The 57,905-nt window shown below is 43.7% G+C and overlaps 1 pseudogene; it reads left to right on the top strand.

Moving 5' to 3' along the window:
* Positions 1 to 24,340: 24,340 nt before the first annotated feature.
* On the top strand, positions 24,341 to 29,096 carry LOC124654059 (annotated as a pseudogene).
* Positions 29,097 to 57,905: the final 28,809 nt, after the last annotated feature.

The raw sequence follows: 57,905 nt of genomic DNA, 5'->3' as shown, positions 1-57,905 counted from the left end.
ATATAACAGGTGCAATATGCAAGTATGTAAAAATCAATGCACGAGTTAATCACAAGTGTTTGCTTCTTGAGGTGGAGAGAGATAGGTGAACTGACTCAACATAAAAGTAAAGAGAATGGTCCTTCAAAGAGGAAAGCATCGATTGCTATATTTGTGCTAGAGCTTTTATTTTGAAAACATGAAACAATTTTGTCAACGGTAGTAATAAAGCATATGAGTTATGTACATTATATCTTACAAGTTGCAAGCCTCATGCATAGTATACTAATAGTGCCCGCACCTTGTCCTAATTAGCTTGGACTACCGGATCTTTGCAATGCACATGTTTTAACCAAGTGTCACAATGGGGTACCTCCATGCCGCCTGTACAAAGGTCTAAGGAGAAAGCTCGCATTTTGGATTTCTCGCTTTTGATTATTCTCAACTTAGACATCCATACCGGGACAACATGGACAACAGATAATGGACTCCTCTTTAATGCATAAGCATGTGGCAACAATTATTATTCTCATATGAGATTGAGGATATATGTCCAAACTGAAACTTCCACCATGAATCATGGCTTTAGTTAGCGGCCTAAAGTTCTTCTCTAACAATATGCATGCTCCAACCATGAAAGTGGTAGATCTCTCTTGCTTCAGACAAGACGTACATGCATAGCAACTCACATGATATTCAACAAAGAATAGTTGATGGCGTCCCCAGAAGCATGGTTATCGCACAACAAGCAACTTAATAAGAGATAAAGTGCATAAGTACATATTCAATACCACAATAGTTTTTAAGCTATTTGTCCCATGAGCTATATATTGCAAAGGTGAATGATGGAATTTTAAAGGTAGCACTCAAGCAATTTACTTTGGAATGGCGGATAAATACCATGTAGTAGGTAGGTATGGTGGACACAAATGGCATAGTGGTTGGCTCAAGTATTTTGGATGCATGAGAAGTATTCCCTCTCGATACAAGGTTTAGGCTAGCAATGTTATTTGAAACAAACACAAGGATGAACGGTACAGCAAAACTCACATAAAAGACATATTGTAAACATTATAAGACTCCATACCGTCTTCCTTGTTGTTCAAAACTCAATACTAGATGTTATCTAGACTCTAGAGAAACCAAATATGCAAACCAAATTAGCAAGCTCTAAGTATTTATTCATTAATGGGTGCAAAGTATATGATGCAAGAGCTTAAACATGAGCACAACAATTGCCAAGTATCAAATTATCCAAGACATTTTAGAGTTACTACATGTAGCATTTTCCAATTCCAACCATATAACAATTTAACGAAGATGAAACTTCGCCATGAATACTATGAGTAAGAACACATGTGTTCATACGAACCAGCGGAGCGTGTCTCTCTCCCACACAAGCATGATGAACTTATTCAAACATAAACAAAAACAAACAGACGCTCCAAGTAAAGTACATAAGATGTGACGGAATAAAAATATAGTTTCGGGGAGGAACTCGATAATGTTGTCGATGAAGAAGGGGATGCCTTGGGCATCCCCAAGCTTAGACGCTTGAGTCTTCTTAGAATATGCAGGGGTGAACCACCGGGGCATCCCCAAGCTTAGAGCTTTCACTCTCCTTGATCATAGTATATCATCCTCCTCTCTTGACCCTTGAAAACTTCCTCCACACCAAACTCGAAACAACTCATTAGAGGGTTTGTGGACAATAAAAATTAACATGTTCAGAGGTGACACAATCATTCTTAACACTTCTGGACATTGCATAAAGCTACTGGACATTAATGGATCAAAGAAATTCATCCAACATAGCAAAAGAGGCAATGCGAAATAAAAGGCAGAATCTGTCAAAACAGAACAGTCCGTAAAGATGGATTTTATTAGGCCACCAGACTTGCTCAAATGAAAATGCTCAAATTGAATGAAAGTTGCGTACATATCTGAGGATCATGCACGTAAATTGGCTTAATTTTCTGAGCTTCCTACAGGGAGGTAGACCCAGATTCGTGACAGCAAAGAAATCTGGAACTGCGCAGTAATCCAAATCTAGTACTTACTTTACTATCAAAGACTTTACTTGGCACAACAAAACATAAAACTAAGATAAGGAGAGGTTGCTACAGTAGTAAACAACTTCCAAGACTCAAATATAAAACAAAATACTGTAGCAAAATAACACATGGGTTATCTCCCAAGAAGTTCTTTCTTTATAGCCGTTAAGATGGGCTCAGCAGTTTTAATGATGCACTCGCAAGAAATAGTAGTTGAAGCAAAAGAGGGCATCAAGAGGCAAATTCGAAACACATTTAAGTCTAACATGCTTCCTATGCATAGGAATCTTGTAAATAAACAAGTTCATGAAGAGCAAAGTAACAAGCATAGGAAGATAAAACAAGTATAGCTTCAAAAATTTCAGCACATAGAGAGGTGTTTTAGTAACATGAAAATTTCTACAACCATATTTTGCTCTCTCATAATAACTTTCAGTAGCAACATGAGCAAACTCAACATTATAACTATCACATAAAGCATTCTTATCATGAGTCTCATGCATAAAATTATTACTCTCCACATAAGCATAATCAATTTTATTAGTTGTAGTGGGAGCAAATTCAACAAAGTAGCTATCATTATTATTCTCATCAAGTGTAGGAGGCATAGTATAATCACAACAAAATTCACTCTCCATAGTAGGTTGTACCAAAAGACCACTATCATTATAATCATCATAAATAGGAGGCAAAGTATCATCAAAGAAAATTTTCTCCTCAATGCTTGGGGGACTAAAAAGATCATGAAAACCAGCTTCCCCAAGCTTAGAACTTTCTATATTATTATCAACAATGGTGTTCAAAGCGTTCATACTAATATTACTACCAGCATGCAAATAAGATTTCATAGGTTTTTTAATTTTCGCATCAAACAATCCATGTTTTAAATCAGGAAATAGAATAAGAAGCTCACTCTTGTACATTATGCCAAACTAGTGTAAACAAGAAACAAAAAGATGCAATTGCAGGATCTAAAGGAAATAGCTTCGAGCACAAACACAATGGCGCCAGGAAAGTACTCGTTACACGGAACCGGAGTATGAGTGCCTTTTTACCTTTCCTCCCCGGCAACGGCGCCGGAAAAGTGCTTGATGTCTACGGGAGCTTCTATTCTTGTAGACAGTGTTGGGCCTCCAAGAGCGAGAGGTTTGTAGAACAGCGAGCAAGTTTCCCTTAAGTGGATTACCCAAGGTTTATCAAACTCGGGGAGGAAGAGGTCAAAGATATCCCTCTCATGCAACCCCGCAACCACAAAGCAAGAAGTCTCTTGTGTCCCCAACACACCTAATAGGTGCACTAGTTCGGCGAAGAGATAGTGAAATACAGGTGGTATGAATAAGTAGTAGCAACGACACCAGAAAAGTGCTTTGCCCAGGACAGTAAACAAGCAGTAGTAACGCAGCAGTAGTAACGCAGCAGTAGTAACGCAGTAAAACAGTAAACAAGTAGCAATAGCAGTATTTAGGAACAAGGCCTAGGGATTACACTTTCACTAGTGGACACTCTCAACATTGATCACATAACAGAATAGATAAATGCATACTCTACACTTTTGTTGGATGATGAACACATTGCGTAGGATTACACGAACCCTCAATGCCGGAGTTAACAAGCTCCACAATAATGCTCATATTTTAGTAACCTTTAGTGTAAGATAGATCAAAAGACTAAACCAAGTACTAGCATAGCATGCACACTGTCACCTTCATGCATATGTAGGAGGAATAGATCACATCAATATTATCATAGCAATAGTTAACTTCGCAATCTACAAGAGATCATGATCATAGCATAAACCAAGTACTAACACGGTGCACACACTGTCACCTTTACACACGTGCAGGAGGAATAGAACTACTTTAATAACTTTGCTAGAGTAGCACATAGATAAATTGTGATACAAAACACATTGCAATCATAAAGAGATATAAATAAGCACTTCACTACGCCATTCAACAGTGAATAAGTATTCTGTGAAATATAGCCTAAGAGACCCACACGGTGCACACACTTGTCACCTTTACACACGTGGGACAAGGAGTCTCCGGAGATCACATAAGTAAAACTCACTTGACTAGCACAATGACATCTAGATTACAAGCATCATCATATGAATCTCAATCATGTAAGGCAGCTCATGAGATTATTGTATTGAAGCACATAGGAGAGAGATGAACCACATAGCTACCGGTACAGCCCCGAACCTCGATGGAGAACTACTCCCTCCTCATGGGAGCAGCAGCGGTGATGAAGATGGCGGTGGAGATGGCAGCGGTGTCGATGGAGAAGCCTTCCGGGGGCACTTCCCCGCTCCGGCAGGGTGCCGGAACAGAGACTCCTGTCCCCCAGATCTTGGCTTCGCGATGGCGGCGGCTCTGGAAGGTTTTCCGTATCGTGGTTTTTCGCATCAGGGGTTTCGCGACGGAGGCTTTAAGTAGGCGGAAGGGCGAGTCGGGGCCCGACGAGGGGCCCACACCATAGGGCGGCGCGGGCCCCCTTGGCCGCGCCGCCATGTGGTGTCGCCACCTCGTGGCCCCACTTCGTATGCTCTTCGGTCTTCTGGAAGCTCCGTGGAAAAATAGGCCCCTGGGTCTTCGTTTCGTCCAATTCCGAGAATATTTCGTTACTAGGATTTCTGAAACCAAAAACAGCAGAAAATAGGAACTGGCACTTCGGCATCTTGTTAATAGGTTAGTTCCAGAAAATGCACGAATATGACATAAAGTGTGCATAAAACATGTAGGTATCATCAATAATATGGCATAGAACATAAGAAATTATCGATACGTCGGAGACGTATCATTGGCCACCCGCTGTTGGGCAGTCCTGGAGACCCCCATGACCACTACCTCGCTCTTGTTGAAATTGATCTTCAGACCCGACATGTTCTCAAAACATAGGAGCAGGGTCTTTAGATTCGCTATACCCACCCCTGTGGGTTCCACCAAGATCATGGTGTCGTCCACGTACTGTAGTTGTGTCACCCCCCCTGGGATGAGGTGGGGCACCAGTCCCCTGACATGACCCGCGGAATTGGCCTTGGTGATGATCGCCGCCAGGCCATCCACCAGGAAATCAAAGAGAATCGGTGAGAGTGGGTCTCCCTGTCTCACTCCGCGCTTGTTCCGGAAGAAATGCCCTATTTCCCCGTTGACATTGATCGCAGTTTGGCCACCACTGACCAACTGCATCAAACGATGGACCATCATCGCGAAGAACCCCTTCCTCAGGAGAATCTCCTGCAGAAAGTCCCAGTTGACCCTGTCGTAAGCCTTCTCAAAGTCAAGCTTCAGGAGCAAACCCTTTTGCTTCCTGACGTGTAACTCGTGCACAATCTCATGTAAGGCCAGAGCCCCCTAGTGTAAGCAACGCCCTCTAATGAAAGCGGATTGACAACGGTCTATAACCCTATGCGCCACCGGAGCTAGCCTAGAAGTGTACGCCTTAGCCACAAACTTAAAGATGACATTGATGAGCGTAATAGGCCTAAACTGTCTGATGTTCTCAGCCCCTTTTACTTTGGGAATCAGGGTGATAATCCCGTAGTTAAGACGCGCCACATCAACCCTCCCTAGGGCAAAGTCATTGAGGATCTGCAGGATCGGTCCTCGAAGTGTTCCCCAGAACCTTTTGAAGAAAAGCACCGGGAGATCGTCTGGGCCCGGCGCCGAGTCCTGCTTCATGCCCGCAAGCACCTCGTCCAGCTCCTCCGCAGTAAAAGTCAGTTCGAGGTCCCGATTTTCCTCCGGGGACACCCTTTGGTTCCCATCCCAAAGGTGCGGTCCCAGGGTAAACCTCCTAGTCTCCCCATCCAATCCCATAAGCCCCTGGTAGAACAGGTAGATGTGTTCCATGAGCTCCCGCTGCTCATAGTCCTCCCCTTGGTCCGTGATCAGCCTAGGGATCGAGCACTTCCGCCGGCACCCATTCACGATGGCATGGAAGTACGCCGTGCAGGAATCCCCTTTAAGCGTCCATTGCACCCGACTACGTTGGCGCCAGTACTCCTCGTCCGCCCTGTCTAAAGCCGAAAGTTGATCCTCGAGGTGGTATCTAAGCGCCCAACCCTCCTCATCAAGACTTGTGGCATCGGCCACCCTATCCAGCTGGGTGACCTGTAGGAGTAGATTTTCCCTAAAATCCCTCTTCTCCTTGCCCAGGTTGGCCCCCCACCCCTTGAGGAATTGCCGAGTGTTGCGGGCCACACACTGCCAAAGCTCAATGTAGAAGTGGGAGTCGCCTTACTAGGAAGGTACTCTTGGTGTGCCCTCTCCACCCTTGGAGTGGTAGACACCCTATGATGGTGTTTGTCGCCTTCATGTCGAGGCTCTCGTCTTCGTGCCTCATCACCATGTCTTGATGGGTGTCGTAGAAGATACTTGGAAGATGATGGTCGATGGCGATCATGAGGTGGCTTGTGTCGGCGAAGATCATTTGGGGATGCATGTCGATGTAGACCATGAGGTGGTAGTGGTCGACGACTATCATGAGATGGTGTGTGTCGATGACGGCCCTCGGCAAGCCTAGGAGATGGCTCACATGCATTGGCATGTTGTTCTTGGCGCCTTGTTGAGATCGGAGAGGAGTGTCGATGACGATCGTGTTGGGGACGCTCTTGATGATCCGTATGACGAGCTCGATGCAGATGATCATGTGCATAAACACTCTCGTGGTGGCGCCATCTTGAAGATCCTCTATCTTCATATGTAGCTCCATTAGCCAAGCGGGGGTACTTGGGAGCACCGGTAGTGTTCATGGTGGAGTCGAGGTGAGGCTCCACCATGGTGTTGATGTCGTACTCTTGGTGTTGCTCCACCATGTTGTCCATGCTCGTCGAGCCATTGTCGATGTAGAGCTCCTCGATGTCGGTCATGTCCGCGATGCTTGCGGAGCCATAGTTGGTGTCGAGCTCCACATGCTCTTCCACATCCGCGGTGCTTGCGGAGCCATAGTTGGTGTCGAGCTCCACATGCTCTTCCACATCCGTGGTGCTTGCGGAGGTATCCTCCTCGTAGTAGTCCATGTAGTCCTCTGTAGGCTCCTCTTCTTCACTATCCATGTTAGCACGACAAAGCTATATGGCGGATGTTAGTGGAAGAAACTACCGTCAAGTCTCACCTTGAAGTGATAGAATTGGGTCAACTAACTAAACCAAGAGATAATTCAATTTGTGTTGGGGTTACACACACAAAAACACACGCAAAAGCTAGCAAATATGGTGATAGGTGAGGGTGGTGGAAAGCCAAATGATGAAATCCGAAATCAAGTGTTATTGTCAAGAGTGGGTGAAATTGGGGGTGGTGGGGGCCAAATTCGTGGCAACCAAGAGGCTCTTGATACCATATGATGGGGCCTAAGGCCACGTGGGTTGCCCGATCTCACGAATTGACCGAGGGAAAGGCAGGGGAGAGGAAGAACACGGAGAACACGACGAAGAACACGATGAACACACGCAAACGCACACCAACCCGATATAATTCCGGTTTACTCCCGATAGCCCGAACCACTATCCCGATAGAATCTCTCGAAAGAAAGACACGCGGTAGAATCCCCAAAAGGAAGATCGGTATATGATCGGTAGAATCACACGAGTGAGAGATCGGTGGTAGAATCACAAGTGTGAGAGACTAATCATATAAGGAGTGCCTTGATACAATAGATTTGATAATCTAAGGAGGGGGTTTCCCTAGTCCCAAAGGGATGGTGGAGGCATGAGCCTAATTCTCAATTTAACTCTACCCATGAAGGGGGAGGTGGGAGCCTATATATAGGGAGCCACTAAGGACGGGTACTTTAGGCATACAAATAGCATAGGGGGTAAAATATCATAGCCGGGGCATTCCGGTGATAAGACCGGCGGTGCTGGGCTGGGCACCGGTTCTCGTTCGGCAAGCGCTTCGGCGCGCCGGTTCAGATCGGCGTGGGGGCCGCCGGCGCCGGTTTGTGCGCCGGTTTCACCAAGTCTTCTTCCATCTCCTCTTCCATGCTTCCGTGACGTCGGACTTGAGCGTAGTTTTTGATGACGACCATGATGCGGATAAGACCGAAGGTCGGGCTGCATCACCTTCCTTTGCTCCCTCTATCATGAAGCTTATTTCTGAGGTGTGGCGTCAGAAATTTGATGGTGCAATTCTGGAACCAATGTCACCACTTACCGAGCATCCTCGCAATAACCTCCTTATCAAAGATCATGGGCTCCCAGCTTCTGCCACAACCACAACAGCTCCTACAGCAGGTCCTTCAGATCCTTCCACTGCTCCCGCTCGCAAGATCGATGGATTTACTGCTCATATGGTCATTGGGGGAACCTCGACTCCATATATGACCCTATGCTCGAGCCTTCTTGGTACACCAAGCTCAAGATCAAGGTAAAGAAGACATTCTGCCTCCAACTGGATATCCAGGAGCGTATGTATGACTCCTATGTGGCCGAGAAGAAAGCTCGGCGCCGCCAGAAGAGCATCATGAGAAAGCTGGGTGTGGAAGTGTCTCCTCCAGGATCTGAAGAGAATATCATTCCGAAGCCTCAGTGGATTTCTACTCATAACCAGTGGTCTGATGGTGAATACGGACCCTCCTACAGTGTCGACTCCGATATTGGCGAGGATTTCCTTTGAGTCTCTCGGGACGATAGCATCGCTCTTCAAACTTTTTGGCATCTTGATTTCAAAGGGGGAGAAGAGTTCTATTTTGTTCGGGATTTGCATGGGAAGTCACAAGGTTGCGATTTCTTTGACTCTTTATGCTTGTGACTTATGGTTATTAGTTGTTGTGAACTATTTGTTATGTTTTATGGACCTTATCTATGTGTGTGAGACATAGGGGCTATCTATTTATGTATGAGACATTTTCTATCTATCTAGCTATCTATGATAAAGACTAAGTGGACTACTTGTGGTATGATCTCTAAACTCAACACTTGTCTCTATACACATATGCTTTGTCTCTTCTCTAGTGCAATTGATGAATTTGTTTGCTTACCCGTTACACCTTGCACTTGTTGGTTAATCTATAAAATTCTAGAGTTTCTTTTTATCCTAGATGATGTGCTTCTTATTCAAATGCTAGTTTTATTGGATGCACATGTCTAGGGGGAGCTTATATCCTTTTATAATTTCGTTGCTCAATTCTCAATTCGTATGCAAATCTTATGTTGTCATCAAGAAACCAAAAAGGGGGAGATTGAAAGAACATAGCTTCTTTAGTAAGTGATTTTGGTGTTGATGACAATAAATATGGTTATATAAGATTTGAAGGATGTAGCGATGATCGGTGTGCCCAAAAGATGAAGAGCTTGCAAGATATGATATGATATTCTTATGTGGTTTTTGTTGGAAGAAAGAATGGAAGAGAGATTAGATGAAAGAAAGAAAAGAAGAAGAGCAAGGAATAAAAGAAGAAGAGCAAGGAAGAAAATAAGAAGAAAAGAAGAAGAGAAAAGGAGAGGAGGGGTGGCGCGGCCGGAGGCGCGGGCGGTACCACCGGCCTGCCCACGGCCGGAGCCTCCGGGCATGGTACTGCCCGTGGTACCGGAAAATGGCCAAGTGCCACAAATGGTTTCCAGGGGGCTTGGGGGGCTCAGCGGTACCAAGCTACTCTTCGTGGATTTGCTAGAGATGACCTAGATCTACTCTTCCACCAAAGGGATTTGTGTTTCATAAACATTCTTAGTGGATCTTTGTGAGGTGACCTCGAAGCTACTCTTCGTGTAAAGCTTCGTGGTTACATCTTGGGAGCCTCCAATTTGGTTGTGGATGTGTGCCCCAAGCTTTGTGTAAAGGTGCCGGTTGCGACCTCAAGGCAACCGCTTAGTGGAGCGTGGGCCAGGCCTTTGTGGCGTTGCTCACAGGACAATAGGGTGAGCCTTCGTGGCGTTGGTTGGCCTTCGTGGCACCACACCCCTCCGAACGTAGACGTACTTCCCTTTACAAGGAAGGAACTACGGGAATCATATCATCGTCTCTCCGTGTGCTCCACCTCGGTTACCTCTATCCTCTCACCGCCTTTACTACTTGTATCTTGTATTGTTGCTTGCTATCTTGTCATATAGGTGAATTCACTTAGTTGCATATCTAGAGAATTTACCTTTGTGTCAAGCCTAATTTGAAAAAGAATTAAAATTTGAGTTTACACCTATTCACCCCCCTCTAGGTGTCATACGATCCTTTCTGCTGTTCTGTGTGTCTTGTTTCAACCAGAATAAATTGGAATTGGGCCAAGTAATTTAGGGCCAGTAATTTCCTTTGCGTGTCTTGTTTTGAGCTGAATAAATTGGCCTTAGGCCTTTAGTCATCCAATCTGGCCCAAGGACACCACGACGCGTAGCTAACAGGTGGGACACCTAGTGAATCCAGTAGGTCCCACGGCTACATGTGGGCCCGACGGGGTTGGGACCAGGGACCCACCATGCTCTGACATACGGGCCCCACAAGTTCTGACATATTGGGTCCACACTCTGGCATGTTGGGCCCACCAAGCTCGGGCATGCTGGGAATCACCAGGCTCTGACATGCGGACCCCACAGATCTCTAGCATGCCGTACCCACTGAAACTGTCATACGTGGGTCCCACCAGGCTCTGACATGCGGCCCCTACAGATCTCTGGCATGCCGGACCCACCAAAACTCTCAGAGAAGGGCCCCAGCAGGCTCTGACCTGCGGGGCCATGCGTCCAGAATTGACGTCAGGTAGACACTTGTGCTGGCACCTGCACAATTTTTTTGGCATGGCAACTGACATGTGGAACCCGTGTTGGTGGTACTGACAGTTTTTGGCCACTTCGCATGCTAGGAACTATCGGAACGGGAGGCCCCACGCAGGTGGGTCGTGTCGGTACCTGACATGCGGGCCCGAGTGCTGCAGGCCAAGTACATGTATGCATACAGTGGTTGTCTCCCCTTACAAATATGGGTCCCAGTGCTGCAGGCCTTGAAATGTTGTGCGTGCAGACAGAAAAGTACGTGAACAGAAGCGTGCAGAGTGTGGGTCAGGTGTGTCCACCGGCCCGAAGCCCAGTTGTTGTGACGCCCCTTGCTGATTCCGTAGTTCGGGCCGCCCACCACCCGCGACGCTCATTTCTGTACAATCGTTGACGTTTAGACCTCGCCCGTCACTAATTTTTCGGGCCGAGCGTCCCAAATCGCCATTTGTGACGCGAAAACATTTTATCATCATACAAAAAGACAATCGCTGACGGATTTCTCAATTGTCAGTATCATACCGTCATTGAAGACTCATATGTTACTAGTGTGACGCTCTGGAGAGTCTGGTTGCGCCACCACAGCCGACGGCTGGCCTCGTTGAAGTTCGAACGAGGCAGGCCGTCCTCCTCGTGCCTGGCAAGCTGATGCGTGCAATTAACACACGTCCGTTGGGAAAACCAAGAGGAAGGTGTGATACGTACAGTAGCAAGTTTTCCCTCAGAAAGAAACCAAGGTTTATCGAACCAGTAGGAGCCAAGAAGCACGTTGAAGGTTGATGGTGGCGGAGTGTAGTGCGGCGCAACACCAGGGATTCCGGCGCCAACGTGGAACCTGCACAACACAACCAACGTGGTTATCATCCGAACCCCCTCCAGTATTAAGTTGCAAACAACAGACAATTGCATTAAGTATGGTGCGTAATGTAATCAACACAAATATCCTTAGACAAAGCATCGATGTTTTATCCCTAGTGGCAACAGCACATCCACAACCTTAGAGGTTGCTGTCACTCCCCCGGATTCAATGGAGGCATGAACCCACTATCGAGCATAAATACTCCCTCTTGGAGTCACAAGTATTAACTTGGCCAGAGCCTCTACTAGCAACGGAGAGCATGCAAGAACATAAACAACATATATGATAGATTGATAATGAACTTGACATAGTATTCAATATTCATCGGATCCCAACAAACACAACATGTAGCATTACAAATAGATGATCTTGATCATGATAGGCAGCTCACAAGATCTAACATGATAGCACAATGAGGAGAAGACAACCATCTAGCTACTGCTATGGACCCATAGTCCAGGGGTGAACTACTCACACATCGATCCGGAGGCGATCATGGCGATGAAGAGACCTCCGGGAGATGATTCCCCTCTCCGGCAGGGTGCCGGAGGCGATCTCCTGAATCCCCCGAGATGGGATTGGCGGTGGCGGCGTCTCTGGAAGGTTTTCCGTATCGTGGCTCTCGGTACTGGGGGTTTCGCCACGAAGGCTTTAAGTAGGCGGAAGGGCAGGTCAGGAGGCGTCACGGGGGCCCCACACGCTAGGGCTGCGCGGGCCCCCTCTAGGCCACGCCGCCCTAGTGTGGCGGCGCCCCGCGGCCCCACTTCGTGACTCCTTCGGTCTTCTGGAAGCTTCGTGTAAAAATAGGCCCCTGGGCGTTGATTTCGTCCAATTCCGAGAATATTTCCTTACTAGGATTTCTGAAACCAAAAACAGCAGAAAACAACAACTGGCACTTCGGCATCTCGTCAATAGGTTCGTGCCGGAAAATGCATAATAATGACATATAATGTGTATAAAACATGTGAGTATCATCATAAAAGTAGCATGGAACATAAGAAATTATAGATACATTTGAGACGTATCAAGCATCCCCAAGCTTAGTTCCTACTCGCCCTCGAGTAGGTAAACGATAACAAAGATAATTTCTGAAGTGACATGCTATCATAATCTTGATCATACTATTGTAAAGCATATGAGATGAATGCAGCGATTCGAAGCAATGATGAAGACAATGAGTAAACAAATGAATCATATATCAAAGACTTTTCATGAATAATACTTTCAAGACAAGCATCAATAAGACTTGCATAAGAGTTACTCATAAAGCAATAAATTCAAAGTGAAGGTATTGAAGCAACACAAAGGAAGATATAAGTTTCAGCGGTTGCTTTCAACTTCAACATATTTATCTCATGGATAATTGTCAACACAAAGTAATATAACAAGTGCAATAGGTAAACATGTAAGAATCAATGCACGCAGTTGATACAAGTGTTTGCTTCTGAGATAAAAAGAATGGGTAAACTGACTCAATAATAAAGTAGAAGAATGGCCCTTCACAGAGGGAAGCATGGATTACTATTTTTGTGCTAGAGCTTTTCATTTTGAAAACAAGAAACAATTTTGTCAACGGTAGTAATAAAGCATATGTGTTATGTATAAGACATCCTATAAGTTGCAAGCCTCATGCATAGTATACCAATAGTGCTCGCACCTTGTCCTAATTAGCTTGGATTAACATGGATTATCATAGCATAGCACATGTTTCAACCAAGTGTCACAAAGGGTACCTCTATGCCGCCTGTACAAAGGTCTAAGGAGAAAGCTCGCATTGGATTTCTCGCTTTTGGTTATTCTCAACTTAGACATCCATACCGGGACAACATAGACAACAGATAATGGACTCCTCTTTAATGCATAAGCATTCAAAAACAGTTAAAATTCTCATAAGAGATTGAGGATTAATTGTCCAAACTGAAACTTCCACCATGAATCATGGCTTTAGTTAGCGGCCCAATGTTCTTCTCTAACAATATGCATACTCAAACCATTTATCATGAAAATCGCCCTTACTTCAGAAAAGACGAACATGCATAGCAACTCACATGATATTCAACAAAGGTAAAAGAGTTTATGGCGTCCCCAGAAACACGGTTACCGCTCAACAAGCAACTTATTAAGAAATAAGACACATAAGTACATATTCTTCACCACAATAGTTTTTAAGGCTATTTTCCCATGAGCTATATATTGCAAAGGCAAAGAACATAATTTTTAAAGGTAGCACTCAAGTAATGTACTTTGGAATGGCGGAGAAATACCATGTAGTAGGTAGGTATGGTGGACACAAATGGCATGGTTATTGGCTCAAGGATTTGGATGCATGAGAATAATTCCTCTCAATACAAGGCTAGGCTAGCAAGGTTGAACTCAAGTATAAAACGGTGCAGAAAGACTCACATATGAACATATTGTAAGCATTATAAGACTTTACATTGTCTCCTTGTTGTTCAAACACCTTAACCAGAAAATATCTAGACTCTAGAGATCAATCATGCAAACCAAATTTTAACAAGCTCTATGTAGTTATTCATTAATGGGTGCAAAGTACATGATGCAAGAGCTTAAACAAGATCTATATGAGCACAAAAATTGCCAAGTATCAAATTATTCAAGACATTATACCATTTACCACATGCGGCATTTTCCGTTTCCAACCATATAACAATGAATGAAGTAGTTCAACTTTCGCAATGAACATTAAAAATAAAGCTAAGAACACATGTGTTCATACGAAACAGCGGAGCGTGTCTCTCTCCCAAACAAAGAATGCTAGGATCCGGTTTTATTTAAACGAAACAAAAAACAAAAACAAACAGACGCTCCAAGTAAAGCACATAAGATGTGACGGAATAAAAATATAGTTTCACTAGAGGAACCTGATAATGTTGTCGATGAAGAAGGGATGCCTTGGGCATCCCCAAGCTTAGATGCTTGAGTCTTCTTAAAGTATGCAGGGATGAACCACGGGGGCATCCCCAAGCTTAGACTTTTCACTCTTCTTGATCATATTGTATCATCCTCCTCTCTTGACCCTTGAAAACTTCCTCCACACCAAACTCAAAACAAACTCATTAGAGGGTCAGTGCATAATTCATATATTCAGAGGTGACATAATCATTCTTAACACTTCTGGACATTGCTCAAAGCTACTGAAAGTTAATGGAATAAAGAAATCCATCAAACATAGCAAAACAGGCAATGCGAAATAAAAGGCAGAATCTGTCAAAACAGAACAATCCGTAAAGACGAATTTTTAAGAGGCACCAGACTTGCTCAGATGAAAATGCCCGAATTGAATGCAAGTTGCGTACATATCTGAGGATCACACACGTAAATTGGAAGATTTTTATAAATTTTCTACAGAGACTACTGCTCAAATTCGTGACAGGAAGAAATCTGTTCCTGCGCAGTAATCCAAATCTAGTATTGACTTTACTATCAAAGACTTTACTTGGCACAACAATGCAATAAAATAAAGATAAGGAGAGTTTGCTACAGTAATAACAACTTCCAAGACTCAAATATAAAACAAAGTGCAGTAATAAAATAATGGGTTGTCTCTCATAAGCGCTTTTCTTTAACGCCTTTCAGCTAGGCGCAGAAAGTGTGAATCAAGTATTGTCAAGAGATGAAGCTTCAACATCAATAGGTATCTCAGATGCTCCATCATCCATAGTGGTGCTAAGGGCTTTGTCAATTTTAGCCCTATAATAGTTTTTTGGCTTAGGCACTTTAGAGACATACATGAACTTTTGCTCCTTACCCACATAGGCTTTCTCCTTAAACTTAAGAGAAGAAAAAGTTGAACCCAAGGTTCCCATAGCCTCTTCAAGTTCACTACTCATATGGGTTCGATTATCATGAGTAGTACAAGTTTCTACAACAGCAATTCTCTCATTAATTCCACCTAGAGATTTATCAAGTTTATCAGTGCTATTAAGTAATATCCCCAATTTAGTCTCAATACTTGGAAGATCTTTCTCTATGGCCTCCAACTTTTTCATGACATCTTCAAGAGAGATTTCAATTTTAGCTTCATTAACAGGTGGTATTCCAACTAGACTCTCAATGATGCAACTAGCTTCTAAAGCAGGAGTGCCTAGGAAATTACCTCCCGCAAGAGTATCAAGAACATACCTATTCCAGCTAGAGATACCAACATAAAAGTTCCTGAGTAGTATAATAGTGGAGTGTTTCTTAATGCACCTATGATGAGCATCACTAATTCTATACCAAGCATCTTTAAAACTTTCTCCCCCTTGTTGCTTAAACGAACGAACTTCAACTTCTGGATTACTCATTTTTAGTAGTAGTAAATAAAGCAAACTAAATAAAGTAAATGCAAGTAACTAATTTTTTTGTGTTTTTAATATGGAGAACAAGACAGTAGATAAAGTAAAACTAGCAACTAATTTTTTTGTGTTTTTGATATAAGAGCAAACAAAGCAGTAAATAAGGTAAAACAAAGCAAGACAAAAAACAAAGTAAAGAGATTGGATGTGGGAGACTCCCCTTGCAGCGTGTCTTGATCTCCCCGGCAACGGCGCCAGAAAAAGAGCTTGATGCGTGCAATTAACACACGTCCGTTGGGAACCCCAAGAGGAAGGTGTGATGCATACAGTAGCAAGTTTTCCCTCAGAAAGAAACCAAGGTTTATCGAACCAGTAGGAGCCAAGAAGCACGTTGAAGGTTGATGGTGGCGGAGTGTAGTGCGGCGCAACACTACGGATTCCGGCGCCAACGTGGAACCTGCACAACACAATCAAAGTACTTTGCCCCAACGTAACAGTGAGGTTGTCAATCTCACCGGCTTGCTGTAAACAAAGGATTAAACGTATTGTGTGGAAGATGATGATTGTTTGTGAAGAACAGTAAAGAAAAATTGCAGTAGATTGTATTTCAGATGTAAAGAATTGGACCGGGGTCCACAGTTTACTAGTGGTGTCTCTCCCATAAGATAAACAGATGTTGGGTGAACAAATTACAGTTGGGCAATTGACAAATAAAGAAGGCATAACAATGCACATACATATATCATGATGAGTACTATGAGATTTAATCGGGGCATTACGACAAAGTACATAGACCGCTATCCAAGCATGCATCTATGCCTAAAAAGTCCACCTTCGAGGTTATCATCCGAACCCCTCCGGTATTAAGTTGCAAACAACGGACAATTGCATTAAGTATGGTGTGTAATGTAATCAACACAAATATCCTTAGACAAAGCATCGATGTTTTATCCCTAGTGGCAACAGCACATCCACAACCTTAGAGGTTGCTCGTCACTCCCCCAGATTCAATGGAGGCATGAACCCACTATCGAGCATAAATACTCCCTCTTGGAGTCACAAGTATCAACTTGGCCAGAGCCTCTACTAGCAACGGAGAGCATGCAAGAACATAAACAACATATATTTTAGATTGATAATCAACTTGACATAGTATTCAATATTCATCGGATCCCAACAAACACAACATGTAGCATTACAAATAGATGATCTTGATCATGATAGGCAGCTCACAAGATCTAACATGATAGCACAATGAGGAGAAGACAACCATCTAGCTACTGCTATGGACCCATAGTCCAGGGGTGAACAACTCACACATCGATCCGGAGGCGATCATGGCGATGAAGAGACCTCCGGGAGATGATTCCCCTCTCCGGCAGGGTGCCGGAGGAGATCTCCTGAATCCCCCGAGATGGGATTGGCGGCGGTGGCGTCTCTGGAAGGTTTTCCGTATCGTGGCTCTCGGTACTGGGGGTCTCGCGACGAAGGCTTTAAGTAGGCGGAAGGGCAGGTCAGGAGGCGTCACGGGGGCCCCACACGCTAGGGCTGCGCGGGCCCCCTCTAGGCCGCGCCGCCCTAGTGTGGCGGCGCCCCGTGGCCCCACTTCGTGACTCCTTCGGTCTTCTGGAAGCTTCGTGTAAAAATAGGCCCACGGGCGTTGATTTCGTCCAATTCCGAGAATATTTCCTTACTAGGATTTCTGAAACCAAAAACAGCAGAAAACAGACAATCGGCTCTTCGGCATCTCGTCAATAGGTTAGTGCCGGAAAATGCATAATAATGACATATAATGTGTATAAAACATGTGAGTATCATCATAAAAGTAGCATGAAACATAAGAAATTATAGATACGTTTGAGACGTATCACAAGCGCACTCTCATGCCGATTGATGAAGAAGCCGTCCCAAGTCGGGTTGTAGTCGAGATGCCACTAGGGACTCTTCCGCTGCTCTGGCGTGAGCTCGAAGTAGTAGTGGTTCGTGATGGCCATCTCGCGCGCCACACCTAGAGGGACAGGAGGGACCGGTACGCTTCCGACGCTCAGCATCCAGCCAGTGGGGACACGGTAGCCCGGTGGGCAGGGGTAGTTCGAGGCGCAAAGCGCCTCCGCCTCCCGGGGGGGTTAGAGATACGATGGAAGCCATGGGAGAGAGTGATTAGGTTTTGCAGATACGAGTCTAGATCTGATATGGAAATGGAGGCCAAGCCTACATATATATAGTGAAAAATGGCGGGAAGACGGAGGCGGGAAGCGGTGTAAAGCGCTGGAAGAAAATAGGCGGGAACGCAGTTTCGCGGGAAACTTTCATCCCGGATGGGGGCTCAAACCGGGACAAAAGATGCGGGGCTTAATATTGGGGAGGCTTATCTGGTGTTTGCCCTTTTATCCCGGGTGGGGGCTCAAACCGGGACAAAAGATGGGGGGATTAATCTCGGGGAGGCTTATCTGGTGTTTGCCTTATCTGGGGGGAGGGGATTATCTGAGGCATGCCGCTATATATAGCCCCTCTGGGGAGAGTAGAGAGAGCAGCCCGGGAGCAGAGAGAGGAGAGGAAAGAGCCTCTCCGGCGGAACTTCTCGAAGATGTCTTAGATGGTCGGCCGTCTTGGACATCTTCGGAAGCTCCGCCCGAGGTAACTCTTCCCGCAAGCAGGACTCCCTCCCGGAAGGTGGTGCTGATATACACCCAACAACCAGTAGCTCAGGGTACAAAAGGAGGGGAGAGCAAAGAAAGCTTCTCGGGAGCTAGTTTACACCCGGCGACGATGACCTGGAAGGAAAGAGCCTCTCCAACGGAGCTTCTCGAATATGTCTTAGATGGCCGGCCGTCTTAGACATATTCGGAAGCTCCGCCCGAGCGAACTCTTTCCGCAAGAAGGACTCCCGCCCGGAAGCTTCTAATATACACCTAATAGCGTTGGCGAAAGGGTTGGGAAATCTCCCGTGGCGGAACTTCTCGAAGATGTCGTTGGTGCTCACGCCCTAGGACATCTTCGGAAGTTCCGCCTCGAAAAAATGTCCCTGCAAGCCCGTGAAAGCTACTTAACTAGTAAAACAAGCCAACCATCTCCATTGTTAATATCTTACATACAGTAACATCATTACACAAAAATAAATGGGAAAGTGATTTCCATATTGAGATACACAAGTTATGATCGCTTCGGCCGTAACCATGGAGCATCTTCATCATTTAATTTGATGCTTGGGTCTTCATCATTGTTTATTTTTTTTCTTCTGGGTCGTAGCCATGGAGAATCTTCATCATTCAACATGATGCTTGGGTCAGTTTTCACTGTGAAGGGCGGAATTTCATTAAACTTATTATAATCTTCTGACATGTCTGTCTTGTCATCTACTCCCACGATGTTTCTTTTCCCAGAAAGAACTATGTGTAGCTTTGGCTCATCGGACGCAGTATTCTTTTGCTGATTTCTTTTTCTCGTTTTGGTAGAGATGTCCTTCACATAGAAAACCTGAGGAACATCATTGGCTAGGACAAATGGTACATCCAAGTACGCAAGATTGTTGAGATCCTCTGTTGTCATGCCGTACTTTTGGTCTACTTGTACCCCGCCTCCTGCCAGCTTGACCCATTTGAACCGGAACAAAGGGATCTTAAAAGTAGGTCCATAGTCAAGTTCCCATATCTCCTCTATGTACCCATAATATGTGTCCTTGTGCCCATTCTCGGCTGTTGCATCAAAGCGGACACCACTATTTTGGTTGGTGCTCTTTTTATCTTGGGCGACCGTGTAAAATATATTCCCGTTTATCCCGTACCCTTGGAAAGTACATATAGTAGAAGATGGTGACCTGGCCAACCAGTACAGCTGATCTCCAACTTTGGTGTTATTCATGAGATGTGTCTACAACCAACTGCCGAAAGTCTTCTCGTGTTCCCCTTTAATCCAGGAGTCAGCCTTCCCCGGGTTTTCGGAGCGTAGAATATTCTTGTGTCTCTCGATATATGGAGCCACCACGATGGAATTATGTAGAACTGTGTAGTGTGCTTGAGTGAAAGAATGTCAGTCTATACATACCATTGCTTTCCTTCCTAGTGTGCCTTTTCCAGTCAGCCTCCCCTCAGACCGAGATTCAGGAACACCAATCGACTTAAGGTTAGGAAGAAAGTCTACACAAAACTCAATGACCAACTCTGTTCCATAGCCCTTGGAGATGCTTCCTTCTGGCCTAGCTCGGTTATGAACATATTTCTTTAAGACTCCCATGAACCTCTCAAAGGGAAACATATTGTATAGAAACACACGACCGAGAATTCTAATCTCTTCAACTAGATGAACTAGGAGGTGTGTCATAATATTGAAGAAGGATGGCGGGAACAACAACTCGAAGCTGACCAGACATTGTACCACATCATTTTGTAACCCCGATAGACTTTCTCGATTGATTACCTCCTGAGAAATTGCATTGAGGAATGCACATACCTTCACAATGGCCAGTTGAACATTTTCCGGTAGAATCCCCCTCAATGCAACCGGAAGCAGTTGCGTCATAAGCACGTGGCAGTCATGAGACTTTAGGTTTTGGAATTTTTTGTCTTTCATACTATTTACTATTCCCTTTATATTCGACGAGAAGCCAGTCGGGACCTTGATACTGAAAAGGACTTCAAAAAAGATTTCCTTCTCTTCCTTGGTAAGAACGTAGCTGGCAGGCCCTTCAAACTGCCCTGGATGCTTGCCGACTCGTCCTTTATGATGTTCTTTGTCCTCCAGTGTTTCCGGTGTATCTTTTGACTTCCCATACAAGCCTAAGAAGCGTAGAATATTCACGCAAAGATTTTTTGTTAGGTGCATCACGTCGATTGCGGAGCGGACCTTATGGACTTCCCAATAGGGTAGCTCCCAAAATATAGATTTCTTCTTCCACATGGGTACTCGCTTATCAGCGCCATTAGGAACAGGTTGGCTGCCAGGACCCTTTCCAAAGATTACTTTTAAATCCTTGACCATACCAAATACTTCAGCACCAGTACGGGTGACAGGCTTCGACCGAGTTTCTGCCTTGCCATCGAAATGCTTGCCTTTTTTTCTTTAAGGGATGCTTTTGAGGAAGAAAACGACGATTGTAGGGGTACACATTCTTCCTACATTTTTCTAGATATATACTTTTTGTCCGATCCAAACAACGCGTGCATGCATTTTATCCCTTGTTTGACTGTCCTGAAATGTTACTAAGAGTAGACCAGTCATTTATGGTTACGAAAAGCAACGCTCGTAGGTCAAATTCCTCTTGTTTGTGCTCATCCCACACACGTACACCTGGTTTGGCCCACAGCTGTAAAAGTTCATCAACTAATGGCCTTAGGTACACATCAATATCGTTGCCAGGTTGCTGTGGACCTTGGATGCGCACTGACATCATAATGAACTTCCGCTTCATGCACAACCAAGGAGGAAGGTTGTAGATACATAGATCCATGGGCCAGGTGCTGTGACTGCAGCTCTGCTTCCCAAAAGGATTCATGCCATCTGTACTTAGACCAAACCATAAGTTCCTTGCATCATCTGCAAAGTCCGGGAACTCTCTCTCGATTTTTCTCCACTGCCGACCATCAGCGGGGTGCCTCAACTCCTCGTCTTTCTTACGGTCTTCCATGTGCCATCACAACAACTTGGCATGCTCTTTATTTCTGAACAGACGTTTCAACCGTGGTATTATAGGAGCATTCCACATCACCTTCGCAGGAACCCTCTTTCTGCGTGGCTCGCCCTTAGTACCAGTAGGGTCATCTTTTCTGATCTTATACCTCAATGCATTGCGTACCGGGCATTTATCCATATTCTCGTACTCCTCACCGCGGTAGAGGATGCAGTCATTAGGGCATGCATGTATCTTATGCACGTCTAATCCTAGAGGGCAGGCAAGCTTCTTTGCTTCGTACGTGCTGGCGGGTAATTCGTTCTTTCTTGGAAGCATCTTCTTCATTATTAGCAGCAACTTTTCAAATGCCGAGTCAGCTACACCGCTCTCTGCTTTCCACTTCAGCAATTCTAGTGTGCTGCCTAGCTTCTTCTGGCCATCTTCACAAGTTGGGTACAACAATTTATTGTGGTCCTGTAACATCTGCTCGAACTGCAACCACTCATTTTCTGTATCGCAGCCTCGCCGTGCATCAGAAATGACCCGACCAAAATCATCAGCGGGCTCATCTGGTTCATGTTCTTCACCCTGAACTTCTTCATTGTCTTTCATTGCCGTATTAGCGTACTCAGTGAACATAGATCGGTAGTCATCATCGTTCTCTTCTTAATCGCCGTCAGCGGGCTCATCTGGTTCATGTTCTTCACCCTGAACTTCTTCTTCATTGTCTTCCATTGCCGTATCAGCGTACTCAGGGAACATAGATCGGTAGTCATCATCGTTCTCTTCTTAATCGCCGTCTTTCATTATAACCCATCTTTCTCCGTGCTTCGTCCAAACATTATAGCCAGACATGAAACCGTAATGAAGTAGGTGGCTCTGAATGACTCTTGAGGAAGTGTGATCCTTCACATTTCGACAATCAACACATGGACAATACATAAAGCCATCACCATGCTTGTTCGCCTCGGCCGCATTGCGAAAAGAATGCACGCCTTTTCTATAAGAGGATGTGCGTTGGTCACCGTACATCCATGGATGGCTCATCTACATCGAACAACCGTATATCAAACACAATCACGATCCTAAATAGTACCGCACGGTCTAAACAAGAAAATAGTTGCTAACCTTGTAGGACAGGTGGAAATTAAGAGGAGGAGTTTAAGTGTGGCTCGGGCACCTCATATCATGCTTGTCTTCTGTGAACTCGAGTGGCGTCGCTCTAACACACATTTCAACAAACACCTCTAGTACATACTAGAAAAAAAATAGTCAAGCACAAAGCCACACTCCTCCACCAGCAAAAAAACAAGAGTGGGGAGGGGGGCTGCCATATATATAGGGTTCGCCTATTTGTCACGGTTTGAGATACAAACCAGGACTAAAGGGTTCTGTGGCACAGAACCCTTTAGTCCCGGTTTGTATCTCAAACCGTGATAAATGGGTCCTAACGAACCGGGACCAATGGGTGCCGTACGCTTGGACGTTTTCGGGGCGAGACGGCCAGACCTTGGGTCCTGGCCCAGGACACGGCCGAGACAAAAGGTGCCTGACCAAAGGCCTTTTTTCTACTTGTGAGTACGACGTGGTGAGTGTCCTACTACTCACCACCACACGAGAGCCTCTTTTCATAATTACGCACTCGCTACGCACGTGATGGGTGGCTGCAGAAGCCACCATGCTCTATAGCACCGCCGCTGCAGCAGCCAACATGCTCTATAGCACCGCCACTGACACTAGCTAGCCTAGACGCAACGTCATACCATAGGATGGACAAAGTAGATAACGCATGGCCATTAGTAAACTAAGTGGAGCAAATCCAAAACACTCAACTCTACATTATTTGTGGAACTTGCGGATTTAATCAAAAGAACTACTCATTTGGATGCTGGATCCATCATGGTCGTTTGAGTATGTCTATCTTGTGTTTTGAAAATGATATAGAGAATATTAGGTTCATCATCGGCTATAGAGGAAACTGCATATCAATGCATCTTGATCTTTGGCTCTTTAGAAGACTATTAGGAATGTGCTATTCTATTTTCCACTAAAAAAAAAGGAATGTGCTATTCGAGTCTCTCTAGAAAAGGGAAGGCGAAATCAATGTGAGCAACCACCATAATTCATTGAAATATATAGAAGGAATGTGATTGGAGAATTTTATATAATTCTATGCAATATTTAAGAGAACCATGTGTGTCCCGCCATCGAGAACATTTACCAAAGAGGGTAGACTTTGAATCGGTATTCATATAGTAGTAAAGTAATTAGTATGTCGTGTACTATTAGCTCCTACATGCTTTATTTGAAAACAAAGACTCAAATCGTGGGCGGTGATTTGGGAAGCGAATCAATGACAGCTAGCCACGTAGCAATGAAAAAAAAAGTCCATCCGACCGCTGGTCGTCCTTGGAAAATCGGTCGGATGTCGTTTCATTACGCCATCCCTCACTCACGGGATCGGAAGGCTATCGTTTCGTCGCGCCATGCACACACATGGGACGGTTGGTTGTCGTTTCGTTGCGCCATCGCATGCGCGGGAAGGTAGAGGTGGTATAAATTTCAAAAAACAAATCGCTCTCATGCAATCTTAATAAGAAAAGTCATTGCTCCTTCCAGTTCACGAGGGAAAAAATGACAAACGATGAGTAATGATGAGTAATGAGCTCACTGCATCCGGTTCCCCTAAAAAAAAGAAAAAAAAAAGCTCACTGCATCCGGTGGCAAACGGTGAAATTCGCCGAAATCACTACTACAGTACATCCAAATGACAGTAGACGTTGCCGAGAACTATAATACTCCAACCAAAGGAGCGTCTGTCCCAAACTTCCTCATCAAGGAAAACAAACTAGCCCTCGTCTCCATCGCCGGCGCCGCCGAAACGCCCTTCATCGGCGTCGCCGATCCCGCCGCTTGTCATCGCCCTTTCGTCGAATCACGCATGGAACTCTCCCTCTTAGTCGTCCTCCTCTCCTCCTCTCTATTGGTCTAGGAGTGGAGTTAAGATCTACCTGCCCGGACGCGATTCCTTTTCTTGGTAAGGAAGCCCTATCTTGCTTGGATTGTTCTCCGGTTTCCAAGGCTGTGGTCTCTTCGTTGTGAACATCCATATCCAGCCAGATCTTTCTTCTTCAAGATCGGCCTCAGTTAACCCCATTCCGTTAGTAGGAGAACGTCCCTGTTTCACCGTATGGTGATTCTTGAGGAATTCTTCAGATATTGAGCTGTTTCTTTATTTCTGCTCCTTATCTGAAATCCTAAATCCATGTTGAAGCATGATAAACATGAATAACTACTGGTAAATCCCGCCAGCCACTACCATATTAGATTAGGTCTTACGAGATCTGTTTTACACATGTGATCCTTATGCTCCAGTCTCCAGACATGCCACCGCCAAAGAGGAGGAAACCCTCAAAATCTGCTTCATCTTCAAAGGGAAAGGAACTAGTTCTTTAGCTTTAATACTGGTTAGCTTGACGCAGTTCAGCTGATTAAAATCCTTAATAATTTTGATGGTCTCACCTAAGTACCGACTACCGAGTGAGTTGTACTCTAATTTTGGAGGCTGCAATCTTCACGAGTGGAACTTGTGTTGATTCAACCAATCGCTTGAGCATTAACGTGGAGACTCTGGTTACAAGTATTACGATAGTTAAATGAAACCTTTGAACCATCTTAGTTCACCATATAAGCGATTTTGATTAAATCACAATCCGTAAATTTACAGCTGATTCTAAGATCACTTAGAAGTTTGCAGATGTGCTATGTGCAATATGTGTTGACTGTTCGATAGTTCTTCCTAATTATTTTCTCGGCTGGGATTGCAGACTGAAGAAGTAATTGTGCCATATTCTATACATTTTTGTATATTAATAAAAAGCATTAGTAGCGGCCTGGTACATTGGGAGAATGGAAGGCAATAACCTGCCCTGTGGAAACTTTATGCATGGAGCATCTTATGGCAGTTCAGACTTGCATCGCAACCCCATGCAAATACGTGCTCCAAACTCGGGTAATCAGGTCTTCAACCAATCTCAGATACCTGGCAATTTCCCCATGCCAATGAACCAGGTTACGGATTCTGATCACATGTCGGAGATTCTATTTGGAGAACGCAGGAAGCCTGATCACCACCAGGTCCTTCACCAGAACTATCACACGAAGGACTCCGTGACCATGAGCGATGATGAGGAAGGTCTGAATGAGGATACCACCGATAGCCGGAGCGGCAAGGGAAAGAAGGGCTCTGCGTGGCACCGTATGAAGTGGACTGATTCAATGGTTAAGCTTTTAATTACTGCAGCGTCTTACACTCGGGGAGCATCAAGGAACTGATTTAGGAGGTGGTAAGAGGAACTGTGCAATGATGCGGAAGAAAGGCAAGTGGAAGGCAATATCAAAGGTCATGGGCGAGCGAGGCTGCAGTGTGTCACCGCAGCGAGTGCGAGGATAAGTTCAATGACCTGAATAAGAGATACAAAAGGCTTACTGAAATCCTTGGACGGGGTACAACCTGCAAGGTTGTGGAGAATCCAGCACTTCTGGACCGCATGGATAATCTCTCTGACAAGTTGAAAGACGTCGCAAGGAAGATATTGAACTCAAAGCACTTGTTCTATGAGCAGATGTGCTCCTACCATAATAACAACCGGAATAGTTTGCCTGCAGATCCTGCACTTCAGCGTTCACTACAGCTTGCTCTTAGGTGCAAAGAGGAAAATGATCTGATGAGAGGAGCAAGTGGAGATGCTGATGAAGATGACCAGAGTGCAGACTCTGATTACGAGGAGGATAATTATGGGGAGCATCATTCAACACATAGCAATAAGGAGGCCCTACCCATGCAAAAAAAGATGCACTATATGGCGGATCATGAGGATGTAGGTTTTGGCAACTCTTCGAGCTCACATCATTGCAGCCAGAGGTCTAGTCCCCATGGCATCGCACTAGATATCAACAAAGTATTTCCAGATGGAACTAGCTTGGCTTTGGCACAAAGGGACCTGGTGTCGGAATCTGCAGAGCTTGAGAAATATCGCTTGCAAATTGAAATTCGGGAACTGAAGCTTGCACAGTGCACGCCTCAAGTGGGAACAGTTATGTAAAAAGAAGGACAAGGAACTGGAAAGGATGAGACGGGAGAATGAAGAAATTGAGAATGGGAATAAACGCTTGGAGCTGAAGGTAAGGCAGAAAGCATTAGAGCTTGAACTCAAGCTGAAAGGAAATGGCAATCATTCATGACATTTATTTGGGCGATCAAGACTGACCTATAAGATGGTAAGCTAGCAATACATTAACATTACCTAGATAAAGCTCAGCATTAACCATTGGTGCAATTTTTTCCCTCCAGCAAGTCTGGTATTTCTAGGCTGCTAGGTGTTGTTTGATCACAATTTTTTTTAATATAGTAATTATATTGTACTGCAAGTTAACGCCATAACTGTTTCAAAATTTGGTGAGCTCAAATCATGTACTAATGTGGAATATAAATTGTTTGCTTAGGGAGCCTTGTAAATCATCTGATTTCTGTAGTTCTTAATTAATATGGAATATAAATTGCTTGCATTATTAGTTCGTTGGAGCAACTGAACTAATGTTTGGTGCCATATAAACAGTCGTATATTCGTGTTCTCTGTGCATTGCATCACTATTTGGAATGGTATGGTGACTGTACATGTACTCCATACCTTTTATGGACCATATTAGTTACAACTTATCAATAATAAACCCTTTGCTGGTGCTATCTAATAAAATAGAAAAGGATGCATCTCTGATTTTGAAAATATTGGTTTTTCGTAAAACAAAGGAAAAACAATGTACTATAAGTAATAGTTGTGTCCTGAATCTTGGCTGTGTTCTGCCTATACCTGGGCATCTGTCGTGCGAGCCAAGAAAAGTCCGACATACGAAATCTTGGCCCAGGCCAGCCAAAAGCCCACTGTCGGGCCTGCAGCCGTGGGCCAGGCCGCTTCCTTATTTTGCATTTTTGGGCTACTCAGGCCCGGCCCAGCCATCGGGTCGACTTTTCTAGGCCCAGGCCTAGGAATTTTGGGCCGGGCTGTCCTTGGCCAGGCATAGTTCTGCCTGATGTTGTTTGTACGTGGTGTCAATTCTATTGGTTTCCAAAAATATGAAGGAGAGCTATCCAACTTATTATTAAGTTTCATGCAGCAACCAGTAGAACCAAAAGTCAAAACTGATAGAGAGAAAGTTGGGAAATCCACATATACTTCAACACCCCCTCTCACGTGTGGGTCAATAAGGCCTAGACGTGATAGAAAGAGAGCAAGAATTTTTTTTATTAAATTGCGAAAGCCGAGACTTGAACCCTAGACTTGTGCTCTGATACCATAGTAAGCATCATGCACCAACCAGTAGAATCAAAAGTCCAAACTGATGGAGACAAGTTCAAAAGCGCGCAGGGCATTATTTCCTAGTTTTGCCACTCCCTAGCGCCTATCTCACAATTAAGCGCGGGGTATTTTGCTGCCGCCTAGCGCCTAGGCCACGCCTCTTTTAACCATTGGAGAGAAAGTTGGGCAATCCACATATACTTCAACACTTGAACTGATATAAAGACTGCCAGAAAATATTACATCGTTTACAGATTGACCAACAGAAAGCTGAGAAACAACCTATTCCCTGCAGCTTTATGGTGTTATCTGGTATTGGGGTGTTCTGACGTGGCAATTGTGACTGTGCTACCCCTTTAATGTGGCTTCTGGGTAGGGAACAACCACCTTAGGAATTCGCTGGCTGTAGCATAGTGTTTTCCGGAATTTATGCTGTTTATAATCATTTTTTTTTGCATATAGTTGCGGACAGTTGTTTAGTACATTTGTATTTTAGCTAAAGTAACGGCTCACTTCTGGCACAATTTCATAGTACTAGAAATCTAAACCTGGGCTTTGACATACTAGGCTAAATACAATGTAACATACTAGGGTCGCGGACTACAGACCGCTCAGACTTCTGAACACCGTTAACCTTATCTCCAGTTTAGCGCACATGGCAAGGTCCCCTGGATTTTCACATTCTGTTCTTTGTGCGTGAGATACCCAAGTACGTAGTATATCCTTATTTAGGTAGTGGTGTTATCAAGATCTTACTTTCACTGTTGAGGCCCTTTTGAGGGCAAGGGAAAACAAGTACTCCCTCCGATCCATAATAAGTCCATAGTAAGTGTCATGGTTTTAATTCAAATTTAAACTGCAACCATGACACTTGTTATGGATCCTAGGGAATATTAATTATTCAAAGGCTCTAAGGAAGCTTTTGACATGCTGACCTTGCTTATTAATACTAGCTGACACGAAAGTATCTTCTGGTTGGATAGCATGCTCCTTAGTCAAATAGTAAGACTGTTAATGTTTCTGCTTCTCTTGAATTCACGATGTTACTTGTTCTTTCAGGTTGCTGATGGCTTCTCGTGTTAGCGTAGAGTATTGCTAGACGGCTGGCCTATCTCGTTGCACAAGAATTGGATCTGGTGGTGCACTTCTGTTGAGATGCCAGATAACAGAATTATTCTCCGCACTTTCAAAATTAAGGCAGAAATGAGTCTGAGAACCTTCGTCAGTTTTTTTTTTTTTTGAGTCTGTTGTACTCCCTCCGACCCATATTACTTGTCACAGATTTTTTAGTACAGCTTTGTACCAAATCTTTTACTTGTCACAGATTTGGTACAAAGTTGTACTAAATCTGCAACAAGTAATATGGGTCGGAGGGAATAATATCCTTTTCTTTAATGAGGTCGATGTGTACCAGTAACTCTGAATTGAGTGGATGTCTTGCTGGCCACATATACCTGGTGTAAAACCCCAAGTGATTGCTATATGCTAAAGTGCTACCATAAGTTTTTATCTGAACTTCCGTGAAATAGGTTCAGACTGTCCATCAAAGAGTTCGAGCTGTAGTTCAGTCGAGCACCTTATCCTTGTTCTCTTGAGCAATTTTTTATGGAAAGGAATGACGGCATGTGGATTTGGTTTCTGATGTGGATTTTATCTTGTTGGAATTTTTATTTCTGGAACATTTGATTATTTTGACATAAATTTAACCAGAATTTCACGTGAAGCAGTCTGTTCTGTCAAACGGACTGGAATGTTGAAGGCCTCTTCAATTCGTGGGGTTTTATGCCATTTTGGAATTTTATAGGAACTGAAAACACAATAATATGCAACTTTGTGGAGTGGGCTATCTCTGCCTCGTTGTGTAACAAGTATTGGAATTTTCGTTTTACCATTTCCACATGCCATCCATACCGGGCTAGGGAGAGAAATCTTCATCCCCCCCCCCCCCCCCCACATCCATCCATAAATCCGTTATCGTAGTCACGGTCTCCTTGCATCTATCAGATCTACGGCACCAGTTCGTAGTATAAGTTGCATGAGGAAAAGAGAGGAAAAGAATTGTTTCATGATGTTCGGAGTTCGGAGTCAATACAAAAATTACTGTGGAAAACATTTCTACGGTTCTCAACAAATGAAACAAGCTGCATGGGACAAATCTTATGCAGCCGAATCTTTCAAAATTCCCATGAAATTCCTCTACATTGAAGGGGATGTTGAGATTGTAGATTTTTTTCAATGACAAGAAGCATGTGTGTTGCGAAAATGTCAATGCTCCCTATAATGAAGTTGTAACATCGTAAAACGAGAGAATTTGCGAAAAATCCTGACCAAGAAAGCTCTTATGTCACAACTTGTAATTTGGCACATTTCAAAAGTGATCGTTAACGCAAAATACTTCTCTTTATCCTAACCATCATCCATATCGATCTGAAGGTTGAGATACCTCTTCACTCACACAGGAGATAGCATGCGGTAGGGGTGTGCAACTCGATTGTGAGCAAGCAACACTAATTGGTAGAGGAAGACATTAGTAGAGGAAGGCGGGTATCCAGAAAAAAAAAACATTGGTAACACATGTCTGCGATAAAATAGCATCACACCAAACGCTTAGATAGTGTAACAAAATTTAGATCTTGAACGTCACTAGTTCATAGTATAAGTTGCACTACGAAAAAAGAAAAAAAAAATCTCGATGGATTATTTGTCACTAGAAACAAAGAACCGTTTCATGATGTTTGGAGTCAATCAAAAATAAAATCGGAATTGCATACAAAATATTCTGCGGAAAACATTTCTATGGTTCTCAATACTACATGAAACAAGTTGTACAGGACAAATTCTTATGCACCTGAACCTTTCAAAATTCCCATGGAATTCGTCCACGTTGAAGTGATGTTGAGATTGTGCATTTTTCAACGGCAAGAAACATGTGTGCTGCAAAAATGTTGATGCTCACTATAGTGAAATTGTAAGTACGCGACATCCCAAAATTAGAGAATTTGCGGAAAATTCCAACCCAAGAAAGATCTCATGTCACGACTTCTAATGTGACACATGTCAAAAGTGACTTTTCACATAATAAAGAGCATGCTATAAATTGTTAATGCAAAATATCTTCATTTATCTTAACCATCATCCATATCCGGAGGTTTTTTTTTAGAGAATGCGGCTCTTTATTAATCAAGGTAAACCATTACAAATAGTTTGTCGGATGTAATCCGGAATAGAGTTTCTAAAAGTGACCGAAATAAACAGTTCAGCAGAACGAGCTAAAGAATGAGCCGCAAGATTACGCCGACGATAAACGTGGATGAAAGACACCGAAGCAAAGCTTGCCGCCTTGTCTTGAACCACCACTCCAACTTGGCTACGGTCAAGCTCCAGGCTATTGACTCGTTGAACCAAGGAAAGGCAATCATATGCCACAATTAACTTGTCGAAACCTTCAGTACCGGCAAGGGACAAAGCACGACGAAGAGCGAGCGCTTCAGCTATCTCTGGCGAGGTGACCTCCTCAAGGAGCTCGCTGCAAGCTGCGGGGCATGCACCATTGTGGTCTCGGATCACTACACCAATTCCCATGCGGCGAGAGGGTGGAAACAGAGCTGCATCAACAAAGATGTGAACCGTAGCTTCCGGCGGCGGAGACCAACGAGGAGCTGAAGAAGCTGTCTCACGCCTAGTAGAAGGGGCATGTTTAAAGAGATGCATCTCGATTATATCAACATAAGCCTTGCATTGTTCGGCTACACTATGTGGATGTCTTGGAGATTCGCCATTTCGGACGCCATTCCGATAAATCCACAAGTGCCAAATCACCACTGTCAAAACCATACATTGAGGAAATAAAAAAAAAAACCTAGTCCTTAGGGTTGATGAAGAGCTTGCGACGGAGATGAACACCATACAGGCTTGATCTCACGCCAAACTTCCCTAGCAAATTGGCAGAAAAGGAACACATGGACCGATGATTCCTCTCTGTTACAAATCATGCACGCCGCGGAAGCTGTGATATGGCGGCGGTTTAATTGGGAACCAGAGGACAGATAGTCATGGATAAATCTCCACAAATTGATCTTCATCTTTCCAGGTGCCTGGATCGCTCAAAGTTTCTTTCAAAGTAAAATATCTCCTGCCCTCGACAAAGAACTTTTCAGTTCTAGCCAGATGATATGCAGAAGTACAGTGTACTCCAAACTTTGTATGCGGTCAGGACAGGAAATCAATTCATCCCCGCCAGCTGATAAGGAGATAGCATGCGGTAGGGGTGTCCAACTCAATTGACAACAAGCAATACTAATCGGCAGAGGTAGATATTAGTGTAGAAATGTGGGTGTCCGAAAAAAAGGCATTGGTAAGACATGTGTGCGAGAAAATAGCATTACACCAAACCGGAAAACCAGATCTGAACCTAGCTCATATGCTCCTGATTGAATAAATAAAACCAAAAAAATAGCAAAACAATTCAAAAAAATCTGTAATTTTTGTACAATAAACAAGAACAAGTGTTCAAACTGCACGCAAAAATTCTCTGAGAAAATACATGCGTAGTGGTCTGTGCAAATGAGACAAAATGCGGTGCTGCTTTGAACATCTAGATTTGTTGCTGACACCACTCTGATTTGTCTTTTTTGCACATACCATGATACGGGTCGTTGGTCCGATCTTTCACGGTGCACCTCCTTGATCCAATGGATCCGATAAGTCTCCCAATCACGTGAGCGATACACACGACCTGAAGATGGGGAACGCCAATCCGGCGAGCAACTCGACGAAGAACGCCGAACCTCAAACTGGATAGAAACGCCAAGCTCGATAACGCTCGACAGTTCGAGGACCTTCTCGCACGCACGACCACCCTTGACAAACTCAAGAACTATCACACCTTTATTGATGGATAATTGGACGAACGTCCGAGACGCCGTCACACACGACGATCCCACAGGAGCCGTGATAATATGAACTTAGAGTTCTACATTATTCTGATTCAATCTAAGCTATCAAACCCTAGCCGCACCACCTCCTTATATGAGGGGGATGGTAGCCGGCCAACCCCTGTTGGGCTGGGGCGCCCCACTATGGGCCTAGCCCTAGTTGGGTTAGACAGGCCCAAACCCAACAAACACACTAAAAACCCTAGATGGCCCACCACATGACTTGGCTACATTATTTCCTAGTAATATTTGTAATGGTATATTGCCCCTATGTGTGGTTTTGGTAATTAATGACAACCCCTATGGACTAATGTTTTCATTGAGTTTATATGAAGGAATATTCCATAGGTACTACTTGTATTCCATGTGTTGGATTCAAGTATGGATGCCATGAAGATAAAGATACACCTTGTGTATTGGCATCAAGATCATCGATTTGAAGATCTATATGTGATATGATCAAGAAGAAGAAATGAAGAAGGAGTTCTTATGTGGAACTCAATATTAGCCATGCTCTATCTTATGTTATAAGCAATGAATGATCAAAATCTTGAGAGCTTGATTCCAAGTGAAGAATTTTTTATACACCTCAAGATATTATGATAGAGTATGAGAAGATACAAGGCTGAGTTGGGCAAGTTCAAGATGAGCATCTCAAGTGGATCACATGCTTGAAGCTTGCCGTCCATTTGGTGATAATGGACATGTGAAGATGTGCATCAATGGAACTTTCCTATCATGGTGTATGGGGGAGCATTTGTGAGTCTTCACTTAGCAACGATGATCAAGTGAGGCACTCCGGCTTGAGTAAAGCTTGAAGAGTTATCATCAAGATCAAGTGGGATGCGCAAGGCAAAGGTATGACCTTGATAGGTTTTCCTTTTACCGGTCTCAAGGTGGTTGATGGTAGACCGGATTATAGGATAGATAGCCGCACTATTAAGAGGGGCTTTCGGTTGGGTAACTTGATCGCATCATCTTAGGGAGCTCAATCCTTTGCATACTTTGCATATCCTTATTTCTTCTTGGTGTTTCTCTGTGTGAGGTTCTTAAGCTTGTTGCTAGCTTTACAACAAGCCCAAGTTCATCGAAAACGGAGTTCGTATGACTCTTCTATGGCATTTTCAAGATTGGGTGATTTTACCGGTTATTCATGATATAAGGTTCTACCTTTTATATTCATGATAAAATCCCCTCCTACACATTCTTGTGTTTTCACTTTCTATAGGATAGCATTTGTTTTTACCTTTCAAACAAAATTGGTTTCATTCAATTCGGAGTTCGGGAGCATTTGTTATTAAAGAAAAAGGGAAAAGAATAAAAAGAAAAAGAAAAAGGGAAGGGGCTGCCAACCGACCGGCCGGCCGGCCTAGCAACCGGCCCATCCGGCTTGCGCCGACTCTGGCGCTGGTGCCAGCCGGACCACCCCCAGTGGGCCATCCGGTCTGGTCCGGCCCAGGGTCCGGCAGCCGCCGGCCCGCCCGGCGCCTACCCCGGCCAGACCGGGCTCTGCCCCTGCTGGGCCTCTCCCTGGCGCGCGGCCCACTCGCCCGGCGCGGCCTGCTCGCCCCCGAACGGCCTGGTCGCCCCATCCGGCATGTGCCCCGGTCCGGCCGGGCTGCTGACCGGCCTGTCCGGCTCCTGCCCCGGTCGGCCGACTGGGCCGCCGCCTGGGCTATTTTTGTGCGCGATTTTCTATGATGTTTTTCCCCCAACGGTTATTTTCTCTCCCTTGCTATAAATAGCCTTCTTCCACCTTGAGCTATTTAGTTCTTCCCCTCTCTTCACCTCCATTGTTGCTATTTGAAGAACTTGCTTCCCCTCTTGATTCCTCCCATGATTCTTGCCCATTCTTGAGGATTTGAGAGAGGAGATCTAGATCTACAATCCCCACCAATCAATTTCTCCTCTAAGTGAGGGGAACCCTTTGGATCTAGATCTTGGAGTCTTTTGTTGACTTTCCCCATTGTTCTTCCTCTCCAATCTCATCCTAGAATTTGTTGCTTGGGTGAGATTTGAGTGTGAAGGACTTGAACACCTCTAGTGTTCTTGCTTTGCATCATTGCATAGTGTTGAGCTCTCCACCATGATTAGTTCGAGTGAGAGACCGTGAGCTTGTTACTCTTGGAGGGATACCTCCTAGTTGGCTTGGCGGTTGGTGTTCCGGTGATCTCTTCAAGGAAGATTGTGAAGAGGCTCGGGTTTCTCCTTCGTGGAGCTTGTGAAGTGGTTGTGGAGCTTGCCATCTCCGGAGCGGAGGAAAAGCTAACCATAAGGAAAGGGCCATTATCCTTCGTGGGTGTGGCTTGGAGAATAGGGTGAGCCTTCGTGGCACGGGAAATCCTTCGTGGGACCTCCACTCCTCCAAACGTGACGTACCTTCTTGCAAAGGAAGGGAACACGGGAATACATCCTCGTCTCCGCGTGCCTCGGTTATTTCTATACCCGAGCTCTCTTTCCTTGTGATAGCCATCGTGCTTGAAGTACATGTATCTTGCTATCACTTGTGCTACATATATCTTATGCCTATCTTTCTTAGCTCTAGTTGTTATTATTACACTTAGTTGAGATTAGCATATTTAGGGTTTGTGCTTGTAAACTAAACGTTAGTTTAATTCCGCATTCTTACAAGACAAATCCGCAAGAGTTTTTAAATGCCTATTCACCCCCCTCTCTAGGCGACATCTCGTCCTTTCAATTGGTATCAGAGCAAGGTCTCTCCTTGTTTAAGGCTTCACCACCTTGAGAGTAAAGATGTCGGCTAGTAATATAGTGCACAATGACACAATTATCTTTAATGGCACAAATTATCTTTTGTGGAGAAATTGCTTGCTTTGTAATCTTCGGACCTTGTGTCCAAATATAAAGCGATTTCTAGATGTAGGTTTTTCTCCTCCGATGGATCCTCAAAATCTATCTTTAGAGGATTAGAAAAACTTACATCTTGAAGCTCAAGTATCTAATGAGCTTTTATTCTCCTTGAGACCAAATTTTCGTAGGTTCTTGATATATATAAAGCGAAAATTTTCTCATGAGATGTGGATCAAGCTTAAGGAAATGTTTGGTGGATCCATTTCTCATTTGGTCGGTGGTGTCTCCGAGGAGCTCTCTTCCCCTTCACATCATGAAGAGCTCCAAGTTGCTTCCACCTCCGGCCGTGATGAGTTCTCATCTTCTTCCACTTCATTAACGTGTTGCAAGACACAAGGTAATGATATGGTGAGTGGTGAGGAAAATTGCAGTATTGATATTGTGCTCAATAGTGATGATTCTTCATCTCTATCCCATTGCAATGTTTCCTCTTTGGACTTGAACACATATAGCACTAAAAATAATCTACATGCTTGTGTTGATAGTCCTTGCATATCATGTGTAAATTGCTTACATAAATCTCATAATGATATGTTTGCCTTGTCTTGTTTCCATAATCAAAATGCTTCTATTTCCTCTAGTGGTTTATTGACTAACAATGTAGAGGAAACCGAACACTCTATGGATCAGACATGATTTCAAATGGGGATTCAAGAATATCCTCATTATCATCCTCCGGTACGCACATGTGCCTTATGGCAAATGGATCAAAGGTATCTCCTACTTTGACTCCTAACACATCCTCTAATGATGAGAGTGATGATGATGATAATGATGAAGAATATAATACTTTGTTGCATGATATGGGGATGGTATATGCTTCTCTTCATGGTAATAAAGAAGCTCGTGCTAATCTCAAACACTCTATGGAAACCTTAAATAAATACAAGGAAACCATAGTGGAGTTGGAGTCCCATGTTGAAAATGGGAGAATGAGATTCAATCTCCTCAAGCAAGAGATAAAAGATGAGAAGCATACTAATTTTATGCTCACACAAAAAATTGAATCCTATGAGCTTGAAAATGAAAAATCTATTGATGATGCTTGTGCTACTAACTCTACTTCTTGTGAAGCATCTACCTTAGAGGAGAATGTTGAGCTAAGGGCTCAACTTGAGTTGCCAACTAGCAATTATAGGGAATTGGAAGAAAGTCATAAAAATCTCTCGGGCTCTCATGATGATGTTCTAATCTCTATGATGGGCTAAAGTTAGCTCATGAGGCAAGTATCACTAAGGTAACATCGTGTGAGCCTCATGTGGAAATTAGCACAACTTCTACTCAAAATGCTATATTGCCTTGTGCTATTCCTAGTAATCCATCTAGTCAAACTATTGATACACCTAGTGTTGGATTACTTGCTTTGCCTTGTTGCTCTAACAATGCAGCTTCTACTCCCTCTAGTACTTGTATTTCTACTAACCATGTAGAGGAAATCGAAGAGCTCAATGCCCAAGTCCTTTCTTTGAAGAAAGACTTGGAAAAGTGTCATGAAGGGAAATACGTGCTTGACAAGATGTTGAGTATGCAACAATACCCCAATGACAAGAGTGGACTTGGATTCAACTCCAATAACAAGAACAAGTCCAAGAGCAAGAGCAACAAGAAGAAGGGCCAAGACAAAGTCAAGGATTCGGCCAAGATTGTTTGCTTCAAGTGCAAGGTTGAAGGGCATCATGTTAGATCATGCCCATTGAAGAAGAAGAAGCACTTAAGTGAGAAGCAACAAGGGAAACGGCCACAAGGTCAAGGTCAAGCTCAAGATCGATCTCAAGTTGAAGATAGGCCTTTTCCCAAGGAGAATCAAGCTAATGTTCCCCAAGTGAAGAAATCAATAAAGAAGAAAAAGGGGAACACTTGATACTTATGTCGTGAGAAGGGGCACCTTTCCTCTTCATGCTTAAGTGGTACCTTATCCAACCCTATAATTGTTGATAATGATTATTCTCTAGGGAAGGATAAGGATGGCAATGTGTCTGCCAATTTTGTTGGAACTCAAAGTGGTTTCAAGAAAATAAACATTTGGGTTTCCAAGCCTATTGTGACTAACCTCTTAGGACCCAACTTGGTTGGGGACCAACAAGCTCAAACTTGATCAATAGGTGTATGTGGAGGGCATTGGAGACTTGGCTACTTCATGAAGAATTAAGGGATCTTCATATTATATTTTGACCAAGCCAAGTCATATGGATTATCATCTATATCTTATATCCATTGTTCCTCTTTGCGGTAACCTATACTTCAACTCATCATATTTATTGTAAGTTACTTGCCCCTTTGCATGTTTGGTTTTGTACCAAATATGTGTTTGTATGTGTTGTGTTTTACTTGCCTATCTTGTGTATTTAAGTATGTTTGTTTGACTCATCATATACTTGTGTATTGTTGTGAGCCTAATGCATCTTGATGACATCTTATTTAGCTCTCTTTGAGTGATTAATGGAACATCCCATTTTGGGGGAGTGATATGCCTTGTTGATGACCCACAATTATAGGGGATCGCAACAGTCTTCGAGGGAAGTAAACCCAATTTATTGATTCGACACAAGGGGAGCCAAAGAATATTTGTAAGCCTTAACAGCGGAGTTGTCAATTCAGCTGCACCTGGAAACAGACTTGCTCGCAATAGTTTATCGGTAGCAACAGTTTTATAGTAGTTGCAGTAGTGAAATATAAGCAGTTGTGTAATAAAGACATCAGTAGTTATTATAGTAAACAGCAGGATTAAAATACTGCAGGCATAGGGATGGATAAACGGGCGCTGCATGGATAAGATAACGCATGTAATAATCAAGACAAGGCATTTGCAGATAATAATAAAACATTATCCAAGTACTAAATAACCATAGGCATGTGTTCCGTATATAGTCATACGTGCTCGCAATGAGAAACTTGCACAACATCTTTTGTCCTACCAGCCGGTGGCAGCCGGGCCTCTAGGGAAACTATCGGTAATTAAGGTACTCCTTTTAATAGAGTACCGGAGCAAAGCATTAACACTCCGTGAACACATGTGATCCTCATATCATAGCCTTCCCCTCCGGTTGTCCCAATTTCTGTCACTTTGGGGCCTCGGGTTCCGGACAGCAATATGTGTATACAACTTGCAGGTAAGATCATAAAACAATGAATATCATCATGAATCAATAACATGTTCAGATCTGAAAATCATGGCACTCGGGCCCTAGTGACAAGCATTAAGCATAACAAGTTGCAACAATATCATAAAAGTACCAACAACGGATACTAGGCACCATGCCCTAACAATATTATGGCTATTACATGAACAATCTCATCCAATCCCTACATCCCCTTCAGCCTACAGCGGGGATTTACTCACACATGGATGGGGAAGCATGGATGGTCGATGGAGAGGCGTCGGTGGCGATGATGGCGATGATCTCCTCCGATCCCCGTCCCGGCAGGGTGCCAGAACGGAGTTTCTGATCCCGAAAGTAGAGTTTTCGATGGCGGCGGAGTTCTGGATGTCTTTTGGCAAATTGGTCGAACCCCCGTGCGTTTTTAGGTCAAGGGCTTTAAGTAGTCCAGAGGGGAGCGTCGGGGACTGGCCGAGGCGGCGTCCCATATGGCGGCGCGGCCCAGGGGCTGATACGTCCAATTTGCATCACTATTTTATATCATAATTTGCTGTTATTCATTGATATATTTCATATTGAGACACAATACTTATGTTATTTCATCTATTTTGCATGTTTCATGATTATTTGGAGATCGAGCACCGGAGCCGAGATTCTGCTGGAAAAAGCACCGTCGGGATGCGATATTTCAGAAGATCAAGCTGTGGAAGGAAGTTTTACCAAAAATCCTATTTTTCCGGATGACGGAGGAAGCCGGAAGGAGGAGCCAGCTGGACCCGGGGTGGGCCCACACCATAGGGTGGCGCGGCCCATGGCTCGGCTGCGCCACCATGTGGTGTGGGGCCCCCTCGGCCTCTTTCGCCTCCTTTTCTTCGCGAATCCCTTCGTCCCGAAGACCTAAGCCACAGAGGAATCCTCACGAAGGGTTACAGCCGCCTCTGCGGGGCGGAGAACACCAGAGAGAAAAGAGCTCTCCGGCGGGCAGGAATTCGCCGGGGAAATTCCCTCCCGGAGGGGGAAATCGACGCCATCGTCACCGCCATCGAGCTGGACATCATCTCCATCACCATCATCACCATCTCCACCATCATCACCGCCATCTCCACCGCTGGACATCGTCACCGCTGTAGCAATTTGGGTTTGATCTTGATTGTTTGATAGGGGAAACTCTCCCGATACTGATTTCTACTTGTTGTTGATGCTATTGAGTGAAACCATTGAACCAAGGTCTATGTTCAGATTGTTATTCATCATCATATCACCTCTGATCATGTTCCATATGATGTCTCGTGAGTAGTTCGTTTAGTTCTTGAGGACATGGGTGAAGTCTAATTGTTAGTAGTGAACTATGGTTGAGTAATATTCAATGTTATGATATTTAAGTTGTGGTGTTATTCTTCTAGTGGTGTCGTGTGAACGTCGACTACACGACACTTCACCATTTATGGGCCTAGGGGAATGCATCTTGTACTCGTTTGCCAATTGCGGGGTTGCCGGAGTGACGAAACCCGAGCCCCCGTTGGTATATCGATGCGGGAGGGATCGCAGGATCTCGAGTTTAAGGCTGTGGTTAGATTTATCTTAATTACTTTCTTGTAGTTGCGGATGCTTGCAAGGGGTATAATCACAAGTATGTATTAGTCCTAGGAAGGGCGGTACATTAGCACAGGTTCACCCACACAACACTTATCAAAACAATGAAGATTAATCAGCTGTATGTAGCGAAAGCACTAGACTAAAATCCCGTGTGTCCTCGAGAACGTTTGGTCATTATAAGTAAACAAATCGGCTTGTCCTTTGTGCTAAAAAGGATTGGGCCACTCGTTGCAATTATTCCTCTCGCATTTTACTTACTCGTACTTTATTTATCTGTTACATCAAAAAACCCCGAATATTTGTCTGTGAGCATTTACAGTGAAACCTTCATCGAAACTGCTTGTCAACACCTTCTGCTCCTCGTTGGGATCGACATTCTTACTTATCGAAGATACTACGATACACCCCCTATACTTGTGGGTCATCAAGACTATTTTCTGGCGCCGTTGCCGGGGAGTGAAGCGCTATTGGTAAGTGGAATTGGTAAGTGAAAGATCGAGATGTCGCCTAGAGGGGGGGGTGAATAGGCAATTACAAACTCTTGCGGATTTGTCTTGTAAGAATGCGGAATTAAACTAATGTTTAGTTTACAAGCACAAACCCTAAATATGCTAAGCTCAACTAAGTGTGACAATGGCAACTAGAGCTAAGCAAGATAGGCACAAGATATATGTAGCACAAGTGATAGCAAGATATATGTACTTCAAGCACGATGGCTATCACAAGGAAAGAGAGCTCGGGTATAGAAATAACCGAGGCACGCGGAGACGAGGATGTATTCCCGTGTTCCCTTGCTTTGCAACAAGGTACGTCACGTTTGGAGGAGTGGAGGTCCCACGAAGGATTCCCCGCGCCACGAAGGCTCACCCTATTCTCCGAACCACACCCACGAAGGATAATGGCCCTTTCCTTATGGTTAGCTTTTCCTCCGCTCCGGAGATGGCAAGCTCCACAACCACTTCACAAGCTCCACGAAGGAGAAGCCCGGGCCTCTTCACAATCTTCTTGAAGAGATCACCGGAGCACCAATCACCAAGCCAACTAGGAGGTCACCCTCCAAGAGTAACAAGCTCACGGTCTCTCACTCGAACAAATCGTGGTGGAGAGCTCAACACTATGCAATGATGCAAAGCAAGAACACCGGAGGTGTTCAAGTCCTACACACTCAAATCCCACCAAAGCAACGAATGCTAGGATGAGATTGGAGAGGAAGAACAAGGGGGAAAGTCAACTAAAGACTCCAAGATCTAGATCCCAAGAGATTCCCTCACTTAGAGAAGAAATGGTTTGGTGGAAGTGTAGATCTAGATCTCCTCTCTCAAATCCTCAAATATGAGCAAGAATCATGGGGGGGAACAAGAGAGAGAGCAACTTCTTCAAATGCAACAATGGAGGTGAGAGAATGGGGAAGAAGTGCTTGGGCTCAAGGTGGAAGAAAGGTATTTATAGCCCAAGTGGAAAAATAACTGTTGGGGGAAAAAGACAGAAAAACGGGCAGCAAATTGGGCAGGAAAAACGGCCCAGCCGGTCACCAGGCCGGCCGACCGGAGCAGCAGCCGGCCAGGCCGGTCAGCAGCCCGGTCGGACCGGCCCAGTAACCGGGCAGGGCGGCGAGCGCGCTGAGCGGCGGATAGAGCCAGGAGCGCGCGCGGGCACGTGGGCGCGTGGGCCACGCGGGGCGGAGGCGGCCCAGCTGGGCGCCCGGTCGGGCCGGAGGAGGCGCCGGGCAGGCCGGAGCCGGACCGGGCCCAAGGCCGGTCACAGGCCGGCGGGGAAGCGGCAGGCCGACTGACGGGCCGAAGGCGGAGAGACGGCCCGGTCAGCCATCCGGTCGGACCGGAGGTTCAGCTGGGCTGGCCGGCGCGTGGGCCGGTGGCCGCCCGGTCGACCGAGTGGGCCGGCGTGCGGTCCGGTCGACCGGTCGGAAACCGGGCAGCCGTCCCCTTTTTTCTTTTCTTTTCCTTTTTCTTCTTTTACCTTTTCTTTAATAACTATTGCTCCCGAACTCCGATTAACATGAAACCAATTTTGTTGGAAAGATAACGACGAATAGAACCCCAACTCGAAAACATTTTTAGATATGGAGACTCCTCACATAACATTTTTAGATGATTTTAGAGAGGGAGTCTCCCACCGTCAAGAAACGGTAAAGACGTCCAAACTCGAAAACGCAATAGAAGATGCATGCGGATTCCGTTTTCGATGAACTTGGGCTTGTTGTAAAGCTAGCAACAAGCTCAAGAACCTCACACAGAGAAACACCAATAAGCAATAAGGATATGCAAAGTATGCAAAGGATTGAGCTCCCTAAGACGATGTGATCAAGTTACTCAACCGAAAGCCCCTCTTAATAGTGCGGCTATCTATCCTATAATCCGGTCTCCCAACATCCACCTTGAGACCGGTAAAAGGAAAACCTAGCAAGGCCATACCTTTGCCTTGCGCATCCCGCTTGATCTTGATGATAACTCTTCAAGCTTCACTCAAGCCGGAATGCCACACGTGACCAATGTTGCTTCGTGAAGACTCACAAATGCTCCCCCATACACTATGATGGGAAAGCCCCATTGATGCACATCTTCACATGTCCATTATCACCAAATGGACGACAAGCTTCAAGCATGTGATCCACTCAAGATACTCATCTTGAACTTGTCCAACTCAACCTTGTATCTTCTCATACGATGTTCTTGATCCAATACACAAGGTATACATTTATCTTCATGGCATCCATACTTGAATCCAACACATGGAGAGCAAGTAGTACCTATGGAATATTCCTTCATATAAACTCAATGAAAACATTAGTCCATAGGGGTTGTCATTAATTACCAAAACCACACATAGGGGCAATGTACCCTTACAGTAAGGAAAACCTTTACTGTTTGTGCTGATTTTATTTCTACCTGCTGCTATAAGTCATTATGGAGAGATCTTCTCTTCAATTTCTATTTGGGAAATCTACTACTACTGCAACGGTAGTGGATGAGGCGCCAGGTGAGGAAGTAATACCATATAAAATATCTACGAAAATTATTGAACATGTTATGGATAACCGCTATGAAGGGGATGGAACTGTCCATCCTGGTGATCATTTACTGTTTTTGCATGAATTATGCGGGTTATTCAAATGTGCAGGTATTGCTATGAATGAAGTTAGGAAGAAGCTATTCTCTATATCGTCTGTCCGGTAAAGCGGCGCATTGGTATAAATTGTCTGAAGAATGGTGATTCTCTTGATTGGGAGGACATTGTGCCTTTATTTTATTCCAAATTTTATCCTCCAAGTGAAATTCACAAAGATCGGAACCGCATATATAATTTCTGGCCTCATGATGGAGAGAGTATTGCCCAAGCTTGGGGGAGATTGAAGTCTTTAATGCTCAAATGCCCCATTCATGAGCTTCCTGGTAATATTATTATTGATAATTTCTATGCAAGACTTTCTTTTCAAGACAAGACCTTGCTGGATACTTCTTGTTCTGGATCCTTTACGCGCAATAAAGAAGAGTTTAAAAGGGACCTTCTTGATCGGATCCAAGAAAATTCTGAAGGTTGGGAGAACGACAAAGATAGAGAATCAGGTATAATTTATGATTATAAATGCATTGAAGCTTTTATGGATATTGATACATTTCGTAATATTAGTGCTACATATGGTCTTGATTCTCAAGTTGCTGCAAACCTTTATAAAGCTTTTGCCTCTCATTATGAATTGCCTAAGAAGAATTTTGATAAGTATCATGAACCGTATAAAGATAAAATTGATTCATCTATTAATAAGTGTGTTGTAGTTGAAGCTGCTGATCGTGTTATTCCTGAAGCTTATATTGAAAAAACTCCTTTTCCTGCTAAAATGAGGGAGTACTCGTTATAAATAGTGCGGTTCATAAAAGTGAAAAGAAACCTAGAGAACTTGAAGAACAAATAAAAGTTGAACCTGCTGTTGCCATAGTTAAAGATCTTGTGACTGAAAATGTAGAGGATGGTCATATTATTTTCTGTGAAGATGCTTCTAATATTGTTTCACATCCTAATAAACCCAAACAAGCTAGTGTTCCTATGCTATCTCGTTAAAATTGGTGATCATTGCTATTATGGTTTATGTGATATTGGTGCAAGTGTTAGTGCTATACCTTATGAGCTTTACACGGAGATTATGCACGAAATTGATTCTTGTGAACTTGAAGATATTGATGTGGTTATTCAGCTGGCTAATAGAGAAACTATTTCTCCAATTGGTATTGTTCGAGATGTGGAAGTTCTATGTGGTAAGATTAAATATCCTGCTGACTTTTTGGTACTTGGTTCTGCTCGCTAGTGATTATTGTCCTATCATTTTTGGTAGACCTTTTCTAAATACTTGTGGAGCTATTATAGATTGCAAGAAAGAGAAAATTTTGACTAAATTTGCTGGTGAATCTTATGAGTTTAACTTCTCTAAATTTACTAAAACTCCTTATAAAGCTGATTTGCCTAGTAATGATTTTAAAATGGAGCAAGTGTGCATCTATTGTTCTTGTTCCTAATAATCCTTTGCAGCAACATTTAGAGGATAGCGAGAGTGAAGTTTTTAGGAAAGAAAGAGATGAGCTTGAGGAGATTTTTCTTCGCCAACCTATTCTCAAGCATGATTTACCGGTGGAAGACTTGGGTACAACACCGCCACCAAAGGAAGATCCTGTTTTTGATTTAAAGCCTTTGCTCGATTATCTTAAATATGCTCATACTGATGATAAGAAAATATATCCTGTTATTATTAGTTCTAAGCTTACGAGTTTGAAGAAGAAAGATTATTGCAAATATTGAAGAAACACCGAGGTGCTATTGGCTATACTCTTGATGACTTGAAGGGGATTTCTCCCTCTATTTGCCAACACGCCATTAATATGGAAGATGATGCAAAGCCTGTTGTTGAACCTCGGCGTCGTCTAATTCCCAAGATGAAGGATGTGGTAAGAAATGAGGTATTACGACTTCTTGAAGCTGGTATTATATATCCTATTGCCGATAGTAGATGGGTTAGTCCTGTGCATTGCGTTCCTAAGAAAGGAGGAATGACTCGTTGTGCCTAATGATAATGATGAGCTCATACCTCAAAGAGTAGTTGTAGGGTATAGAATGTGCATTGATTATCGAAAAGTTAATAAAGTTACTAAGAAAGATCATTACCCTTTACCATTTATTGATCAAATGCTAGAAAGGTTATCTAAAAATACTCATTTTTGCTTTCTTGATGGTTATTCGGGTTTTCACAAATTGCTTGTTAAAGCTAAAGATCAAGAGAAAACCACTTTTACTTGTCCCTATGGAACTTATGCTTATAGGCGTATGCCTTTTGGTTTATGTAATGCTCCTGCTACTTTTCAAAGATGCATGTCTGCTATTTTTCATGGCTTTTGTGAGAGTATTGTGGAAGTATTCATGGATGATTTTTCTGTCTACGGGAATTCTTTTGATAGTTGCTTGCGAAACCTTGATAAAGTTTTGCGAGAGATGTGAAGAAACTAACCTTGTTCTTAATTGGGAGAAATGCCACTTTATGGTTAATGAAGGAATTGTATTGGGACATAAAATTTCTGAGAGAGGTATTGAAGTTGATAGAGCTAAAGTTGAAGCCATTGAGAAGATGCCCTATCCAAGGGATGTTAAAGGTATTCGTAGTGTTCTTGGACATGCTGGGGTTTTATAGGAGATTTATTAAAGATTTCTCCAAGATTTCAAAACCTCTTACTAATCTTCTTCAAAAAGATGTACCTTTTGTTTTTGATGATGATTGTAAGGAAGCTTTTGAAACTCTAAAGAAAGCCTTAACAACTGCTCCTATAGTTGAACCTCCTGATTGGACTTTACCTTTTGAAATTATGTGTGATGCTAGTGATTTTGCTGTAGGCGCTGTTCTTGGACAGCGAGTAGATAAAAAATTAAATGTTATTCATTATGCTAGCAAAACTCTTGATGCTGCTCAAAGAAATTATGCTACTACTGAAAAAGAATTGTTGGCTGTAGTCTTTGCTTGTGATAAATTTAGATCTTATATTGTTGATTCAAAAGTTACAATTCATACTGATCATGCTGCAATTAGATACCTTATGACAAAGAAAGATGCTAAGCCAAGGCTTATTAGATGGGTACTTCTTTTGCAAGAATTTGATTTACATATTGTAGATAGGAAAGGTGCTGATAATCCTGTTGCTGATAATTTGTCTAGATTGGAAAATATTGCTTATGATCCTGTTCCTGTTAATGATAGTTTTCCAAATGAACAATTGGCTGTAATAAAGGTGAGCTCGCGAGACAGTCCCTGGTATGCTGAGTATGCTAACTTTATTGTTTCCAAGTACTTGCCTCCAACCTTTTCAGCTCAGCAGAGGAGGAAATTCTTTTATGACTTGAGGCATTATTTCTGGGATGACCCACACTTATATAAAGAAGGAGTGGATGGTATTATGCGAAGGTGTGTTCCCGAATATGAACAACAAGAGATATTGAGTAAATGTCATGGCAGTGCTTATGGAGGACATCACGCCGGATATAGAACCGCGCAAAAGGTTCTACAATCAGGCTTTTATTGGCCAACTCTCTTCAAAGATGCAAGGAAGTTTATTTTATCTTGTGATGAATGTCAAAGGGTGGTAATATCTCCAGACGCAATGAAATGCCTATGAATTATACTCTTGTTATTGAACCGTTTGATTGTTGGGGATTTGACTTCATGGGACCTTTTCCCTCTTCAAAAGGTAACACTCATATACTTTTTTTTTTAGATAAACGATAATTATATTAAGCTAGCAAGCCGCCTCATTAAAAACCTTCCAGTCCCCTTAGGTACCCTGGTAAGGAAAAGAGTGCGTCTGAAACTTGCTGCTCTAATCACAGTACAGTTACATCGTTTATGAGTTTTTCTAAGAGAAAGCTAGGGGGTTCAGCAACCCAATTACAAGAAGAAGCAGAAGAGAAACAACACCTAGCTATCTCATGAGCAACTTCATTGGCAGACCTGGGGCAGTGCTTGAAAGAGACTTTATCCACCATCGAACACAGATCGACACAATCAGCAAACACGGCAGAAGAATCACCCCACCAAGCTTCCTCTCCTGTACAAGCATTGACAGTTTCTAACGAGTCTGACTCCATTAACACATTGTTGCATCCTAGCCGATTTGCAAGTGCCAGACCCTCTCTCATAGCCAAGGCTTCAGTCATAGCTGCCGTCGCCACGTTTGGGAAGAAGCACGCGGCAGCCGCCAGGAAGGAACCATCATGGTCTCTAGCCACCACCCCTGTTGCTCCTGCATGTGAATCTGGATAAAAAGAACCATCTACATTAATTTTAATTTGTCTCACCTCCGGCTTAGCCCATCGGCTGTCAGATCGTGTTCCTTTTGATCCTACTCGAGCTGCATTTGCCGTAATAGATAGGATCGACATTTTGCATCTATAAACAGGTGGTACTTGTTCATCATGTGTTCGCCTTCGCCGTCTCCACCAGAGGTACCAACACGTTACCCCAACAGTTTCCTTCAGATTAATAGACTGAAACCCCGGCATACTTTTCACCTGATCACGTAACAAAAATTCGAGCACAGCCGAGCCTGACCGATCAACAGATATTGCCTCATCAATAATGCTTTGAATTCCTAAATCAGTCCATACCTCACATGCTGCACTACACTGGAATAGGAGGTGCAAAACATCTTCAGGTGCTGTCATACATACAGGACATTGTCCACTTGTACCAATGTGCCTATTTGCAAGAATTGATTTCAGCGGAACTATACCATGGAGAGCTCTCCAAAGAAATATTTTAACTTTACTTGGAATCTTCATCTGCCAGAGCTCTTTCCAGACCGGGTTCAAGGCTGAAGACCCCGGTAAAGCAAGCTGCGCCCCTCGAGCCCCAAATTGGTGTCTCCATTGTAAGTGGTAGCCCGACCTCACAGAATACCGCCCGTTCTTGTTGAAGTTCCAAGCAATAAAGTCATCAAAACCTTGGTTGTGTAAAGGGATTTCCAGAATTCTTCCAACATCAACATTACAGAAGATAGTCTGGAGAAGTTCTACGTCCCAATATCCAGTAATTGGAGAAATAAGGTCACACACCTTTGTGTAAACACCAGCGCCTCGTGGTGTGATGATCTGACGGTTTGGACTTGATGGGATCCATGGATCCGTATAAATGTTAATGTTCTCCCCTGTGCCAACTCGCCAGATATAGCCCCGTTTAAAAGTGGGAATACTGGCCACAATACTTTGCCAGGTAAATGAAGACCCAGATTTTGGTCCTGCACTTAGTAAATTTCCATTAGGATAGTATTTTGCACCAAGTACCTTAGCACATAAAGAATCTCGATCAGTAACCAGCTTCCAAATCTGTTTGGACAACATAGCCAGGTTGAAGGAGTGGAAATCTCTGAAACCCATACCACCCTCTTTTTTTGGATAGCACAATTTCCACCAAGCGTACCAGTGCATCTTATTGCTGTTATCATCATCACCCCACCAAAAACTAGCTATAGCATCCATCATCTTCTTACACACTCCCTTCGGAATTAGGAATACCGACATTGCATACACCGGGATGGCCTGTGCAACAGCCTTCAGTAATATTTCTTTTCCCCCGATTGAAAGTTGTTTCTCTTTCCAACCATTAATGCGCTGGATAATTCTCTCAATAAAATGTTCAAAGCTATCACTTCGATCAGCCCCCACCAGTGCCGGTAGCCCCAGATATTTATCAGATATAGCCTCTGTAGTTATGTGAAGAGCCTCACAAATTTCTGCTCTAGTAAGAACATTTGTGTTCGGAGAGAAGAATATACTTGATTTCGCCAAACTAACCAACTGACCCGAATTAGCACAATAAGTATCCAGAACTTGCTGTAAGGAAGTTGCATTATTCGTATCTGCCTTCATGAGAATAAGAGAATCGTCAGCAAAAAGTAGATGTGAGACTGACGGTGCATTCCTGCACACTCTTACCCCGGTAATGCCACCAACTTCTTCTTCGAACAACAAAAGACTAGATAACCCCTCGGCACAAAGAAGGAACAAATATGGGGAGAGAGGGTCCCCCTGCCGCAAACCTCTAGTTGGAGAAAACATATCGGTTTCGTCAGAATTGAACCTTACTTGATATCTTACCGAGCTAACACAAGCCATTATTATCGAAATCCACCTTTCCGCAAAGCCCAGCCGTCGCATCATGTTCTCTAAGAAAACCCATTCGACACGGTCATAAGCCTTGTGCATATCCAATTTGACCGCACAAGCACCATTGGAGCCAGACCTTTTATTTTTAATAGCATGAATACTCTCATAAGCCACCAGAACATTATCCGTGATAAGTCGGCCTGGAACGAAAGCACTTTGCATAGGAGAAATAACATCAGGGAGGACTTGTTTTAACCTTAGAGCTAGCATCTTCGAGATTATTTTGTAGATCACATTGCATAGACTGATAGGTCGATATTGAGAAATCGACTCTGGATTATCAACTTTCGGAATAAGAACGATTGTAGTATCGTTCCAGCCATCAGGGATAACACCAGAGTTCAATGCCAGGAGGACTTCAGAAGTAATATCATCACCACATATACTCCAAAACCTCTTATAGAATATTGCATGAAGACCATCTGGCCCTGGGGCTTTCAGATCCCCAATACTAAACGCCGCCTTCTTAACATCATCAGCAGAAAATGGAGCAAGCAGCATATCATTCATAATAGAGGTCACCCTAGGAGTTACCTTGTTTAGTACCGCAGGATCCACTTTGTTGATCTCCGAACTAAACAAGTCGGTAAAATACTGTAGGATAATTGGTTTAAGAGCACTAGTACCTTCAACCCAATTAATACCATGTTTGAGTCTTTTAATCTGATTCTTCTGCCTTCTAGCCGAAGCAAACTGGTGAAAAAAAGCAGTGTTACGGTCACCATTTCGGAGCCAATTTGCCCTCGACCTTTGCATCCAATGTACTTCATCTTGCTCCAATAGCAACTCAATAAGAGCCGACTGTTCCTTTGCAATAGTATCATTTTCTTCTGTTAAGGGACCCTGCATTGCCCGTTCCAATTTCCTCTGGGTTGTTTTCAATCTCTGCTTCGGCTTCTTCAGAATATCATTATCCCATTCATGTAGCGAGGAGTGCATGTGAGACAGGCGAGCCAGTACACCTCCGTCGGACACAGCATTGCCCGCCCGAGCCCAAGCTTGCTCAACCGCCTCTCGGAAGGAATCCTCCTGTAGCCATCGAGCTTCAAATTTTTTAGATTTTCCAGTACTGCTTGCCATCTCCATATTATCTGTAATCAGCAATATTGGTCTATGATCAGATCGCATGCAATCAAGGTGATGCACCGATGCCTCCGGATGCATAGTGCTCCAGGCAGTATTTGCTACACCTCTGTCTAGTCTCTCACGGATTCGGCCTCGACGCCAAGTAAATTTATCACCCAAAAAACCAAGATCAGAAAGGTTACAATCAGCTAAAACATCACGGAAGGCTTGCATGTAAATAGGTGGTCGAGCATTACCTCCTTCCTTCTCATGCGAGAAAAGGATTTCATTAAAATCTCCAATAAGAACCCATGGGAGATTACATTGTGCATGCAACCCTCTGATCCTATCCCATGTTTTGTACTTATCTTCCCACCGTGGTTCTCCATAAATTCCAGTTAGTCTCCAAATGTTCTCAGTAGATTCATGCACAGTAACATCAATATAATTTGGATGAGAAAACCTTTGTTGAATATTAATACCTCGCCTCCAAAGCAACAGAACCCCACCGCTCCGAGACGTAGTTGGGTTTACAATTTTGAAATCCATATTGAGTCTTTTCCGCAGACAGTCAGCTGGATAAGTGTCTAGATGAGTCTCTGAAAGAAAAATTATATCAGGGTTACTTTTCTTCTGAACTTGCAGAAGCGAGCGAACTGTCGGGTGATTACCCAAACCCTGACAGTTCGCGGATAAAATCCTCATTGCGACCGGACAGGTTCCTCGAAGGAACCCGCCGATCCTGTGGAAGGGGAGACAGCTCCGGCCTTCTTCGAGCGTTTTATACGTCCAGTATCACCTCCCGTCATCGGAACCTCAGATGTCAGCCCATTCGTGATCATGGGGGTCATCTCCTCATGGGGAATACTCAGATTAGCATCTTCATCTTCAGAATTAGAAGTACCAAGTTCAAGACGGCGTTTGACACTATTATCGGATGTCTCCCGCTCATCCGTCTCCATCTCCTCATCAGGCTTCTTCACCGGACTAGAACCTGTATCATCTAACGGATCCTCAGCCGCAACAACCCCATCGACATAGGGGAGAGCATTATACCTCCAGGATGCCATACCACCTCTACCCCGAGCCCCATTGGTTCCACGTCCTCTTCCCTCTCCATTACCATCCTGGTCGAACGCCCTCCACGGCCACCACGGCCACCTCCACGGTTACCACCAATTCCCCGGCCATGCCAGGAAGACCAATCGGCTTGCAAAAAATCACCCCATTTGAGGTTGTTCTCATCATGCTCTCCAGTTCCACATTCGAGGTGGGAATGACCAACAAATCCACAGGCACCACAATACCTTGGCATCTTTTCATATTTAACTTGATAGAATTCCCTCTTGTCGTCTCTTGAGATTGTTACAAACCTCGCTAGAACCTTCCTCACATCTAATTTCACCCTGGCTCGGACAAAGTTACCCATACCTTGAACATTCATCTGGACCTCCAACACTTTTCCCACGTTCCTCTCAGTAAGATTTTTGACTAGAGTATCGTTCCTGTATCCTATAGGCAGCCTGTGAATTTGGATCCAGGTTGCAAAGAAATTTAGATCAACTGATTCAATAGGCGCCAACCCATCATACTTCTCAATACAAACTGGATTTTGTCGGAATAACCACGGACCTCCTTTTTCGACCTTAATCCAATCACCTAAACAGAAGCACTGGATGGAAAATAAATTTTCCTCCAGATGTTGAAATTTCACCTCTTTCGCCGGGCTCCAGGCAATTCTCATATGCTGCTCAAACGTCTGAGGGCTGAAGAAATTCGTCGTATGAATCCTAGCCAGCGCTGTCCACTTCATACCCTCCTTTGGAGCTGATTCCTCCTCCTCGAAAACCAGATCATCAAATTCATCTTCCTCGATGCCTAGGCGTTGAAGAAGATCATCTATCGCCTCCGCCTTCTTGCTCCCAGATCCACCCGCTTGACTGGTAGAACTCGCCGCCGGACTCGCCATAACGAGAAACCAGAGAACCCTCAGATCTTCAGAAAGCCAGAGAAAAAACGCAGCCAGGAGCAAGCCCTAGAAACCTGCGTCGTCCCTCGCCTGATGAACGCAGCAAACCAAACACTGCCTGCAATCCCCGCGGAGATCGATCAGAAAACCCACGCCCGAGAAGAATCCCGCCGTGGTAACCAAAACCCTAATCGCCTGCCGATCGCCCGATCGCCAGAGCGTTAGGTCAAAAAACGGTTCGCTACCTCTAACTGCATAGCTAGATAACGACTCATAACACTCATATACTTGTTGCTGTTGATTATGTTACTAAATGGGTGGAAGCCATACCTACAAAAAGTGCTGATGGTGAGACCTCTTTAAAAATGCTTTTAGATGTTATCTTTCCTAGATTTGGAGTACCTAGATATATTATGACTGATGGAGGTTCTCATTTTATTCATGGAGGTTTTAGAAAAACTCTTGCTAAGTATGGTATTAATCATATAATTGCTTCTGCTTATCACCCTCAAAGTAGTGGTCAAGTAGAACTATCAAATAGAGAAATTAAATCTATCTTGCAAGAAAACCGTTAATAAATCTAGAAAGAATTGGGCTAGTAAATTGAAAGACGCACTATGGGCTTATAGAACTGCTTATAAAAACCCCATGGGAATGTCACCTTATAAAATGGTTTACGGAAAAGCTTGTCATTTACCTTTAGAACTAGAACACAAAGCTTATCGAGTCTGTTAGAGAATTAAACAAAGATCCTAAACTTGCCGGTGATAAGAGGTTGCTACAATTAAGTTCTCTAGATGAATGGAGAAGTGAAGCTTATGAAAATGCTAAACTCTTTAAAGAAAAAGTTAAAAAATGGCATGATAGAAGGATCATCAAAAGAGAGTTTAATATTGGGGATAAAGTCCTGTTGTATCGGTCTCGTCTCAGATTCTTTGCGGGGAAATTACTCTCGAAATGGGAAGGACCATATGTTGTTGAGGAGGTGTATCGTTCGGGAGCAATTAAAATTAGCTCTCTCCAAGGCAATGCTACGCAAGTGGTGAATGGACAAAGACTCAAGCATTATATCTCAGGTGATTCTTATAATGTTGATGTTGATATTATTCGAGTGGAAACACCGGAGGCTTTCATCAAAGGACAAATTGACAGTCCGCCATAACTCGACTTTGAATAGGTAACAGTACTGGTAATGAAAAGTTCGCGATTTACTTTCCGAACATTATTTTTGTTGTTTTTGGAAAATATGAAAAATTACGAGTTCGAAACGGAGTGGAAAGGACGCACGAGGGCGTGCCACCATAGGCCGGCGCGGCCTGACTCGGGCCCGCGCCGACCTATGGTCCGGCCGCCTCGTCGCCCCTTTCCGACTACGGTTCGATCCGGTACTTTCCGTTTGTTACGAAAACTTTTATTATAAAATCCCCGGACCCCTGGAGGTCCGTATATCGTTTTCTCGACGTGTTTTGTTTCAAGCTGTTTCTGCCAGGATTTGTTTTAGATCTAGAGCCATCATGTCTTCATCGGGAACTCCGAAGGACAGCTCCTGCAAAGATGTTGGCAACTTGTACATGGAGGAGCTGAGGATGCACCCAAAGGAGTTGATGCTCGTCGAGGGAAAACTGCAGATCAAAGATGTTCAGGGTCCCAAAGGAGAAGGAAGCTTGGAAGACAGGATGGAGAAGCTAGAACAAGAGGTCTTCAATTACAAGAAGATGGCCGAGCGTGAAGTGGATATCTTTCACAAGATTGTGTCTGAACTCATTGCTGAACACGAGAAGGAAACTGCAAAGCTATGGGGCGACATCCTCTCACTTCACGACACCACCAACAAACTCCAAGCTCAACTCTATGACATTCATAATCAAAACTGTGAGTATGAAAACAGGTTTAAACATATAAGCCGAGCTGCTAGTTTCAGGATTCCCGAGACCAAGATGTCATTTGTTGATGGAGAGCCTCTATCTTGGAAGTCTGAAGACGGGAATTCATCACCACCATCACCAAAGGAGTAATCCGTCATCGGTATTGGCATCCCCTTGGTTTGTTCCAAGCTTGGGGGAGTGCCGCGGTATCACATCATCATTACCTTTTACTTTTTACTATCAAGTAGTGTCATATCATGAGTAGGGAAGTTATCGTATGAGATGGGTTGCAGTGTGGAAGTATCTCTCCTTTAGTTTGTCTATGTATCCTTTGGTGTGAGTTATCGTTATGGAATATTAATGAGAAGTCTTATCATTTACATATTGCACACCTTATTTTAGTTTGCAATTTCTACTATATGATTGATCTTGATTTTAGTATTGGTACCACTTTGGGAGCATTGAGTAAATCTATTTGGTTTTGGCAAACTTAGCAATGGTCAATAGTAACAACACTTTGAGTTTAAGAAGAATAGAGGAAATACATGTAGAAGATGTTATTATCTTTCTTATCAGTTCTTAGCTTAGTATTCTAAAGTTAAAACTGTTTGTGCTTACAAGTAAGATGCATGGTTGTTTCTATCACATGTATATTTGTTTGTTTCCCTCAACTCTTATGCTTGCTAATTAACCTTGCTAGCCAAAGACCTGTACTGAGAGGGAATACTTCTCGTGCATCCAAACTTGAACCCAAACCTATGCCATTTGTGTCCACCATACCTACCTACTGCATGGTATTGTCTGCCATTCCAAGTAAATACTTCATGTGCTACCTTTAAACAATTCAAAACTTATTACCTCTTATTTGTGTCAATGTTTATAGCTCATGAGGAAGTATGTGGTGTTTTATCTTTCAGTCTTGTTAGGCAGCCTCCACTAAAGGACTAGTGGCTTCATCCACTTATCCTATAATTTTGCAATAAGAGCGGCAACGGGGTTCCCAGCCCCAATTAATCAACTTTCATTAATAATTCTCTTCACATGTTTTGCCCTGATTCATCGGTAAGCAACTTAATTTTGCAATAGACACTCCTCCATGGTATGAGATTGTTGGAAGGCACCCGAGGATTCGGTTAGCCATGGCTTGTGTAAGCAAAGGTTGGGGGAGTGTCATCCTTAAATAAACTAAAATACATGTGCAAACAAAAGAGAAGAGGGATGATCTACCTTGCTTGGTAGAGATAACATCCTTCATGGGAGCCGCTCTTTGGAGGTTTGTTTGGCAAGGGGGTTAGAGTACCCGCTACCGGTCGTTGACAACAACAAACACCTCTCAAAACTTTACTTTTATTCTCTTTATATGATTTCAAAACTGAAAAAGCTCTAGCACATGATTTAATCTCTGCTTCCCTCTGCGAAGGGCCTGTCTTTTACTTTATGTTGAGTCAGTAAACCTATTTCCCTCCATCTCAAGCAAGCATTTGAGTTGTTGTGATCAAACCATTATATTGTGATTTGTTTCATCATGCCTTTACTCTTTCTTGTTTAGTACACAAGTTTTACCTGAATGAATATAGCTTTGAAGTCATCAATGATTAATATGATTGAGTATGCAAGTTTACCATAAGCTTTTAATATGAGAGCGCTGCTCAATAGATGAATATAATCTGTTAAATGTTCTCTGACCAAGAACAAAGTTTGCCATCACCAATTATGATTCCTTATGCACCTTTATTTGTGATTACCTTATATTTGTTTCAAGTTGAATTATATGAGGAAGTTGTTCACTATAATGTCTTGTGTGAATGAATATGATGCTTCTTGTCCGTATTTTATTTATCGACTCTTCACTCCATAAACATGTGGACCTGTTTACGAGTTCGGTTTCGCTTGGGGACAAGCGAAGTCTAAGCTTGGGGGAGTTGATACGTCCAATTTGCATCACTATTTTATATCATAATTTGCTGTTATTCATTGATATATTTCATATTGGGACACAATACTTATGTTATTTCATCTATTTTGCATGTTTCATGATTATTTGGAGATCGAGCACCGGAGCCAGGATTCTGCTGGAAAAAGCACCGTCAGGATGCGATATTTCGGAAGATCAACTGTGGAAGGAAGTTTTACCAAAAATCCTATTTTTCCAGATGACGGAGGAAGCCAGAAGGAGGAGCCAGCTGGACCCAGGGTGGGCCCACACCATAGGGTGGCGCGGCCCATGGCCTGGCCGCGCCACCATGTGGTGTGGGGCCCCCTCGGCCTCTTTCGCCTCCTTTTCTTCGCGAAACCCTTCGTCCCGAAGACCTAAGCCACAAGAGGAATCCTCACGAAGGGTTACGGCCGCCTCGCGGGGCGGAGAACACCGGAGAGAAAAGAGCTCTCCGGCGGGCGAGGAATCCGCCGGGGAAATTCCCTCCCGGAGGGGAAATCGACGCCATCGTCACCGCCATCGAGCTGGACATCATCTCCATCACCATCATCACCATCTCCACCATCATCACCGCCATCTCCACCGCTGGACATCGTCACCGCTGTAGCAATTTGGGTTTGATCTTGATTGTTTGATAGGGGAAACTCTCCCGATACTGATTTCTACTTGTTGTTGATGCTATTGAGTGAAACCATTGAACCAAGGTCTATGTTCAGATTGTTATTCATCATCATATCACCTCTGATCATGTTCCATATGATGTATCGTGAGTAGTTCGTTTAGTTCTTGAGGACATGGGTGAAGTCTAATTGTTAGTAGTGAACTATGGTTGAGTAATATTCAATGTTATGATATTTAAGTTGTGGTGTTATTCTTCTAGTGGTGTCGTGTGAACGTCGACTACACGACACTTCACCATTTATGGGCCTAGGGGAATGCATCTTGTACTCGTTTGCCAATTGCGGGGTTGCCGGAGTGACGAAACCTGAGCCCCCGTTGGTATATCGATGCGGGAGGGATCGCGAGGATCTCGAGTTTAAGGCTGTGGTTAGATTTATCTTAATTACTTTCTTGTAGTTGCGGATGCTTGCAAGGGGTATAATCACAAGTATGTATTAGTCCTAGGAAGGGCGGTACATTAGCAGAGGTTCACCCACACAACACTTATCAAAACAATGAAGATTAATCAGCTGTATGTAGCGAAAGCACTAGACTAAAATCCCGTGTGTCCTCGAGAACGTTTGGTCATTATAAGTAAACAAACCGGCTTGTCCTTTGTGCTAAAAAGGATTGGGCCACTCGTTGCAATTATTTCTCTCGCATTTTACTTACTCGTACTTTATTTATCTGTTACATCAAAACCCCCCGAATATTTGTCTGTGAGCATTTACAGTGAAACCTTCATCGAAACTGCTTGTCAACACCTTCTGCTCCTCGTTGGGATCGACATTCTTACTTATCGAAGATACTACGATACACCCCCTATACTTGTGGGTCATCAGGGGC

The sequence above is a fragment of the Lolium rigidum genome, chromosome 5 (genome assembly GCF_022539505.1).
Source record: "Lolium rigidum isolate FL_2022 chromosome 5, APGP_CSIRO_Lrig_0.1, whole genome shotgun sequence".
In the NCBI taxonomy this organism is placed as follows: Eukaryota; Viridiplantae; Streptophyta; class Magnoliopsida; order Poales; family Poaceae; genus Lolium; species Lolium rigidum.
Note: the sequence above shows the minus strand (reverse complement) of the source record. Positions and strands in the feature narration are given on the sequence as shown.